Below are 72,089 nucleotides of genomic sequence, written 5' to 3'. Positions count from 1 at the left end.
AGCTAGGGTTTCACTACGCACGCAGTAGTTTCAAACAACCTACAATCGGGTAAACAACCTGTCCTAGTTTGGAATAGTCACTATGGATTTCAAATATGCACTAGATCGAACGGTCAAAAGGATGCCTCGGTAAATATCGAGGTTTGTGTTCCCATCGTGGCAGAGCCCGTAATCGGTCAGCCTTATGGCACGCTTCTCAAAGCAGGCCTCCGGCAAACCGTTCAGGAATAGCAGACGGCAAACACGGTGTCCTAGGCGCACCAATGCTAATGCAATGCAAAGAAACAAATAAGTGTAGTCAAAACAAGATATCATGAGTTCGAGTCAAGTTCTCTAAATCCCCAATGGAGTCGCCAGAAACTGTAGACGTCCTCGAACGTCCCGGGAGGGAATCCTCCGTTTTGTTCTATTGGGCTTACTATAGTTCGGACTCAATGTCACGGTCCTGTATCTAATCTCGCAGAGTGCAATGCAAGACTGATGAGTCATCAAAGAGTCCAAATCCGGCAAATCGTTTTTGGAAAAAAATTGATTTTTAGAAAGAAGTGTCAAACATGGACTGCTTTGCCAGATACAGAGTCGCCACCTAAATATTTATTTTGGGGGAATTTAGGAAACCCTGACTCATGCCTAAGGCCACGTGTCCGTTATCACCAAAGTTGCCTCAGCTCGGGAACTTGGGTACGATTGTGGAAGGTCACTTCGTGAGCAACCCCGCTCGCCCGATCAAAGATCGTTCTCTACTAACCATGATATCGATTTTTGAAAACATTATGTGCTCTTTTTCCGGTTTATTAGCCTAGAATTACTACGTGATGCGCACAGCAAAACAAGTATAGACTGGATTGCCTAAGTTGGAACAAAGCATTGTATATCCGTTTGTTTCAAAAAATAGATTGAAGTTTGCTACTCGCAAGTAGGCTAGAACACGGGTTTCGACGAATTATTCTAACTCAAGCAACCCAACCATCACCCACAGGCACTCAGACAGTTATATCACATAAGCACATAGCCTAATGGTAAAGCATGCTATCATGGCAACACTCACATGCATGCAAGGATGCTAAAGCATAAAAACTTACCGAGTACTCCAAGCCAAAACAGAAACTAGTTTGTGAACATGCATGAATCCTAACTATGCTGAAATGCTTAATGCAACACATGCAAAAATGCAACCTAGATAGGCTCGGCTATTCTAAACATGGCATGTGAAATGCAACAGATAACATGTATTCAACTTGGATTTGAAATACCATGCAGTTAGTATGATGCGCTGAGCCCGGTGCATGCAATACAGATGAATGAATGCACACATGCATAGCATAAGGTATGCTAATTTAAATATGCCCTAATACTAACCATTGAAAGCAGGTAAATAAAAGGGAGAAAGAAGTGGGGGTTAGAAGACATACACACACTCACACACACTTATTACACAATTGCCCTCGCTTGGAGGGTCCGAAAGAATAATACAGGCCAAATAATAAATTAATTATCCTAGCTAATTAATTATTACAAAACTTCTAATTAATTAACAAATTAATTATAAAAAACAGCCTAAATATGAAACTAAAGAGACCGCCACAGCTCTGCCTCGGAATGCGTGGATGATGCATGCTCGATTTGCCTTGCTCGGAAACCCGTTACCATGCCATTGTTGCCTCTGTTTGCACTGTTCTGCACCTCTGAGGGATGCGAAAATTCTTGAGGCACCTCTGAACCATTCCCTAATCATTTTGGAATGCCACCGGCCAATAAAAAGCACCACCGACCATGTAAATGTGATCATCGACCATAAGTTGGGTCACCGGCTGGACTCTGATGGTCGGTCGGCATTGAAAGTGCCCGGCCGGCCATTTATTCCGGCAGAATCCTATTTTTGCTGCAGCAGTGGACAAACAGTGCATGGCAAGGAAATTTCAAAGCAATGTATGCATGGCCACACTCCCTATCATGTTATGGACTCGAGGGAGTATGGCCCTTGGTCCTCGGGCCACCAATCACGTATTTCGATGCATGATGGCCAAAGGCACCCAGTTTGCCAATCAATGCAAATGAATGCAACAAAACGAATGAATGCTTCACGCCCTATCATGTTGAGATCAAGGGCATTGGCGACCGAGAACTGAGACGTGTTTCGTCACTTTGAGTACGAACACACCTCACTCCTCGTGTTTGGTTTGACACCCCAAACCAAACACAAATGCTATGTATGTATGCTATATGCAATGCGAAGTAATGCAACTAATGCAATGCAATATGAGCATGCTAAGCTAATGCAACCTGACACTACCTAACCATGCAAGCCAAACTAATGCAATATGAACATGTCAAGCATACAACGAGACTATGTAATGCAACTAGCTAAGCAACATGCAAACATGATACAATGTAAGCATGCAACCAATGTAATGCAACATGTCAATCATGCAATTTATAGACAAGGATGGACTTAAACTGAAATGAGAGGCCTCAGCCATGCCCCAAAACAGTGGCCAAAAGTGATGGAAATGATAGGTAAACGCTCATGCAAACATGTACACCAATGGGCCTAAAGCCAAGGCACAAAAGGTAACTTTCAAGAACACTCAAAAGGTGATAAACATGGACATTAGACCAACATGTTAAACTATGAAAGTGTATAGAGGGTGATGGCAAATCAACCATGTTATGCAAGTAAGGCATGCAACAATGACCAAAACTTGAAGCCAACAAAGGGGTCCAAACCATAGATATGTCAACCAAACCCCAAAGGACCAAAATGACTTAAAAGAGTCCTAAGGCACTCCAAAACCAGACTAAAGCATGCATAGATCATAGTTAAAACATGCTAGGAAATGGATGCAAAACAAAGGGGGATTTAAGGCCACAAAGAGGGCACTCTACTATAACCACCCCAACCACATATGGCATGGACTAATCAATGCAAAAAAGAGTTTTAACATGCAAAAAAGAGGCCCAAAACCCACTGATATGGCAGCCCAAAGCCTCAAACACATAGGCATACACAATGACTCATTTTAAGGCACAAAAGAGCATCTCTTCAAAGCATGGAAAGGATGATGAATGCAAGCATACAAGCATGGATTATGGACTGAAATAGCATGGTAAATGATTCCAAATCACTTAAACAAACCAACTAAAGCATGCTAATGACTCACACACTCAAGGCTCACAAGCCAAAATGCATGGTGGCTATACCAAACATGGAAAACATGATCAAATCAGTACCCAATAGACCTCAAGCATGATGAAATATGGCAAAAAGCTTCATGAAGTCAAGCTAGAACATGCAAGCATGGAGGGGCAAATGCATGGCACATGTTATGACAATAAAGGGGGTTACTAGACAAGTGTATGATGCATGTAATGGACCATCAATCCGACCAAAAACAAAGGTATAATGTGACCAAATAACACCAAAAAACCTCTGAAATGGAGCTAAGTAAAGCTAAGCATGTATGCTACCTTTATGAGCCAAAAACATGAACAAATGAGACACAAAGGGAGAGGGGTGTCCCTCCCCTATACAAGACTTCAAGACCCCTTCACCACCACTGAAAATCCACTGGATTTTAGTGGTGAGAAGGCCAATACACAAAAGGTTCCAAAGCTTAACAAAGAAGGCACAAAAGGGGCCAAACAAGGCCTAAGAGGGGGAGGTCGACCCCCAACACCAAAATGACCTTAATGAAACATCTTAAACATCAAAGAATAGAACTTTTATCAGTTATACACAAAGCTCAAAACAGCATGGAAAGTGGGTTAAAAGCTAGTGCAAGAATGGGGAATATAAAGTAATTATGCTTACCCTTGAAGAACACTTGAAGAACAGCAACCTCAGGCCCCTTTTTTTTTTTATCAAAACCAGCTTAAAAGCTCTGAGAACAACCTCCCAACACCTCAATGACCCAAGTATGGTGTAATACTAGGTGCCTTAGTGCAAAACTAAGAACAAAACACCCTTTTAGGCCCTCTAACACACACAAATGAAGAGAGAGAGAGAGAGAGGGAGATATAGAGAGAGAAAGTTGTGTATATCATATATCTCTGGTTTTTTGCTCAACCTCCTCAAAGGAGAGGGAGGGCCCTCTTATATAGACAAGGCAAAGGCCTAAGCTTCCAAGAGAAGCTAAACAAAGGGGTCAAGGCTTTTTAAAGAAGCTAAGGCTAAGGGGCCAAGGCTTCCTGAGGAAGCTGAGACAGGGGTCCAAGCTTCTTGAGGAAGCTAAGACAAAGGTCCAAGCTTCCTCAAGAAGCTAGACCAAAAGGGTGAAAAGGGTGCAAATTCCTCCATACACGTGTATGGAGGACAGGTCCGTGCACTCCAGCTGGCACAGTTGGCATGTACAATGCCTGAAAAAGGAAAAAAGGAGGTATCGGTCACAGAGAGAGACTATCGGCCAAATAAATGGCCGGCCGACCACTCAAAGTGCCGATACACCTAACAGAAATGCCGACCGACCAAATATTTGGTCGGTAGCAGAAAAAGGAAGGCCAGTGGCTTCATGCCATGGCCGGTGGGTTTTAGAGGATGGCTAAGACGCCACCTCCTACCCTTAGGTGCAAAAACAAACAAGTTCTTGGTCCACAACCAAGCACAAAACAGTCAAGTCGAGAGATCCTAAGGCAAGGCGTGCAGCCAAGTCCTTCGAGATCTCAAAACGAACACGAACATGGATGATCACCGAGTGTTCAAACGATGACGTCCGAGTCTTGAGGACGGTCAAAAATGGGGTGTCTACAAGGTCACTTCGTGAGCACCCCCGCTCGCCCGATCGAAGATCGGCCTTTACTAACCATGATATCGAGTTTTGAAAACATTATGTGCTCTTATTCCAGTTATTAGCCTAGAATTACTATGTGATGCACACAACATACAAGTATAAACTGGATCGTTTGAGTTGGAACAAAACATTTCATGTTTGTTTATTTGAAAGATGGTTTGATGGTGCTACTCGCAAGTAGGCTATGACATGGATTTGCCACCCTCAAGTGGGCTTAAGAAAACATGATTTTGTCACTCTCAAGTGGGCTCAAAACTCTCAATTGGTGAATTGTTCCAATTCAAATAACCCAACCTTCACCCACAGGCATTCAGGCAGTTATATCATATAAGCAAATAGCCTCATGGTATGCATGCTATCATGGCAGTCACTCACATGCATGCAAGGATGCTAAAGTATAAATACTTACCGAGTACTCCAAGCCAAAGAAAGATGCTAATTAAAAATCATGCATGAATCCTAACTATGCTGAAATGCCTAATGCAACACATGCAAAAATGCAATTAAGATAGGCTCGGTTATTCTAAAATGGCATATGAAATGTAACAACTCGATATACGTATTCCTGTTGGAATTGAAAATACTATGCAGTTAGCATGATGCGCCGAGCCTGGTGCATGCAATACAGATGAATGATGCAATCATGCGAGCATAAGTATGCTAATTGAAACATGCCCTAAACTAACCATCAAAAGCTAGTAAATAAAAATGAGAAAGACGTGGGGTTGGAAGACATTCACACACGCACGCACACTTATTACAAATTTGCCCTCTCAACGGAGGGTTCGAAAGAATAATACAAACTTAATAAATAATTAACTACTCTAGCTAATTAATTATTACAGACCCTTAATTAATTACAAAAATAAACTAAGTATGAAATTCAAAATGCCGTCGCAGCTCCGCCTCGGAATGATTGGATGATGCATGCTCGATTTGCCTTGCTCGGAAACCCGTTGCCATGCCTCTGTTGCCTTTGTTTGCACTGTTCTGCACCTCTGATAATTGTGAAAATCCTAAGGTTGCTTCTGAACCACTCCCTGAACACTTCGGGATGCCACCGGTCGAGAGAAAACGCCACCGGCCATGGAAATATGGTCATCGACCAAAAATGGGACCACCGGCTGGGTATTGATAGTCGGCCGGCACTGAAAGTTGCCGACTTGCCATTTCTTCCTGCAGAACACTGGTTTTGCTGCAAAAGAAGTCAGACATTACATGGCATGGAATTTGCAAGCCAAATGTATGCACGACCACCCTCCCTATCCTGCTATGAACTCAAGGGAGTATGGCTCTCGACCCTCGGGCCACCAATCATGCATTTCGATGCATGGTGGCCAAAGATGTCAAGTGTGCAAATCAATATGAATGAATGTAACAAAACAAATGAATGCTACACACTCTATCATGTTGGATCAAGAGTGTCAGCGACAGAGGATTGATGTACGTTTCGTCACTCCAAGTACGAACATCCCTCATTCCTCATGTTTGGTTTGACACCCCAAACCAAACATAATGTAATGTATGTATGCCATATACAATGCAAAGCATGTAACCAATGCAATGCAACGTGGGAGTGTAAGGCAATGTAACATGAGCATGCCAAAAGTGCAATGTGACTCAAGCATGTACACAGAACTAAGGTAACAAACATGTCAAATGCAACATACCTTAAGCATGCAATTCAAACTAGTGTGACATGAACATGCCAAGTATACAACAATGTTATGTGATGCAACTAGTTAAGCATCATGCAATATACCGAACACACAAACATGATGCAATACAAGCATGCAAATATCATGAATGCAAACATGCCCAAATGGACTTAAACCAAAAGGCACCAACATGCGAAACAGACATGTACACATATTGGTCTAAACACTATGCAACAATGCACAATCCTCAAACATGAGCAAAATAGGACAAACATGAGAGCATGACAATGCAATGAACTCTGAAATCATGTGAAGAATGACGCCAAATCATAAACATAAGTGAAGCATAGCATGCCAATGGACTCAATGCTCAAAGCTAGCCAAAGGGCTTACACCATGGCCATATCAACCAAGCCCCAAAGGGCCAAGATGACCCAAAACAGTCCCAAGGAAGACCAAAACGAGGCTAGAACACGCAAGGGATGAGGCCAAAACATGCTATAAAGGCGAGCACGAAACAAGACGCATACAAGGCCCAAAAGGGCAAATGCACTACACCTTCTACAACCAATCATGGCATGAATTAGGCCAATAAAATCAGAGTTATAATATGTCAAAATAAGCCCCAAAACCCAATGAGAAGGCCTCCCAAAGACCTAACCATGGAGGCACATACAATGGTCCAAACATGGAGCATAAGACAATAACTCTTCAAAGCATTGAAAGGATGGCAAGTGGAAGCATACAAGCATGGAATATGGACCGAAATAGCATGATAAATGATTCCAAATCACTGACATAACCCAAATAAAGCATGCTCATGACTCATACACTCAAAGCTAACAAGCTAGGATACATGGTGGCTATACAAAACATGGAAAATGTGACTGAATCAACACCAAACAGAGCTTAAACATGTCACAACATGGCTAAAAGCTTCATGAAGTCAAGCTAGAGCATGCAAGCGTGATGGTCTAAATGCATGGTACATGTTATGACAATAGAGGGGATTACAAAACAAGTGCATGATGCAAACAATAGGCTATCGAACCAACATGAGACAGAGGTCTGACATGATAAAATAACACCAAATACCCTCTGAAATGGAGCCAAATAAAGCTAAGCAAACATGCTACCTTTATGAGCCCTAAATACAAGCAAATGAGTCACAAGGGGAGAGGGGTGTCCCTCCCCTATACAAGACCTCAAAACCACTTCTCTACTACTGAAAAATGCTCTGGATTTTAGTGGTGAGAAGGCCAAAACAAAAGGGTTACAAAGCCTAAAGAGAAAGGCACAAAAAGAGACCAAACAAGGCCTAAGAGGGGGTGGACGACCCCCAACACAAAAGTGACCTGAATGAAACATCTTAAGCATGAAAATATAGAACTTTTATCAGTTATACACTAAGCTCGAAACAATATGCAAATAGGTCTAAAGCCTTAAGCAAAAATGGAGAATAAAAGGGTAAGTTCTCACCCTTGAAGAACACTTCAAGAACACCAACCTCAGGACTTCCTTTTGATCAAAAACCAACTCAAAACTCTAAAATCAACCCCTTAAAACCTCAGCAACCAAAGTATAGTGTAACACTAGGTGTCTTAGTGCAAAACTAAGAACAAAAACCCCTTTTGAACACTATTACACACGCAAAAGTAGAGAGAGAGGGATATATAGAGAGAGAGTGATATATAACTTATATATCAGAGTTGTTCAACCCCTTAAAAGGGAGGGGAGGCCCTCCTTTTATAGGAATTCCATTCCTAAGCTTCTTGGAGAAGCTAACATAAGGGAGCAAATCCCTCCATACACGTGTATTGAATGGGTGTATTGTGGATGCCAGCTGTGACAGCTGGCATAAAATATCTGCCAAAAGCAGATGGAAAGGGGTCGGTTGAAAAATATGGCCGATTGACCAACAAAAATGGCCGGCCGACCAAAAACATTGCCGACCGACCAAAATCTTTGGCCGGTAGCAAGAAAACAAGGCCGGTGGCCTCAAGCCAAGGCCGGTGAGGTGTGGGGATGGCCAACAAGCCATTCCCTACCCTCAAAAGCAAAAACACACGTGTTTGGTGCATAACCAACCACAAAACAAACAAGTCGAGATGTTGTGAGGCAATGCGCGCGATCGAAACTTCCGAGAACTCAAGGCGAACACGAACATGGATGATCATCGAGTGTTCAAACGATGACGTCCAAGTCTTGAGGACGGTCAAAAATGGGGTGTCTATAGTTGCCCCTCTTTGACAGAACTCGAAAGTCAAAATAATGACGGGAGTGAATGTCAAAGCCCAAAGACGACCCATTTTTTATGAGGCCGAAGACTTAGACAAGCATGCAAGATAGCAAGATACGCCCCCGAAGGCAGGGGCAAGATGCAAGAACAATGCACAAAGCCGAGCATAACTTATGATCACGCAAAGAAAGCTTTAACAAAGCATAACATGCAACAGTTTTAAGCAAGCCAAAAACCAAACTGCATTACAATGCAAAAAGGATGTAAGAGAATTATGCAAACTTAACCACGCACCACGTAGGAAAGACTAAGAGCGACCATTGGGGACACTCGAGGTATCAAAAAAGATCCCGACGCATTGCACGCAGAAGGAAAGAGAGTGATACAAGCATTGGAACATGTTCCAAATGCTCTTAACCAAAGAGGGAGACGCACAGGGACATATCCCGATGTTTCGGAAAAAGAAAGAGAAACATAGGGACGTATCCCGATGTTTCAGAAAAAGAAGGAGAAACATAGGGACGTATCCCGGTGTTTCGGAAAAGGGAAAGAAACATAGGGACGTATCCCGGTGTTTCAGAAAAAGGAAAGAAACATAGGGACGTATCCTGGTGTTTCAGAAAAAGAGGGAGAAACATAGGGACATATCCCGGTGTTTCAGAAAAAGAAGGAGAAATATAGGGACGTATCCCAGGGTTTCGAAAAAAGAGGGAGAAACATAAGGTCGTGTCCCGGTGTTTCGGAAAAGGAGCAGAAACGTAGGGACGTATCCCGGTGTTTCGGAGAAGGGGAAGAAACATAGGGACATATCCCGGTGTTTCGGAGAAGGGGAAGAAACATAGGGACATATCCCGGTGCTTCGGAAAAGGAGAAGAAACATATGGACGTATCCCGGTATTTCGGAAAAGGAGAAGAAACATAAGGACGTATCCCGGTGTTTCGGAAAAGGGGAAGAAACATAGGGACATATCCCGGTGTTTCGGAAAAAGAAGGAGAAACATAGGAATGTGTCCCGGTGTTTCAGAAAAGGAGCATGCAAAACAATGCAAGTGGAATGTGCGTGCCAACGCAAGTGAAGAGGTGTGCATAACAATGCAGGTATAGTGCGTGACAGTGCAAGATAGATGTGCAAAACAATGCAAGTAACGGTGCATGAGAATGCAGGTGGGACAGTGCATAACAATGCAAGGGAAAAGTGCATAACAATGCAAGTGAAAAGGTGCATAACAATGCAACTGGAACGTGCATAACAATGCAGGTGGAGTATGCACAACATTGGAACTGAAAGAGTGCATACCAATGCATGCAGAGTGTGCATAACAATGCAAAGAGAATGGTGCATAACAATGCATTTTCAGTGCAACATCAACAGTATGTTTGAAGTAAACTACCGAATAAGGAAATACACGCCTTAACGAGACCAATTCAAATACAACCTCCGATTTACCTCTTGGAGGACTTGGCAACACGCTCAGCTCAAGAGGGTATACCCTGTTCATATTGGCAAGAGGTAGCATCTGCATGTGAAACCCTCAGGTGGTGCCTGAACTGCCATTTTGACTTGAAGCAAGCTTACACTTGGGGTCGAGATACACTCATACTCCAGAGAAACGGCGAGGGCTCAGAAGGCGCACCTGGAATGCAGTCTCGAAATTCGCTGGAGTTAAAACACACTAAGATGTTCCACATTTTCCCTTTTTTCTTTTGCTTTGCAGTCTAGAACCCACATAGCTTCAGATAGGTCTTGGTTTTACTGTTCTCACATGACATGGGTTGAACCCTGCAGTTTTACGAAAGAACAAATCCTACTTTGCACATATGTGGAGAACGACACAGCACTTTGAGCACAAAACGATTTTATTTTTGAAATTGAAATTGAGAAAAGGGTTTGCAATTGGTTATTGAGTCTACGACTGAACACAACACACCATGACTCAACCAAGGAAAACAAAGGTAAAACAACCTAAACACATTTATTGACACTCAAAACGACTCAAAACAAGAATCGAGACAAACAAAACAACAGACACGACACACAGACGTGTTCCAATGGTAAGAGACCTACTAGTTCATGAGGAGCCAATTTCTCCGGCTATTGTTTCCCACCCTTTCTCATTTGTGATTCTCACATCACTCTGGCACTCAATCTCTATTTTTCTGAAAAAGCCCTTTTCTCACTTTTTCTCTCATCGCACATCTCTCTATTCTTCAATCTCTCATTTTTCATCCCTCCCCTGGGTGGTTGATAGATGAACAGGAAGTTGCGGGCTCATGCCCCTAGCATTCCACTAGATTCTTCTTCTTCTGTTCACAACAGTGAACTTTCCCACAGAGGGATTGCACTACAACTGAGTGTGTAGCAAATCTGCAGCTAACATCGGTTGATGATGCTCTGCTGGGGAGTTTGGACGTTGTCAGATGTGTCCACACGAGGGAGTGGAATATCCTGATCCATTTCCAGTTCGTGCTTCGCACTTGGCTTGATACCTCGCTGCTTGGAGGATGAGAGAGCTTTCAGCCCTTTGTTGTTTGCTTCAGTTGTGCCTTTTTCTGGCAGGTAGAGTGCCTTTTCTGGCAAGTAGAGTGCCATTTACTGGCAAGTATGTTGACAACGTGGAAAAGACAAAACACCTGACTCAACTGTGCTCCTAGTTCATTATTTTGACTATTTTTTGTTTTTGCTTTCTACTAAAACAAATTTGACCAATATGAAGGTTAGATTAACACACTTGTTCGATTTTCTGATTTAAAATCATGCAAGCTAGGTTATGAGCACTGAAAATTTTCCTTTTTGGGTCCAAGAAAATGGTCCAGTTTTGGAAAAATTGAATAATTTTCGAGAGAATTAGTCAACCTCAGTAAAAATTCTCAAAAACTATTTTTGCAAATGGCCACTGTTTAACCAACGTAGAATTGACTCTTGACATGCACAACCTCAGATCAAAAAACAATGGAAAATTGCCCCTTGTCTGAAGGACACTACACGGCAACAGAAAGTTGCCCCTTGTTTGACTAGCACCGCAGCACACTGTATGGCAACGGAAAGTTGCCCCTTGTTTGAATAGTACCGCAGCACACTGTAACCAGTTCTCATGGTGAAGGGCACAACCGAACTCTTGGATACAGAAATGACAAAGATGACCCGTTCAATCTCAAGGCCGCTCGGGTATTAACCTCTCCATTTGCACTCTAACTTTTGACAAAGATGACCCGTCCTCATGTTTGGTTTGACACCCCAAACCAAACATATTGTAATGTATGTATGCCATATACAATGCAAAGCATGTAACCAATGCAATGCAACGTGGGAGTGTAAGGCAATGTAACATGAGCATGCCAAAAGTGCAATGTGACTCAAGCATGTACATAGACCTAAGGTAACAAACATGTCAAATGCAACATACCTTAATCATGCAATTCAAACTAATGTGACATGAACATGCCAAGTATACAACAATGTTATGTGATGCAACTAGTTAAGCATTATGCAATATACCGAACACGCAAACATGATGCAATACAAGCATGCAAATATCATGAATGCAAACATGCCCAAATGGACTTAAACCAAAAGGCACCAACATGCGAAACAAACATGTACACATATTGGTCTAAACACTATGCAACAATGCATAATCCTCAAACATGAGCAAAATGGGACAAACATGATAGCATGACAATGCAATGAACTCTGAAATCATGTGAAGAATGACGCCAAATCATAAACATAAGTGAAGCATAGCATGCCAATGGACTCAATGCTCAAAGCTAGCCAAAGGGCTTACACCATGGCCATATCAACCAAGCCCCAAAGGGCCAAGATGACCCAAAATAGTCCCAAGGCAGACCAAAACGAGGCTAGAACACGCATGGGATGAGGCCAAAACATGCTATAAAGGCAAGCACGAAACAAGACGCATACAAGGCCCAAAAGGGCAAATGCACTACACCTACTACAACCAATCATGGCATGAATTAGGCCAATAAAATTAGAGTTATAATATGTCAAAATAAGCCCCAAAACCCAATAAGAAGGCCTCCCAAAGATCTAATCATAGAGGCACATACAATGGTCCAAACATGGAGCATAACATAATAACTCTTCAAAGGATTGAAAGGATGGCAAGTGCAAGCATACAAGCATGGAATATGGACTGAAATAGCATGATAAATGATTCCAAATCACTAACATAACCCAAATAAAGCATGCTCATGACTCATACACTCAAAGCTAACAAGCTAGGATACATGGTGGCTATACAAAACATGGAAAACATGACTGAATTAACTCTAAACAGAGCTTAAAAATGTCACAACATGGCAAAAAGCTTCATGAAGTCAAGCTAAATCATGCAAGCATGATGGTCTAAATACATGGTACATGTTATGACAATAGAGGGGATTACAAAGCAAGTGCATGATGCAAATAATAGGCTATCGAACCAACATGAGACAGGGGTCTAACATGATAAAATAACACCAAATACCCTCTGAAATGGAGCCAAATAAAGCTAAGCAAACATGCTACCTTTATGAGCCCTAAATGCAAGCAAATGAGTCACAAGGGGAGAGGGGTGTCCCTCCCCTATACAAGACCTCAAAACCACTTCTCTACCACTAAAAGTCCTCTAGATTTTAGTGGTGAGAAGGCCAAAACAAAAGGGTTACAAAGCCCAAAGAGAAAGGCACAAAAAGAGACCAAACAAGGCCTAAGAGGGGGTGGACGACCCCCAACACAAAAGTGACCTGAATGAAACATATTAAGCATGAAAATATAGAACTTTTATCAGTTATACACTAAGCTTGATACAATATGCAAATAGGTCTAAAACCTTAAACAAAAATGGAGAATAAAAGGGTAAGTTCTCACCCTTGAAGAACACTTCAAAAACACCAACCTCAGCACTTCCTTTTGATCAAAAACCCACTCAAAACTCTGAAATCAACCCCTTAAAACCTCAGCAACCAAAGTATAGTGTAACACTAGGTGTCTTAGTGCAAAACTAAGAACAAAAACCCCTTTTGAACACTATTACACACACAAAAGTAGAGAGAGAGGGAGATATAGAGAGAGAGTGATATATAAGTTGTATATCAGAGTTGTTCAACCCCTGGAAAGGGAGGGGAGGCCCTCCTTTTATAGGAATTCCATTCCTAAGCTTCTTGGAGAAGCTAACATAAGGGAGCAAATCCCTCCATACACGTGCATGGAGGGGGTGTATTGTGGATGCCAGCTGTGACAACTGGTATAAAATATCTGCCAAAAGCAGATGGAAAGGGGTCGGCTGAAAAATATGGCCGATTGACCAACAAAAATGGCCGACCGACCAAAATCTTTGGCCGGTAGCAAGAAAACAAGGCCGGTGGCCTCAAGCCAAGGCTGGTGAGGTGTGGGGATGGCCAACAAGTCATTCTCTATCCTCAGAAGCAAAAACACAAGTGTTTGGTGCATAACCAAACACAAAACAAACAAGTCGAGAGGTCGTGAGGCAAGGCGCGCGACCGAAACCTCTAAGAACTCAAGGCGAACACGAACATGGATTATCATCGAGTGTTCAAACGATGGCGTCCAAGTCTTGAGGATGGTCAAAAATGGAGTGTCTACAGGTGCCATGTGTTCTATCATCCTCTGTAATTTCGGGGGCAAAATTCTTTTTAGATGGGGAGGTAATAGCGACTCTGGTTTAGATCTTACCCGTTGACGTTTTGGATCTTGGTTTCATTGTCTGATATGGTTGTTTATGTCTTGTTTCTCCTTATTCCTCATTGAGTTTGGTTATTAGGGTGTGTTGGTGACATTTGGAGCAGGTTGATTGCTTGTCTTTTCCAAAACTGTTGTTGCCTTGAATTTCGTCTCTATGCTCGAGCGAAGCTTCTTGTGCTCGAGCAGTGTTTGAAAACCCTCAATACTTTTGTAGGTCTGCAAAACTACTGGGAGGGTGTATTCTTTGCTCGAGCAGTGATTCCTATGCTCGAGCGATCACACATTGTTGTGTCTGGGTGCTCGAGCGACACTTCTTGCGATCGAGTAGTCTGTCCGAATTCAGTAACTATAAAAGTCACTTTTGGTCACATCTGGATCACTTTTCCCTCTCTCTTCTCTCTCCTTCCTCTATTATTGAGCTTTCAAGCTCTTTCTACCTAGTTTGCATCTACTTTTATACATCTTTGACCCCTAGTTCCATATATCAAAATGTAGAGGGTCGTCAGGGCTTCAATTTAATATGAGCGGATCGTGTTTTCGTTGCTGGTGGATTTTTGGCTTTTCTCCTCTTCACTTCAAGACGTAGGGATTCTTGAGCTTCTTTTCAATACCTTGCCATCAAATAGACTTGTGGTAATTTTTATGGCATTTAAAAACATAGTTTATTGTTGATTTTTGTTAAAAAGCATATGGGTGGATTTGGGTTTAAATTGGTGAATTTGTGGGTTATGTGTATCATTGGTTATGAGTTATAAAATCATGTTTAGGATATAAATTAGAAGCGTTTGGTATTTCTTTTGTAAATTTGGGATGTTAAAGAAAAGTTTAATATTGAATAGAAATTGGGTTTTGTGGTGGTTGTTTATGAACATTGAGGTTTCGAATTAGTATTTGGGAATATAGGCTATTGTTGTGTTTCTTGGGATTTGGAGTAGTGAGGTTTTGTTTTCAAACAAAGTGGGACTAATTACCTTTTTATAAAACACGAGAGTTGCAATGAACGGGAATATAAAATTACCTAAGGGTGTATTTATTTTTTTAATTATATAATTGGCATCTAGAGTTTTGTCCTTGGCCATAGGTGGAGGATGGTATTGCTTGTTGGTAGATATAGGCTATGAGTACTATTGTAGGTTGGACTATGTGATGTGGGAGGATATGATGTTTGTTGTGGATAGACATTGTGAATACACAATTCCATTTTTGGTGTCATAATTTATGTTGTGAGATTGTTGTTGGCTAGTGATGGTTTGATAAATAATAACTTGTACTTTATTTTGGGAATGCTTGAAATAAAGGAAAACCTATAGGAAACAGTGGTGAGCGGAGCACATTTTGAAAGAAATAGGCTAATGTAATTAACTAACAGTGGTCAACGTTGTGGAAATCGGATTAGGTGTATGTATTACACCCGTGTACCCATTTATGTAGCTGGTATGCTGTGTTATTATTTGTATGTGGTTTGGGAGGTCCGTTTCTCTCCAAATGAGATCAGTAAAGTGTGGCGCCTTGACAGAGGTTTCCTTTCCCTACCGGTTTGCGCCCGGTAAAGTATGAAAGGAGGTCTGTTTCTCTTTGGGTGAGGCTGGTAAAGTGTGGCGCATTGACATAGGTTCTTCTCCCTTCCGGTTTGCGCCTAGAAAAGTGTAACCTGAGGGGCACCCCCGCCTAGGTGAGGCCGAAAATGACTATTTTGGGTTTTAGAATTTGCCATCCATGCTGTAGGGAGGTGGAGATGGAATTGGTAGTATCTATTACTTCTGTTATTCCTTTTTTAATGTAAATGTGTGACCCAATTTATTGACTCAAATTTCCATCCAATCAAAATTTCACATAGTGCTTCTATCCAAACTTTTCAAATTCTCATTTACTGCTAACTTCTGAGCATCTCCAACCCCCTGAGGTTTACTTAAATTACAAATTACCCTTTGTGGTTCTAGAAATTACATTATACCCCCTAAGGTTTCTAATTTCGTATTTTAACCAAACCTCAGGGGGTGCATTTGTAATTTACCCCAAGAAATATTAATAATTCTAATGAACTACACTAAATCAAGAAAATTCTATGAAATGAATTAAGCAATCCTCAGGGGTTGCATTTGTAATTTACCCCAAACAATATTAATAATTCTAATGAACTACACTAAATCAAGAAAATTCTATGAAATGAATATTTAATAATGTTAAAATTTTATTTCAATTAATAATTCAAATAATTTTATTATTGTATAGGTGAACAGTTAGAAATTTCACTTTTTCGACTTAACAAAAGCTTCGTAATTAATTATCTATGCAAAAAAGTTTTGATTCTCTCTCGTCAACACTCTAGGTAAATCACTCCAAAGATTTAAATAATTCATTTCATATTTGACCCCTAGTTCCATATACCAAAACATAGAGCATGACGAGGGCTTCCATTTAATCTCAACGGATCATTGTTTCGTCGCCGGTGATTTTTCCCAATCGGGTTTCATGTTGTGGTTATCTTTTACTCCTTGGACCTATGGTCAGGGAAGATAGTAGATGTATTGGTGCATAGATCCTTATGGTGTATTGAGATGTGGGGTTAAGTTTATGACTTGCATGTGGGGTTATACTTTCAGAGCAGAGGTTTAAGTGAAATTCCTTTATGTTAACGTGGAAAGTTTTATCAAAGAAAGAATGGGGTTTTGAAATGTCTTCTTTTGGAAGCAAAATGAGAATGTAAATGAGAAGAAATGATTTTCTACTGTAATGTGTCAAGATGAACTTTTTGAAAAAAAAAAATACTTATATGAGTATACTTTTGGATGTTAACTGTCATGCTACGTATATAGTATATCATGGTGCATGCGTGATCATTTTTATCTATATGTTGCGAATGGTTAGGATCTTTGGGATTTCTACTGGGCTTAATGCTTATCCCACGTGTTGTCAAACTTTTCAGGTACCAGATTAGAGGACTGTTCAGGACTTGATATCTTTTACTTTGTTGGCCACGAGATCTTTTATTTGTTGTCCAAGTGCCATGTGTTGTATAAGGGTAAATCCCTTTTTGTTTTCATTTATTTCTATTCAATGTATGCCTCGGAGCATTTTATCATGTCCTATTTATATATCATCATTATTGTCGTGAGAGAATGTTATTATTTATTCTTTGTTCACGTTCTCAAATGGATGGAATTATTCAAAATTGGAATTATTATAAAGGATCTGGCAATGGAATCGGGTAATAAGAGACAGGGCGTGACAAGTGTTGGGTAACACATTGACGTTTAGTGCCATGTGTAGGATTTTGTTGAGTTGGTTAATCAGTCAGTGGAAATCAGAATCTGTTTGACAAGTAGTCACCTAGAGATTAGTTGGGCCTGAGTAAGAGGGTTGTAAAGTGTGGGTACCTTAGTGTGACTTAGCGGGTGTGGAGTCTCGTGTATGTGGTTGTGAAACTAGCGTAAAACTTGTCTTGGTTTAACGGAACTCCGTAGGTTGGAGTAACATGTTGTAGACTCATTGTCTTGGCGTGTGCGTTATGCCTCGTAAATGGTGGAAAGAAATTGCAAAATCATGAATTTCTCGTGCTTTACTTGAGTTGGTAGCACGGTTATTATTCCTATTAATTATTATTATAAACATGTTGGAGTATATGCTGTTGTTGCATCACTGGAAGAATGTGGGTGTTGTTGGATAAACGGTAGAGGTTCATCGGGTGTTATATGAAAAAAGGAAATGAAAATGAATTTTTATTTCATTTTATTTTATTTTTATTATGGATTGTGTGAGTTTGAGTACCTTTTAAAATATTTTAGATACAACGTATTGACTTTTAAAGAATTGAGAAAAAGAGAACTTTTTTTTTAATAAGAAATTATGTTGTAATTGTTTTACTGGGAAACTTTGTTTGAATCGTTAGCCATAGGTGGTGTGGTTGGTTTGATGAGTGTTTTGGGATGGTTGGGGCTTGTTATGCCGGAGTGTTGTTTTTACCACGTTTTGCTTGTTCTTCTTTGGTGAGAGTTGATCGAAGGTTCTATTGTGAGGGCTTTCTTCCGTATTCGAATGTTGAACACTCGATGGTGTTGTGTGTGTTGTTGGTAATTGAAGCATCTTAGAGTGTGAGTTATTGTTGTTGTTGTTGTTGTTCGGGAGTCTTTGGGGCCCCGAGAGGTTGGACCGAAGTCCAAGGACTTACTCGAAGTCTAGATCTAATTTGAGTTTTTGGTTATCCTTCCGTTGGTGGCTGAGTTATCTTGGTGTTAGTTCTTTCTTTAATTTCAGGGACGAAATTTCATAAGGTGGGGAGATTGTAATACTTTAGAATTTTCTTTTATTCTTTTTGCTCAAGTGTCAAATTGTTCGCTCGAGTAGTCTTTCAAGGCATCCAGTACTTTCACTGTCTGAGATTCTGAGGGATGTGGAAGTTCGCTCGAGCACAAGATTGGTTGCTCAAGCAGTCTGCCTTGTATGGCCTAAACTTCTGGGAGTTTGCATTCTATGCTTGAGCGAAGGTTTCATCGCTCAAGCAGTCTGTTCGGGATCGGCAAGTATAAAACCCACTTTTTGTGCATTTTCTCTCTTTTTTCTCCCCCTCCCCTCTTCATGTCCGAAAACCCTAGCCACAAAACCTTTGATTTCACCTCATTACACTAAAGATCCACCTTAGATCTTGTAAGATTAATGTGAAGATCATTCTCTTGACCGATTGGATTGCAAATTCGTCGGAGTTCTTGCTTGGGTCTTCGTTGTTCACTCACCTTCTTGAGGTAGGGAGTTCTCTTAACTTTAATCATATATGATTTCATTCGATGATGTTGTATTATGGGAAATATGGATTGATTTGAGTTGGAAATCTTTGATTAAAGGATGTTTATATTCAAAAATTGGGGTTTGCACTTAAACCTTTGAAGTAATTAGAATGTTTTGAGATATTGATGAGAAATATTTGGTGATTGTTGGATTTAATTATGAAATAAGGGAAAACCCCCAATTTTCTTGAAGCCCTAGATTTGGAAGTTTATTTATAAACAATGGTTGGAATAAAAAAATTGTATTATATGTTGAAATTTCAATAAATATTCTTGAGTATTCGTATGTGGAATGAGATTGGTGTTATGATGATGTTAATGGAGAATTTAAGGAAGTTATTTTGGGTGGAAATCTAGAAAATATTTAAAGGTTCAATGTATGAATTGGTTTATAATTAAATTGATGGCGGGAATGACATGGGGACATGGAGATATATATGTATTTCATATCGTATACATTGGATTGATTTTCGGTGTGATTGAATTAGACTTTAGTTAAGTTACAATATTATGAACTCTTGCATTGTATTGCATTGCATTTCATCCACTGAGCATTGGGTTAAGTGTTGGGTTGTGTAATTGGGCGTGTGTAAATTTAGAAGGTGTTGTGTGTGTTGAGGTGTCCAAATGCCCTTCCGTGCTCGGAGGCCAGAAAATGTAGGAATGTCATTGGTATATGGTTAAGGTGCCCAATTTCCCTTCTGTGTCTAGTGCCGGTAAATGTGGGAGATACGGTTGAAGAAATGTATTGGGTGTCCAATTGCCTCTCCATGCTCGGTGGCGGGTAAATGTGGAGGTATTTTTTAAAAATGTAATGGGTGTCCAATTGCCTCTCCGTGCTTGATGGCTGGTATATGTGAAGGTGTTTTCGGAAATGTAAAAGGTGCCCAATTGTCCGTCTGTGCTTGGTGGGTGGTAAATGTGGGGATATTACAAAATGTGTTTTGGGATTTTATAAAAGAATTGAAAAAGAGATGTTCTGATGGAGAATTAAGGTCCAATTATTAAGTCAATTATGAGTTTAAAGTTTGCATGGAATGTCGTCAAAGTTACAAGATATGTGCTATATAAAGTGTTGTATGAATATGAGCAACATGAAAATTTTATATATGCATATATGTTTATTTATAATGTGTTAAGTCTATTTCTTATTGGGCGTCATTGTTCACTCCCATTTATGGGCTAGATATTCCCAAATTCTAGGTGATTAGGGTGTGACTCATTTGTTGAGAAGTATATGGAGTTTTAGATGGAGTTCTAGTGTGACTTGTTTGATGTTTTACGTTTCAACTATGAGTTTACCTGCCGAGATAAAATTTTATTTCCTTTGTGATCAAGGCCCTTAACCTTGAAAGTGTGCAAGCCTCTAGGGCAATGTGATATATATATATATATACTATATATTTTATATAGCTTCTGGCACAGTAAATTGTTGTAATATATGAGATCACTGATTTGCAAGAAATAGATGAATTTTTTATTTATAATTCGTTATCTTTATTTCCCCAGAATCTATTAAAGTTATAGAATTGAATAATAATAATGGATTGGTAATTAATAATTTGACATTAATTTTTGGGACGTTACAAATGATCCTAATCTTCGAGCCACCCCATAAATAAGACTCAATAGCTCCCAACAACTTCTAAATCATTCCAAACACTATTTAATTTTGGTTGATCACATTCATATCTTTTTGTCTCCATACTTACCAATTCAAGATTTGGCTGACACTAAAGTAATTTTTTTATTTGATCTTGACACTATAGATTATTTTCAATTTTTTAGTTTTTAATATTTTTAAAACGTTCGATATCAAAGTCATTCTCTTAATTTGACCATGATACTATAGATTATTTTTAATTTTAAAGTATTTAATATTTTTAATGTTACAAATATTAAAACCTTAAATACTAATACCCTACTATATTAAATAAATAAAATACTAAATTTCTATATAAAATAAATTAATTGGGATAGGCCACAAGCCTACATTTTTTTACCTTGTGATTTATCGAAAATGTGTTAGACCATTCTAATGGCCAAGACCTAAGTCTCAATATTTATAGTTCTTGATAATTTGAGCGAAAATGACCGCATGACCCATAATAAGTGTAATGACTCAGACTTATTTTTGTAAATCATTACATAATTTAATTCAATGGTTGTTACAACACGTGATTGGTGATTATATATATTAAAAGATCATTTGTAAATGGGTTTATAACAATTGAAAAACAGTTTTTTATTTGTTACACAAGTTCGGGGTGAAATTTGTGTCTCTCGAGTTGAAGACCTTACTTTTGTAAAATTTTAAAAATAATTGTATAGCTCAATTACTTACGAAAATTTTATGAAGTGTTTATGCAAGAGTATTTATTTTCAAAAAATTTACAAATTGAACAGTGTTCAGTTTAATCTACAGTAAAATTTTTGTGTTGAGATTTGATATTAAAATCATGACTTGAGGTAAAACTTATTGGATTTAGTTCTGTATATATTCACTAGAACAAAAGTATAGTGACGAAAAGTAGTGAAGAAAACAAATTCCGTCACTAAATAAGAACAATTCGTGACAAATTATTAAATTTTGTCACATATAATAAAAAAAATAAAAATAATAGGTGATGAAATTTATTTTCATCGATAAATACTTTTTTTAGGTGAGGAAAAATTAAGTTTCGTCATCGAAGGTTTTTCCGCTAATTTTTTCTGGTGGTGCCAAAATTTGGAGACGTTTGGTGAGAAAAAATTTTGTCACTAATTATAAAATTATTAGTGAGGAATATATTTTCGTCACCAATAATTTTACATTTTTTTTTGAAAAACTTGATTTTAAATATTTTAAGATTATTTGGTGAGAAAAATATTCCCGTTACTAATAATTTTTAATATTTTGAGACCTTTTAGTGAGTAAATTATTTTGTCACTACTTTTGGAGAGAAAATTTTGAGAAATTGGGCGGTAATGAAAAAAAATAAATAAATAAAAAGTAGACTACTAATTTTTTGCTCCTTTTTGTGTGTGTGTATGTTTATTAGTTTTCCTCTCATCTCTCTCTCTCTCACTACAACAAATTGCAAATTTGGCAACAAAAAACTTTCATAAAACACAAATTATTTTTTTGGTAGGAATGCTTTCACATTACCGCCCAATTTATGAATTATGATTTATTTTTATTTTTTTCATATTTTTCTCTGTCTTTACATACACCCCAAAATTAAAGCGCCAAAAAAATTCCGATTTAGCACCTAAATTGAATAATATCAAAATTTCAGTCCCAAAAAAACTTTTCAACTCCTTGATTACAACTTTGTGCCCTATTCTATCTATAGTTCTTTCACAAAGTTGTAATAGTGAACCACCGTGAGTTCATACTCCATCGTGAGGATGGTTTATCTACCACCATGAGTTCATACTCCACCATGAGGATGGTTCATCCTCCACCGTGAGGACGGTTCATCCTCCACACCATGAGTTCATCATGCACCGACATCAACCTACAACACAATCGTGAGTTCCAGGTCAGTTTGTTGTCTCTGATTCTCTTTCTCTACCCCTCTCTCTCTCTCTCCTCAGGTCTCTAGGTTTCTCGTTCTCTACCCTCACTCGGTCTTCGGACGTGTTTGCATAAATGGAATTCATTGTTAAGATGAGATTAAAATCACTCCATTCGTTACTTCTAACATCTCCAAAACTTCTCTACTTTAAAGGGTTCCATGAACAACTTGAATGATTTTAATTTGGGGAAAAAATATAGAAAATAGAATGATTAACATGTTATGTATTCTGATTATAATATTCATAGTCTACCCAATATAATCATTAAAGTGAATGAATTGTTGGTGATTCTACACACAGTAAAGTCTCATGCTTTTGATTATGGGTCTGCAAGGTGTTTGATAAAATGCCACAATGGCGAGTTTTTTCTTTATTATTTTGTTTTGTTTTGTTTTTTTTAAGGAGCAGCAGGATTGAGTAATTATAAAATCTTATTCATTTCCCCCCTCCCCTCCAATCACAAAGTTATTGTAATGATAATGACTGATAAATGACAATCATGTCCTTGTATTGCATTTCATATCCTTGGTTCTTGTAATGAATGATAAATGATAATGATGTCCCTGCTAGACATGGCGTAAATTCATGCCAGAATTGCTAATTTGCTAAGTAATAGAAATTCCCTTTCTTGGTTAAATGTCTTGTATTTTAATGCATTATCTTGCATCTCCCACATGCAGTCAACTCCTCCATTAAGAAAATTTAAACAACATTGTAGGTAATTTAGTAATGAGTTTTGTTAATTTGTAGGATTTAAATTATTTGAAATTATTGACTCCCTTCTTTTTTCAATTGACAACAATTCACACAACTATTTTAGTAATCCACGATAATGTTTCTCTTTATATGTACTATTCATCAGGCAAACCTTTCTTTGGTCTTTATTGCACAAGTCAATAGAAATATTCCCTTCATCAATGCTCATGCTCATAGAATCCCCATCCGTTTCAATCTAGTAAAAAGTGATGGTTTTTGCAAACTAGTTATTCCTAGTATCTTCACTCACAAAGCTATTTTCTCCTATGTTGAATGAACCCCTAAACACCACTTCATTTTTTGCACAACTTTGTGTCAGAGAAAAAAATTCAAGATCGTGTTCACTTTGTCAACAAAACCCTTAATGTAGCTTCTTATCTTGCATCCGTTGATGCTCTAGTTCAGAACTCCCAAGCACTTTCGCTGAATTACAGTGTCAGTTCACATTACAAGCATTACTTTATTTATTCATATTTCTATTTTTTTCCAAGAGTCATAGTTTATAAAAGTAAATTTAGTAAAGGAGTGTCACTTGTATACAATTATCTTTTCTTTCGGTTTGACATTCTACTTCTTCATTTTAGTAGGATTCATTTACCTTTTAACTAATATCACTCTTTTTCCTTTATACTTCAGCCATCTGTATTCGTGCTTACTAATAGCATGACAAGTGATCTATGAGTTGACAAAAGAAAAGATTGCATTAATTGAAAATTTTTGATGAAATTAAGGACAAGAGGTTCCTTAAGTAACAGTTTATGGTAGTTGTACTATTTTCTTAATTAGAATGCTATGTTTATATACAAATTGAAATCTAGCCTCATAAAAGTGGTATTTCTGGTTAATGTCAAAGGTGGAACCAACAATTTTTTTCTCTTTCAAACTATAAATCTAACAACTTTTCCTAACATAGATAACTATTACATTTGTCTTTTTCTGTTCACATTTCTTTCCTTACTTAAATGCTGCGTTTGGGTACCATATTTAACTTCATTTTACTCGTGGTAAATCAAAGTCTGTTGTAATCTTATAAATCTAGTTTGGATGTTAGACTGTCAAAGGTTTAAGTGCAATACACATCTCATATTTTGAGCTCATACAAATTGAACTATAAAATTTGTTCCGCCTTTGCAACTTGCTGAATATAGCTTTTGAGAATCTGCAGCCAAGTTTGATGCATGTTAAGTAATTTTCCCAAAGATAAAAGTTATAAAGTGACACAAAGAATGAGACATAAATTAGAGCTCCACCAGGAAAAAGAAAGAAAGAAGATTCCTATGAAATTCTTACAAAGAGAAAACCATGAACCTATATAGGAGACTCTTCTAGCCATCAAAGCTTTTGAGAAGAAGAGATTGTTAAAACTTGCACAACTTGCTTCCTTCATTGGTCTAACCCTTCAAGTTATGAGAAAGATGAGTCCCTTTATAATAACCGAAGCACCCATAAGATTCCACTTAGGTTAAGCAATCACTCCAAATAACAGAGATGAATAGACAATGAAATCTACGCAGTTCATTGATTTTAGTTTACTGTATGGGATTCACACATATAAGCTAAAATTGTCTTCTTAAGATCAATATCTGATGTGCAAAGTCTAGTCTAAATATGTTACCCATAAAAAAGAATGTGGTTTTAAGAGGATAATACTACAGCCTTTAACATTGACTTGAACAGAAAAGCTGCCAACCCTCAAATTGAAAAATGACTTCAGTTAAAATTTTGTAACACTTGTAAGCCGAACTAGCCCAACCTTTAGGAAACTAAGGCCCTCACCAAATGCCCCAAACTTTTAATTAATTTTTCTAAATGCTCAATAAATTTCCTAAAAATCTTGAAGATATTGATTTGTGATTATGTATTAATTTTAACCAGTAAATAGCAATCCCAATCAAATAATCAAGACAAATCGATTTAACGATTTTAACGTAGAAAAACCACAAATGGAGCTCTTCCAATTGTGATAAAAAAGCCACGAGCAAAAGCCACAAAACAATCCACTAAGAAGACACAAAGGAATTACACAAGTGTACTCTCAATTACCTAGCGAATCCAAGCCCAAATTGAACTGACTCCAATGTGCCTCTTCCACCACCATCTTCACCTCGGAATTGTCTTGCTCAATGTTGAAACCACAATGCCGATATCGAATCCACGATGATGAGCCACTCCAGAATCCACCAAAGCTTCAAGCTCAAGTTCCACGGAATCCATCGAAGAACAACTCTTTCTTTTGTGAATAAAACAAACTAAACAAACCCTTTGATATAATCCACTCAATTCATGATTAAACTCTCACAGATATCAAAGGAAACAAGCAAAAAAGCTCCAAATGAAAACCCTAATACCCAAGAAGAAGATTTGGAAGCCGTACCCTAAAACCTGACTAAATAGCAGCTTTTATAACAAACAACCGCTCGAGCGCAAGAATGGCCGCTCGAGCGGACTAACTAAAACACATGTTTCAGAACAAGGATCTATGCTCAAGTGCAGGAAGTTCCGCTCGAGCGCAAAAACACAACTCCCCGTACTTTTGTAGATAGTTCAAACTTCTAGAACCAAATATTCTCCACTCGATCCCTGTCATAGCCAACAAAGTGGCAAACATGATAGGATTAAGATCACAAACTTCTCTACAAGGGCACAATTCAGGATGGATTCACATCTAAAACTCACAACCTCACTAAAATAAAAGATCGCTTACAATTACAACTGAAAAGAGTTTTGTCAAACGGGATTGCCAAGAATACAAACCTAACACTCAACAACAACAACAAAAAAGTAAAAGAAAATATATTTCCTCTGTGTTGCAACGATGCAGCTCTTTCTGTGTTGCAATGCTGCAGCTCTATTTCACCTGGTTGTTCCTCTACCAAAGCCTCTATTTCATATTTGGACCACATGCATTAGCATGCATACATCAGCATACACCTGCATTAGATGCTTTATAGCTCTCCAAGATTTACCCACTGGAAACTTTTCACAATGTTGCTTTCCAAAAATACATGGTTCACATGATGAGTAATGTTTTTGAGTACTTTTGTCAATTGCCAAGTTTATATTTTGTACCTTTTGGATTATGGTTTGGCAACAAGTTTGCTAGAAACATTTGATCTATTTTGGTATGACAAGCTTACGTAAAGTACTTTTCAATTAAGGTGTTTTGGATATTTTGGGATTATGTTTTTCTTCTTTTGTTTGATGGTGCATAATTATATTGTCTATATTTTTCAATTAAAGTTTAATTATGTTATATAGTTGTAGAAAATGGTCAAAGGAAAAAGACAATGGCTGAAACCAGGTGATTTGAGAACTAAGAAGCTAATAGAATATGAGAAACAAAGAAATAAGCGAATCAAGAAGAATTGTGAGATAATGAACAATCTTGGAGTGAAATATTACAAATTCTTTAATGAGTGCGATTAAAGCCAAATGGGCAAATACAAAGGAAAAGGGAATTGGTGTTAAGGTAGATGAAGATGATGAGTATAAACCGTCAAATAGTGAGAACGACAGTGATGATGAGTCATTGGGTTCCTTTTATCGCAAGGTATTATATACATTGTTTCATATTTGTGTGCGAACATGTCTTTTACTATTTAAATATTTTCTTCACATATCTTAAACATCATATCTTTTTTAAAATATATTTTAACTGTGTTAAATATCTTCTTTACTATTTGATTATGTTATTTCAGGAACAAAGGATGCCACTGGGGTTTTGTTTACAGTCTCATTCAGGGCCATTAACTCCCACCCCAGAGGAAGGAATGGAACCCCCAGGTCAAGAGGTTGGTACGCAACCCTTACCACCTCATAATGTGCAACCTGAGCATGAGGTGACTGCATCTAGCAGTGTTGGTAAGTTTGCAAAGTTGTTTATATTCAATTTAAGGTCTAACTTGTATTTGTTTACTTACTAACTCAATTAATATTATGTCCTTACAGCATCATATAACAGACGTGGTCGTGGCCCGACACACGACATACAGGCCCAATGCATTGTCGAGAAAGATGAAAAGTTATTGGTTCCTATACCTGAATAGTTTTTTGTGCCAGTAAGAGATCAAGCCTCTAAGTTGGCCTCCAAGATTGGTATAGAGGTTTGAACGCAGTTATCAAACCTGAGCATTCGTAGGTGGAAGAAGGTTAACGATGCTGATAAGGAGCCGATGATCCAATGCTTGGAGATAATTATTGTCAAGTGTAGACACCCCATTTTTGATCGACCTTAACACTCAGACGTCACCGATTGAGCGGTCGGTGATGTTGCATATTGTGTTCGTTCAGAAGTTTCAGAGTCTCGGCTGCGAGCCTTGCCTCCGGACTTCCGAACTCTTTTGTGCTCTGCCTCGGTTTGTGAACTAGGCTCTATTTTCTCTTCTCGAAGGGAGGGAGAGGTCTCATAGATCATCTCTCAGTGGCCGTAGGCTACGTTTCGTGGTCGTAGGCCATTTTGCCCGTTTGGAGCCCGGTTTCCGATTTTTCGGAGCCGTTGGCCGTGTGCCTCGGTTCGGGACCGCTTAACCACCTCTGTTTGCCTCAGTTTTTGGCATACATCTTATTTGCTCCCTTTTGAGGGACACTGTGGTCCGAGAGACCAACTTCGTGGTCGGACACCACTTCCGGTGCCTAACAGCCCACTTTCGGGGGCCCCAAACTGCGTGTTTTGGCTCCCGAACCTTCATTTTGCATTTTTGGGCTCCGACCCGAACTTGAGATAGTCATATTTTGAGGTCCTTTTCATGTTTGATTAAAGACCTTTTGCTGTTTGAGATCTCCTCCTATCACTTGCTTCTTTAACACTCTTTTAGGCCTATTTTTGCGCGGTATTTTAGGCTTACTTGTGAGCTGTTTCGGACTTGGTCATAAACTACAAAGTGTCTTGTTTTGAGCCCCTCTTCAACTTTGTTGAAGGGCTCTCGGCCATTTGGGTCCAGCAGCTACCACTTACCTTTATATCCCACTTTTTGGCCTTTTTGGAGGGAAACTTGGATTGTTTTCCCTCCATTTTTCCCCCCCTTTTCCCCCCATTTTTGCCTATATATCAGCAGCTCTAGCTGCTGGTTTAGGGTTAACAAAAAATCCCCCCTAAGCCCTTGCTTTGTATCTCTCTTTCTCCCTCTCTTCCAAGCTCCAATCCTTCAAACCCTACACCATTTTACACTACACCACCTAGCACCACACCGCCATTTCCATTTCCAGCCGCTTGGAGGTCTTCTCAGAGGCTAGGAGGCAGCAAATTTGGTCCAAGAAGTTGCTAAATATTGGTCTACAAGGGTGAGTTACCATTTCCCTCTTTCTAGCTCATTTTTTGCAACATTTCTTAGCCTCTCTTTCTTGTATATCTGAGCTCCGGCCATAACTGAAAGTAGTGTTTTTTTGAGCTCTATTTCATGTTTCATTAAGGGACTTTTGTCATTTGAGGTCCCCATCTTGCACTTGCTTCATTATCCCTCTTGTATGCCTATTTCTTGCGTAGTATTTTAGGCTTATGTATAATCTGTTTTGAGGCATGTCATAAACTGAAGAGTTGCTTATTTTGAGCCCTTCTTCAACATTGTTGAAGGGCTCATTGCTGTTTGTGGCCTCCATTTACTACTTGCGATTATATCTCTCTTTTGGCCATTTTTTTGCATGATTTGTTAGCCTCGGATGCTTCTGTTTTTGGTCTCTTTTCAGAACTGAAAAAAGTCTTATTTTCACCCCCTCTTCATGTTTCATTAAGGGTCTTTCATGGTTTGAGGCATCTTTTATATACTTTGTGTTATATCCCTATTTTTGGCCTTATTTTGCATAGCATTTTGAGCATTCTTGCATACTGTTTTGGGTCCGGCCATCAACTATAAAGTGCATTATTTTTTGCCCCTCTTCAATATTGTTGAAGGGCCCCTTTGTGTTTAAGGCCAGCAACCACTACTTGCTTCTTTGTCCATCTTTTGGCCCTTTTCTTGCATGAGAGCTTAGCCATACCTGTGTTGGTTTTTGTGGTTTTCCATAAACTGTAAAACATCATATTTTGGGCCCCTCTTCAACATTGTTGAAGGGCCCTAATCTGTTTGGGGTCAGCAGCTGTGAGTTGTTTCTTTATCTCACATTTAGGGCTATTTTTGCATGCTAGTTTTGCCCTATTTTTGTTTGCTTTTTGGCCTCGCTTAGAACTGTAAACATGCTTGTTTTGGGGCTGCCTTGAATCTGTCTTCACATGTCATGATCAAATAATGCACGCTTTGTATAGCTGTAAGCCATTTCATGTACCTAGTTTCGCATTTCGGGAGAAATTCCATGCATCGGGTATCATTTTGCCATGATTCGGGACTGTTTTGCATCTCATTTTGCCTCTGAAAATTGCATGATCATATGCCATATTCCATGTTTTTCCATGTCTCATTAGAGTGGCATTTCGGTGCCTGAGGGTCGGTCCTCGGTTTGCGTGCACGCGTGCGCGCATTTCGAGTTGTCTTGTTTTCATCTGATGGCCTCCTATGTGAGTGTGGCTGAGGCTCTCTCATATTAGTGTAAGCCCATATCACATTTCCATGTCATTTACATTGCATATGCCATTGCCTCGGTTTGCGTGCCCGTGTGCACGCATTTCGAGGCATCTCATTTTTACAGCATAGTGCATACTAGGTTGTATCTTAGATCGCATTCTGTCATTTCCTCGATTTGCGTGCCCATGTACACGCATTTCGAGGCATGTCATTCCCCAGCAGAGTCGCCAGAAACTATAGACGTCCCCGAACGCCCCGGGAGGAACGAGCTCCCGTTCCGTTCATTTTGGGGTCACTACAGCTCAGGTACTCTCAAATTGTCACGGTTCTAAGTCTGAACCAAAGAGTCCAAATCCGGCAAATCGTTTTGAGAAAAACAGATTTTTGAAAGAAGTGCCAAACATGGACTGTTTTGCCAGATACAGAGTCGCCACCTAAATGTTTTTTAATGGGAAATTTAGGAAACCCTGACTCGGTGCCAAAGGCTACGTGTCCGTCATCACCAAAGTTGCCTCGGCTCGGGAACTTGAGTACAATTGGGGAAGGTCACTTCGTGAGCACCCCCGCTCGCCCGATCAAAGATCGGCCTCTACTAACCATGATATCTATTTTTGAAAACATTGTGAGTTCTTATTCCGGTTATTAGCCTAGGTTACTATGTGATGCGCACAGCATACAAGTATAGACTGGGTCGCCTGAATTGGAACAAAACATTTCATGTTTGTTTTTTTGAAAGATGGTTTGATGATGCTACCCGCAAGTAGGCTAAGACGTGGATTTGCCACCCTCAGGTGGGCTTAGAAAACATGATTTTGCCACTATCTAGTGGGCTTAAAACACATAGTGAATGAATTGTTCCAATCCAAATAACCCAACCTTCACCCACAGGCATTCAGGCAGTTATATCACATAAGCAATTAGCCTCATGGTAAGCATGCTATTCATGGCAGTCACTCACACACATGCAAGGATGCTAAAGCATAAAACTCACCGAGTACTCCAAGCCAAAACAGAAACTCATTAGAAATCATGCATGAATCCTAAGTATACAGAAATGCCTAATGCAACACATGCAAAAATGCAACTATGGCAGGCTCGGTTATTCTAAACATGGCATATGGAATGCGGCAACTAACATGTATTCAATTTGGAATTGAAAGTACAATGCAGTTAGTATGATGCGCCGAGCCCGGTGCATGCAATACAGATGAATGATGCAAACATGCTGTCATACTGTATGCTAATTTAAACATGCCCTAATCTAACCATCAAAAGCGGATAAATAAAAGGGAGAAAGACGTGGGGTTGGAAGACATACAACACACACACGCACACTTATTACAACATTGCTCTCGCGCAGAGGGTCCGAATAAATATACAGTCCCGAATAAAAGAATATTACTGTCCAAATATTATAGTCCGAATAATGTACAAATTCCTAATTAATTAACAAATTAACTAAGAAAATAAATAAACTGGCATGCAAGCCAGGGACTGCCTTGATTCCATTTCGGATGATGAATGATGCATGCCCGGGTTGCCTTTGCGCAGAAATCCATGACGATGCCCCAATTAGCCTCTGTTTGCACCTATTCTTGAAATGCGTGCCAAGCCTCGGAAGACCGCTGATTCTTCATTTTGCTGCAACAGAGAGCAGGAAAGGGGCATGGCAATGTATTTTCACAGATATATGCATGCCTCGATCCTCGTGCCACCAATCACGCATATCGATGCATGATGGCAGAGGAGTCGAAATGCGCAACTCAATATAGAATGAATGCACGTATAAACACAATAAGAATCTAACTCCATCATGGATGATCCGGCGTGTCGGTGACTAGGGAATTGAGACATGTTCTGTCACTCGGAGTACGAAACGTACCTCGTTTCCCGTGCCTGGGCTAACTCCTATCCCGAACACGATGCAATATGCGTGACATGCATGAATGCAACTAAGATACAGCCTAGTATGCACAATGCTGTGAAAATGAGATGCCTCGAAATGCGTGCACACGGGTACGCAAACCAAGAAAATGACATACGCAATGTAAATGACATGGAAATGTGATATAGAATGCAACATGGACTTATACTAACATGTGAGAGCCTCAGCCACGCTCACATAAGAGGCCGATGGATGAAAATGAAGTGCCTCGAAATGCGTGCACACGGGCACGCAAACCGAGGCAATGGTATATGCAATGCAATATGGCTAAAATGGCATATAGAATGCAACATGGACTTACACTAACATGAGAGAGCCTCAGCCACACTCACATAAGAGGCCGATGGATGAAAATGAAGTGCCTCGAAATGCGTGCACACGGGCACGCAAACTGAGGCAATGGCATACGCAATGCATTATGGCTAAAATGGCATGGAAAATGCAACATGGACTTACACTAACATGAGAGAGCCTCAGCCACACTCACATAAGAGGCCGATGGATGAAAATGAAGTGCCTCGAAATGCGTGCACACGGGCACGCAAACCGAGGCAATGGCATATGCAATGCAATGGCATAGAAATGATATGAAAACATGCTAATGAGATTTCAGCACTGAAATGTGGGGGAAAACAGCCCCGAAACGAGGCGAAAGTACACCCGATGCACGGAATGGTCCCGAAACATGAATTTTGGCACCCGAAATGGCCTATAGCTATACCAAACATACAAAATTGGCACATGCAATGAATAGACAGAAGCAAGGAAATCCCAAGATAAGAATTTTTCCAGTTCAAAACATGGCCAAACAGCAAGCAAAGATAGGGCAACAATGGCATGCAAAAATGGCCCTAAACATGAGATTATGAAGCAACTCACAGCTGCTGTCCTCAAAAAGGTTAGGGCCCTTCAACAAAGTTGAAGAGGGGCCCAAAATATGATGTTTTCCAGAACTATAAAAACCCCAAAAACAAACACAAGTATGCCTGCACTCCCATGCAAGAAAAAGGGCCAAAAGGTGGCCAAAGAGGCAAGTGGTATATGCAAAGCCCAAACTGAAAAATTCCCTTCTACAACATTGAAGAGGGACCAAAAATATGACTATTTACAGAACTGTAAAAACTCCAAAACAGTATACAAACATGCTAGAAATGCAATGCAAAATAAGGCTCAAAAGAGGCTATAACACAAAGTCTACAAAATATTCACCAAAAAGCCAAAGACCCTTAATGAAACATGTTAAGAAGGTCAAAATAAGACTATTTCTAGGCCTGTAAAAAGACCAAAAACAGAAGCATGATAGGCTGCCAAAGCATGCAAGAAAATGGCATTCAAGGAGGATATTGAAGCAAGTGCAATATGGAGGGCTCAAACCGGGTTGAGCCCTTAATGAAACAAGAAAATGAGCTCAAAAAAATGACCTTTTCAGTTTTGGTCGGAGCTCAAATCAATAAGCATGTATGGCTTATAAATGGTGCAAGAAATGGACCAAAAAGGGGGGGAATGCTACTCACCCTTGAAGACCAATGCTTTTGTTGCTTCTTGGACCAACTTTGATGAATCTAAGCTGCTGGAGTTCCTCCCCTTGCTGCTGAAATGGAGTGGTGATGGTAGAGCTTGAAGATGATGAAGAAATGGAGCCCAAAACTTGAAGGAAATGGGGTGATATGTATGTATATGCTCCAACCAATCCTTCTAACCCTCTTTCTTGAGTTGGGAGGCCAGCAATCTATGCAAGGGAGGGAGAGAAGACCCTAGGCCAAAGTGGAGGGAATTGAGGCTCTTGTTCCCCCACAAAATATCCCCCGGATATAGATATTTTCTGGGGGAAACAGCTGTACAGCTGTAAAGTGAACAGTGTGAGCATCATGGCCGGCCAGGTATTTTTGTTGCAGGTGGCCGGCCGGCCACCACCCCTAGCCGGCCGGCTAGGGGTCAAAAAGTCCAAGTTCAAATATTGGCTGGCCACCACAAAAAGGTGGCCTCCCGGGTCCTCTCATCACAACCCTGTGGTTCGAATTTGGAAACTCTAAAACAGGAGAGAGAACAAGCCATTTTGAGGAGGGGTTCAAAAGGTTCAAATGGAATTAATGGCCGGCCATAAAATTTTAGGGTCCTCCCATGTGTGTACATCACAAATATGTGGTTTGGGTTTGAAGAAAATGGCTCCAAGGTGTTCAACGTTGGCTCGGAAGTGCGAAAAACGGGTGTCGGAGGGCGAAAATGGAATATAACTGGTTGCCAAGATAATTGCTGGCCTCCCACCCTTCAGTGACCTCCCTGGTGATAAAACAGAGGCACCTACCAAAAATGAACAAAAACCGATGCAAAATGAAAGTTCGGGGGCCAAAACGCGCAGTTCGGGGTCCCGAAAATGGGCTGTTAAGCACCGAAAGTGGCATTCGGCCACGAAGTGGGTTTCTCAGACCCCAGTGTCCCTCAAAAGGGAGTAAATAGGAGGTATGCCAAAATTTAGAGCAAACAGAGATGGTTAAGCGGTCCCGAACCGAGGCACACGGCCTAACGGCTCCGAAAACCGGAAACCGGACTCGGAAATGGGCAAAATGGCCTGCGGCCGCGAAATGTAGCCCACGGCCACTAAGAGATGGTCTACGGGACCTCTCCCTTCCGTCGGGAAAAGAAACAGAGAAAATCGAGTCTGGTTCGCAAACCGAGGCAAGGCACAGAAGAGGGTTCGAAAGTCCGGAGGCAGGGCTCGCAGCCAAGACTCTGAAACTTCTGAACGAGCACATTATGCAATATCACCAAGTGCTCAACTGGTGACGTCTGAGTCTCAAGGTCGGTCAAAAATGGGGTGTCTACATCAAGTAAAAGAGACATGGAACATGAAAATTGAAATTGAAACCCTTCACTATTGCCTTCTATATTTTTTGAAACTGAATTGAGGTGATTGATGGAAAGGATTAAAGAAGAATGGTGTAGCATAGGGGTTTATTTCAGTTTGTTTGCTCGGTTATGCTCAAGTTTTTGCTTCTTGTGTGAAAGAACTACTCTCTTTGTTAGGGTGATTACGAGAACTCACTGCTAAACAAGATATTACATGGTAGCATATCAAAGACTTCTAGTTTTTGAAAGAAGTTAACGATTAGTAAGAATGCAACTATAACTATGTATTCCAGTTTGCATCCTTGCGTAGTGAAAAGTATTCCAAGGAAAATTATATAACTTCAAAGAGAAATAGCTTATCATAACTAAGTAATGGACATAGATCTAATCCTTTGATTGATGAAGCTTGAAAGGATTAGGGGAAATGACAACATCCACTAGTGAAGATTAGTTTAGTTCTCACAACCAGAAACGCAATATAAAATCTAAAAAAAATTTATTTCATTTTCGTTGCTTCTCCTTTTATGAAGAATCAACCCCACAATAAATGAGAAGATGTGAAAAGAAAGACACCAGAAAGAGATCAAGCATATACTATCCTAACATCAGCAAACAAATTATTTGTGTTTCTGGAAGATCCATTAACTAATAAACAGGGAAGTATTCTTGTTAGTACTAATCAAATCATGGAAAAGCTAATAGCATATATTGTAGCTATCCCATGCATATATCAGTAAACAGTAATATAACTAGTGATGCCAACAAACTAAAATCTTGGATATAAGAATTTAACTTACCATCCTTCTTATTTGTCCATTGCATGTTGCTGGTTTTGCTATTGCTTTATGGATTGGTGATTGTTCCTAGTTAGTGTGTAGGTGTGTTGTGCTTCATGTGTTATGTGGACGGGGATTATGGAGTTACTCCTATAGCCTAGCTGTTGTGCTTCACAATTGGTTGCTGCTACGTCTAATTGTGTATACGAACAGAATTTATGTTATTTAACTTATAAAAAAAATGATTTGATTTTGTAGGATCAGTTTGATCTACAAGGCAATCCGAGTGATGTAGCAAGGACTTTAAACACACAGTTTGGTCGGCAATTGAGTGGCTTCACCTATAGGATGCACAAACAATACAAGTAACTTAAGGATGCAAGAGAGAAGGAGTACGCGAGAAGCCACCCACTTGCAAGTGTTACTCTTAATCAGTGGACATCTCTAATTGACAAGAAGTGGAATAGTAAAGAATTCATGGTCAAATGTTTTATGTTAATTGTCAAAAATTAAATTTCTTCTTACTAATGTTAAGTTTTTTTTTATTTTTTTATTGGTGTTTCAATCGTGTAGGAACAATCACTAACTAATGTGAATAATAGGATGAAAATGAAAACAAAACATAGATGTGGATCAAAATCAATCCTGATCAGGGTGCACAGCTCGATGCGTTCTACTATTTTATTTTATTGGATTAGTAGGCTTTGTTATTTAAATATTTGAAATAACATTCAAAAACAAATGAATCAGATAATTGCAAATGGAAAAGTACTCGATTTGGCAAAATTTTACAAGTCCATCCACTATAATTCGAACATGCATGAATGGATTTCGTCGAAGAGCCAAGCTAATTATGTATGTACAAGGCAATGCATAGTAATTTTGATAAAATTATTTATTTTGCTTTGCAGGGTAGAATAACTAATAATTGTTCAATTTGTTTTAAATTAACAGGACAACATGATACAGACGCAAGCAGAATACCTCTCGCAGAGTGGTGTGATCCCCTTGAGCCTAGAGGAGTTGTCAGTCAAGGTGCTTAAGCTAAGGTCAGGTTATGTGAAAGGACTCAGCATGAGACCTTCTTCTTCTATGAAGACTACTGTTGCACCTGCTGAAAGTAGTGACTATGTCCAACGCCTTGAGATGCAAATAGCACAGCAAAATGAACAAATTGCAAGATTTCAAAAGTCAGAGAAGAAACAAAGCAAGAACATACAAAGTATCATAGAGTTTTGAGGCAGAAATGTATCACGGAAAATTTTGAGAGTGGGGAAAGTTTAGATTCTGATGGACAAGCTTCTTGGTTAGTATATTATGTTTATATGTTAATTTAGTAGAAGATTTCTTCTTCAACTAGGGTAGAATAAAAAACTACTTTTGACATTTAGGCACAAGGTCCTAGGAAAATAGTGAAATATGCATTTTAAGTTGGTCCCTCTTTTTAACTCCTGACTAGTTCTCAAGGCTGATATAGCTACTGTTGAAGCCTAACTGGGTTTGACTGGTGCTGATGAATAAATTGTTGAGTTGAAGTGCTGTAACATCGTGGAAAAAGTAGGATTTGTTATTTGCACCACTAAAAGCCACCAAATAAAGGTTTACCACATCTATTGCCAAGGTGACTATGTCGCCATTGATAAGACTGACCAGAACGAACTGGTTCCCAACCAGCACTTCACTTTCAGGGTTAAGCACTATTAGACCATTTATTGTACGGGTTTCCTATGACAAGATTTCTCGCAGTTCCCCTATGAAGTCTCTATATGTGGTCCAAGTGGCACCTACCACATTGAAGGAGATGGAGGAATAGGCCTGGATGTCGACTTGGATTCTAAGGCTGCAAATTGCGAGAACAATGTATAATATTGCTGTTACCACTCTCATCTTGCTATACTTGCTATATGCTATGAGGATATATATTCATATGTATATATATATATATATATATGATACACTATATATATTATATTCATGTAATTTGATGCTCAACTCGAGGAACACGAGGGCAGCTCTTTATGTCAGATTGCCATGTGGACGAGAAGTTATTAGTTGATTTTGGGGTATTGTCACATGATGTCTTAATAATATTGTGATTAATAGAAGAGATATAATTAACGAATTTATATTAACTAATTAAAAAATAAGAAAAAAATGATAAATTATAATTGAAAAAGGGTACACTACAAGAAATTTCACTTTTGGTGACTAAAATTTTAGTCACCAAAAGCCTTATTTTAGTCGCCAATTACTTTTGGTGACTAATATATTTGGTCACCAGATTGGTCACTAATAGTTCGTCGGGGAAGACAATCGGGGACTAAAACTTTAGTCGCCATATATTTTTTAAGAATAATTAAATATATATATTTTTTACTTTTAGTGACTAAATTATTTAGTAGCCAATTGAGCATGTATGTTTGGCGACTAACTATTTAGTAGCCAAAAGTTTCACTTTTTGAGAATTGGCGACTAAAAATTTAGTAGCTAAAAGTTTCCTTTTTACAATTGGCGACTAAAAGTTTAGTGGCCAAAAGTTTTACTTTTTGACAATTGGTGACTAAAAGTTTAGCAGCCAAAAGTTTCACGTTTTGACAATTGGCGACTAAAATTTTAGTAGTCAAAAGCCAACCTGTGATATTTGTTTAGTCGCCAAAATGTTTCATTTACTTTTTATAATTTGTTCTATAATATTTTTTGCGCCACCTGTAACCTGTGCATATACAAAATTATTCATCCATTCATTCATTCATTCAATTCTCAACCATTCAATAAAAATATTTCTCCACAACCTATAGCATTCAATTTTCAACCATCTACAAAACTTAACTATTAACCATACATATCAAAGAAAATAAGAAGCCATAAACATAGTATAATCCAACAAATACATATACCATCCAAACCAACAATTAAAATTAAAATTAAAAAAAAAAGTTTAATAACAAAATGTAGACGTGCCCAAACGTCCCGAGATAATCCTGTTTTGTTCATTAGGACTTACTACAATTTGGACTCAATGTCACAGTCCTGTATCTAATCTCGCGGAGTGCAATACAAGACCGATGAATCATCAAAGAGTCTAAATCCGGCAAACCGTTTTGAAAAACTGATTTTTAGAAAGAAGTGCCAAACATGGACTGCTTTGCCAGATATAGAGTCGCCACCTAATATTTTATTTTGGGGTAATTTAGGAAACCCTGACTCGTGCCTAAGGCCACGTGTCCGTCATCACCAAAGTTGCCTCGGCTCGGGAACTAGGGTACGATTGGGGAAGGTCACTTCGTGAGCACCCCCGCTCGCCCGATCAAAGATCGGCCTCTACTAACCATGATATCGAGTTTTGAAAACATTATGTGCTCTTATTCCGGTTATTAGCCTAGATTTACTATGTGATTCACACAACATACAAGTATAGACTGGATCATTTGAGTTGGAACAAAACATTTCATGTTTGTTTATTTGAAAGATGGTTTGATGGTGTTACTCGCAAGTAGGCTAAGACGTGGATTTGCCACCCTCAAGTGGGCTTAAGAAAACATGATTTTTCCACTCTCAAGTGGGCTTAAAACTCTCAATTGGTGAATTGTTCCAATTCAAATAACCCAACCTTCACCCACAGACATTTAGGCAGTTATATCACATAAGCAAATAGCCCCATGGTAAGCATGCTATCATGGCAGTCACTCACACGCATGCAAGGATACTAAAGCATAAATACTTACCGAGTACTCCAAACCAAAGAAAGAAGCTAATTAGAAATCATGCATGAATCCTAACTATGCTGAAATGCCTAATGCAACACATGCAAAAATGCAATTAAGATAGGCTCGGCTATTCTAAAATGGCATATGAAATGCAACAACTGATACACGTATTCTACTCGGAATTGAAATACAATGCAGTTAGTATGATGCGCCAAGCCCGGTGCATGCAGGACAAATAAATGGATGCAAACATGCGAGCATAAGTATGCTAATTGAAACGTGCCCTAAACTAACCATCATAAGCTGGTAAATAAAAGGGAGAAAGACATGGGGTTGGAAGGCATGCATCACACACACACGCACACTTATTACAAAATTGCCCTCCTCGGAGGGTCCGAATGAATAGTACAGAATAAACTAGCTAATCTAAGCTAATTAAACTAATTATTACACAACATTAATTAATTAACGAATTAACTAAGTAAGTAAGGAAACTAGCATGCAAATTAAACAAAATGGACAGCCTCAGCTCTGTTCCGAATGATAGGGATGCAAGCATGCTCAAGTTGCCTTGTCGGGAAATCCATCGCGATGCCTCAATTTGCCTCTGTTTGCAACTGGTCCCAGAACACTGTACAAAGCTCTAGAAGGCTGCTAACCAGCTTTTGTTGCTGGTTTCCAGTTTGCTGCAACAGAGAGCGAGAAAGGGGCATGGCAAAGTATTTTCAACATATATGTGTATGACCACTCTCCCCATCATTGCACAAGCTCCAGGGAGTGTAGTCCTCGATCCTCGTGCCACCAATCATGCATCTCGATGCATGATGGCTGAGGAGTCGGATTTCACGACTCGATGTAAAATGAATGCACATATAAACACAACAAGGCCTAAACTCCATCATGGGTAATCTGGAGTGTCGGTGACCGAGAATCGAGGCACGTTTTGTTACTTGGAGTATGAAACGTCCCTCGTTTCCCGTGTTTGGACTAAACCCTATTCCAAACACAATGCAATGTACATGGCATACACAATACGACTAGCATGCAACCCTAAACGCAATGCAACCTAATCGTGCTAGCATGCGAGGGATGATATGCAAACATGCAACTAGCATACACAATGCTATGAACTAAGAATGGCATACGTAATGCACATACGAAGATGGACATGCACGAAGACATGAACACGACATACACAATGCGACGATCAAGCATGCGACAACATGGATGTGGCATACATAATCCAAGATGGACTTAAACTAAAATGAATGGGCCTCAGCCACACTCAAATCAGTGGCCATACATGATGAAAATGAAGCAACAACACACATGCAAACATGCACAAATGCAAGGGACCAAACCTAAGGCACAAAGTGCAACTCCACCAAAGCATGGTAAGCATGAAATATGGCATACAATCACATATTTTTCAGCTCTAAAATGACATGCAAGATGGTCCAGAATCATGCAAACACCTCACACAATGCATGCTAGATGGCCCAAATACCGAAACTAGTGAAGTGGATTACACTAGAGGTATGCAAAGCGATGAACAAATTGCCAAACCAGCCCCAAACAATCCCTATGCAGGCCCAAAACAGTAGGAAAATGGACTAAAATGGTGGCTCAAAAGGCACGGAAATGAAGCTCATGCAATAGTCCATAAATGAGGCATACAAGCACAACCCTCAAATGCATTTAAGGAGTGGAAAACATGGGAACATGGCAACCTTACATGCTCTGAAATACCATGCACAATGACCCCAAAACATGCAAACACCTCAATATAAGCATGCAATAGGCTTCAAAACTCAAAGCTAGGCAAGGGTATTGCACTACAACCATGCATAGCAAACATCATTCAACCATGAGGCCTAAAAATAGAGCTAAGTCAGTCCAAAACATGCACAAAATCATTTTATAACATGGCCAAAATATGCTAGAATCAAAGACCAAAACAACATGCATTATAAGCTAGTGAAGAGGATTTACACTACAAGCATGTGAAGCATTTAAGAGGCCACTAAACCAGCATAAGATAGAGGTATGACATGCCAAATAAAGCCCAAAAATCCACTGAAACATAGTTAATGCATGCAAGAATGAGATGCTCCTTTGATATGCTATGAAGAGGGTTATTCTACACATGCAAGATGGACATCCAATATGGAAAAACAAGCTCTGGAAAGAGCCTATATAGGTCCTAAAACTCATCAAAAATGGCCTAAAACATGGCTTGGAAGCATGAAAATAAGGGCTCCTTTGTAAGGCTAAAAATGCTAGAAAACAAAACAAGGAGAGAGAGGGTCACCCCTCTCTAATTTTGGCCCTCAAAACTACATCCTAACCACTGAAAATCCGCTGGATTTTAGTGGCTAAAGGGCCAAGCAAATCTCAATACAAAAGCCTTAGGGCATGGCTCAAAACAAGGCAAAATGAAGCATGCAAGGGGGTAGATGACCCCCAACAACAAAATGACCTTAAACAAACATGAAAAGGACCTCAAAACAAGACTTTTTTTAGTTTACACCAAAGCTCAAATATTTCTGCAAGTATGGCTAAAAGATGGAGCAAAATAAAACTTAAAAGAGGGAATAGTGTGTTACCCTTGTAGCTTCAGCAAAACCAGTAGCTTCTTGGACCAAAAACCAGCTCTTTGTGACCTCTCAAGACCCTCCAAGAATCTTAGATCAATGGTGGAGGTGTGTGGCTATGAGGTGTGGCGTTAAAGGCCAAGAACGAACACCCTTTCTAAACCTAGAATGTAGAGATATAGAGAGATATATGTGCTTTTCCTTAGACAAATTTTTTTCAACCTCTCTAAAGGAGAGGGAGGCCCTCTCTTATAGAGAAACAAGAGGGTTTAAGCTTCTTGGAGAAGTTAGAGCAAAAGGTTCAAGCTTCTTGGAGAAGCTAGAGCAAAGGTTCAAGAGGTTCAAACTTCCTCAAGAAGCTAAAACAAGGGTTCAAAAGGCTCAAGCTTCCTCAAGAAGCTAAAACAAGGGTTCAAAAGGTTCAAGCTTCCTCAAGAAGCTAAAATGAAGGTTCAAAATGTTCAAGCTCTCCAAAAACCGTGCCAAACGGAGAAAGTTAAGCGGTCCTGAATCGAGGCGCACGGCCGACAACTCCGAAAATCGGAAACTGGTCTCCAAACAGGAACAGTGGTCTACGACCACGAAAAGTAGCCTACGGCCACTGAGAGATGGTCTACGAGACCTTTCCCTTCCTTTGGGAAGAGAAAACAGAACTTGGTTCGCAAACTGAGGCAAAGCACAAAAGAGTCTCGAGGTCCGGAGGCAAGGCTCTCAGCCGAGACTTTGTAACCTCAGAACGAGCACAACATGCGTCATCATTGAGTGCTCAATCGATGACGTCTGAGTCTTAAGGTCGGTCAAAAATGGGGTGTCTACACAAAACATATTAGGTGTACATGTTTTTGATAAACAAAAAATATAATGTAAATTGCGTACATGCAAACATCATCAATCTGGCCCAAAAACATCACTATATCCATGCCAACATCGTCAATCTACAACAAAAATCAGTGAGGTATGTAATAAAAAATACAGAGCTTGAATTTTGTTTAAATAGAATATGGTTCAATTTATTTAACAAGTAATTTAGCTTATGGAGAAGGAAAAAATTAGATAACTAACTCAGTTGAATTTAAATGAATAACAGAACGAATATATCAATTGATATAGCAAGACTAAATAAAGAAAAATCAGTCAATGATTCCTTTTAGCTTAACAAATTGTTATTTCAAAGATTTCAACTAAAATAGGCAAATAATGATTTATGAGGATATAACAGTTAATTTAAGATGAATAGAACAATATTTATTATAACTGATATAGCAATACTAAATGAGGGAAAATTAGTGAAGTAGCTAATTGAAAACACTATAAGATTTGAATATGCAAGCAGTGGCTTCAACAGATTAAGATTTGGAGCTATTGTGGGCTTGATTCAGTACATGTTTGAGCACCAATTACACTGTCAATAAGTTAGGCTCGTGGCTTAGAATTTTGAGAAGCCTAAGAGACATTTTATCAAACAGTTTGAAGGCAAGAAAAAAAAAACAAAAAAACAAATCATTTGTTATAAGAATCCAAATCCAAAGCAACAACAAACTATTTTGACATTATAAGAATCCAAAGCAATAATCCATCTATAAGAATCCAAAACAACAATGCATCTTGAAGGTCTGATTTGGTTGTTTACGAAGGGATTAAAGAGACCGATTCAGTGAGGTTTAGGGCAGAAATAGAGACCGCCATGGCGCTCTTCTTCATCTTCACCCCCTTAACGCCCTTTTCCGGTCAAGTTTAATGCATTTTCGGCTCTAATTCCCAACCTACACTTTCTAATTACATTTTGTCTATTGTCACAGGTCCTATTTGTCATAGGGTAGGTGGTTGTGACATTCGTACAGTGGTTCGGGGGCTATTTCGCATTTTTGCCCCCTCAACGCCCTTTTTCAGTTAAGTTTAATGCGTTTTCGGCTCTAACTCTCAATCTACACGAGCTAATTGCATCTTGTCTATTGACACAGGTCCTATTTGTCATACAGAAGTTGGCTGTGACATCCATATGGTGGTTATGGGGCAGTTTTTCCTATTCGCACCCTTAACGCCCTTTTTCGATTAAGTTTAACGCGTTTTCAACTCTAACTCGCAACCAACTCGTGCTAATTACATTTTGTATGTTGTCACAGGGAAGCTAGCCATGACATCTGTACGGTGGTTCAGGGGCTGTTTCACAGTTTTCCCCCTTAACGCCCTTTTTCGGTTAAGTTTAAGGCATTTTCGACTCTAACTCCCAACCTACACGTGCTAATTAAATTCTGTCTATTATCACAAGTCCTATTTGGGATGAGAAAGTTAGTTGTGACATCCATACGGTGGTTTGGGGGCTATTTCGTATTTTCGCCTTCTTAACGCCATTTTTCAGTTACATTTAAGGTGTTTTTGGATCTAACTCTCAACATACATGTGCTAATTACATTTCGTCTATTGTCACAGGTCCTATTTGTCATAGGGAAGGTGGATGTCACATTCGAACGGTGGTTCAGGGGCTGTTTTCTAGTTTCGCTCGCGTTAAGGCATTTTAGGCTCTAACTTCCAACCTACACATGCTAATTACATTTCGTCTATTATCACAAGTCCTATTTGGCATGGGAAAGCTAGATGCGACATCCATACGGTTTGGGTGTTGTTTTGAATTTTTGCCCCCTTAACGCCGTTTTTCAATTAAGTTTAAGGTGTTTTCGGCTTTAACTCCCAACATACACGTGCTAATTACATTCTGTCTATTGTCACAGGTCCTATTTGTCATGAGAAAGGTGGCCGTGACATCCAAATGGTGGTTCGGGAGTAGTTTCGCAGTTTCGCCCCCTTAACGCCCTTTTTTGATTAAGTTTAAGGCGTTTTCGGCTCTAACTCCCAACATACATGTGATAATTACATTATGTCTATTGTCACAGGCCCTATTTGTCACGGGGAAGGTGGTTGTGACATCCGAACGTTGGTTCAGGGGCTTTTTCACAGTTTCGCCCCCTTAACGCCCTTTTTCAGTTAAGTTTAAGGCGTTTTCGGCTCCAACTCCCCACATACATGTGCTAATTACATTTCATTTATTTTCATAGCTCCTATTTGTCATGAGGAAGGTGGCCGTGACATCTGAACGGTGGTTCAGGGGTTGTTTCGCAGTTTCGCCCTCTTAACGCCCTTTTTCGGTTAAATTTAAGGCATTTTCCACTCTAACTCCCAACCTACACGTGCTAATTACATTCTGTCTATTGTCACAAGTCCTATTTGTCACGGAGAAGGTGGTCATGACATCCGTACGGTGCTTCGGGGGCTGTTTCGCATTTTCATCCCCTTAACGCCTTTTTTAGGTTAAGTTTAAGACATTTTCGGCTCTAACTCCCAACCCACACGTGCTAATTACATTCCATGTGTTGTCACAGGTCCTATTTGTCATGGGGAAGTTGGTTGTGACATCCCTATGTGCGCTAATTAAATCCCGTATGTCCCCACAGGTCCTATATATATATATATATATATATGTATGTATGTACAAGACAAACTCCAAATAAACAAAGATCATTTCAAAATGCATCCAATTGGAAGCATCAATTCTTTGTATAAATTTTCAAGAAAAATTGGCTACAAAAAATAAAAATGAAAGAAGGAAAGGCAAAGTAATCAAAACTAATTATACAGCAAATATCAAAATGACAAGCATTATGAAGAGCATCAAGTCATAAAGTCAAACCAAAGTTTGGAGGTAATAAAGATTGATTCAAACTAGAGTTTGGAGGTAATAAAAAAATTCCCGGGCTTCACGATACCATCTTCAAACAACTTCTTCAAAACCAAACCAATCTACAAGGAAAGAAAACTAGATTAGTGCCTCCAAAACCTTCCAAGAAACTTAGAAATTTTCTCATTCCAAACAAATTATCTTTGACCATCGAGGTGGGTAAGTCTATTAAAATCAAATCACCAATTACACCATTAATGTAGTCAGTTGCAAATATGAATTCTAAATCATGGTAAGGATCAGAACTGATGAGACCTATCCCAGAACACATAATGGCTTGGCTTACTCACAAAGAGGTTCATTATTGTTTAAGGTTATTGTGATGTAACCAAAGTATGGAAAAAATAAGAAATTTTTTTCGTCAGATATTTTTAAGAAAAATGATACTTATATTGTAAGATCAACAATCATTATAACAAAAAGAAATATGTCCACGCCAAAAAAAATAAAATAAAATAAAAAATAAAAAACCACATTTTAGTTTACCTATATGCATCAACAATTTCCTGAAATGCATTTGTAAAGTGGTTGGTTCTGAAGTATGTTAGAGGTGGTTCCACAACATCCATTGTGTGAAATATTATACCCACTTGTGAATTGCTATCAATTGTAGCCCGTTGCAGTGCTTCATGAATCTGCACATAATAAAACCTTTTCCTTTTTGATAATAATGTAATAAATAATGGAAGCAATTGCAGATATTTTGCCCAAAACAAGAATGACATAAGAGGAGACCAAAGTACTTGAGTTTTGGCAATTATTGGACACCAACCATCTCTGACAAGACATTTTTTTGTAACATCAAAATTCAGCATGTTCAGTTTATCATACACAAAACCTGAAACAAATGAGAAATATAGAAATACATGTATCCCATAAAGACAAAAAGGCCCATACATATTTTACTTGTCATAAGAAAACTGAACTACATAATGTGCTACACAAACATCAATCAAAAATAAAAGGAACATTGCAAGCATGTAGAAAAATGTAGCCAGTCAATTTAACAGCATACTTATTAAGTTAGTTGCCTTTGTTTCATTATATCTTCGGGTACGAAATAGCAAATTGCACCAAATGCTTCACAAATTTTCAATATTTTTGTCTTTGCTTGTTCCTCCAAGAAGAACACTACAATAACAATTTTCTCAACCTGCACATGCAATATACAAGCAAAATTAGTTGAATTTAGAAATCCAGGCCATAGTCTTCAAAGCAATAGAAGTACACCAACATAGCACTCTAGTGAAGAAAGCATACTATTAAGAAGTAGAATATATTCAAGGCTTTCAGATTACAAGCTATAGTAAGAAAATACGTAGAAAGAAAATTTATCCCAAAAGACCAAAAGATAATAATATAAATAAGAGAATGACCACTTCAGTTGATGCAGGATCCAAGATTTGTTCATCAGTTGGTGCCTGATTGAAAAGCATGTTGCCATTTGTAGCACGAAACAACATCTGCTCAAACTTAAGAGCTTTGGATTTACTGATAATGACACTAATAAATCTTAAACCAGATTGATTGATGGCCCAGGTTGCTCTCTTGTAGAATGGATTATCTATACTAAACGAAATCATGTTTATTTATCTACCTAAACAGTATTTGACAAAGCAGACAATTACCTGTTCAAGTAAAGATGTTGTATCTACATAGACATCATTAGAGTACACCAGATCATCTAACTCTCTTTCCTCCTTAACTGCATGACTCTTACTTGAAACAAGGAAATCACTTGCCTGGAATTGCGCTTGAGAAGGCATAAGAAAAGCATCTAAAACTATATTTTGGATTGAAGCTTCATATATGCACATACTCAAGAAAGAAAGAACACTAAAATTATTTGGCACAGATTTATTCAGCCACAACCTTCATACTATATTTATACTCCATCTAAGTACTAGACATGTTAATAAGAATGAAGCAGAGATCATTTGATGGCTTGGGGCTCATCAGCCATTGTTTGAAAGCATTGGTTCGTAAAAAATTCTTACTATCAAACACCTCAATGCTTTCAAACACCTCATTTTATACTTTCTCTCATATATAAATTTGATATTAAGATTCACCTAATAGTGACACACTACCATAAAAAATAAAAATAAATAAATAAATAAAAGAAGTTAACCCTTACAGTCAAAATTAAGAATATGAGAGTCATCCAACAAATTATTTAAATCTTAATTTCTTCAATTAACAATAATTCCTTATAGTAATAGAAACAGTTGTAATAATTAATTTAAACAGAACACAATTATCATCAGCTTCCAAGAACCATTCGAATTAAATTGCAAAATCTCAACAGGTTCACTCTAAACTTCACATTTATCACCACTAATACCCATGAATTAGCACAAATGACCAAAGCCCTCTTTCCAATATGAAGAATTTCATCAACATTAGTGAAACTCAGTAGAGTATTCCGAGATACTTGATAGCTATCAACCCAGCTCTTAAACCCCCCAAAGAAGGACACACAACCGTAGGGACCCCAAATTTTTCCTTGATAAACTCAAATGCCTCACTGAATCCAAATTTTGCCCTCAACAAAAACAAAGAGAACTGCAAAATTAGCCAGACAATCTACTAATGCAACCCCAAAATTACTGCAATTTGAAGAATTAAACCAAAAACAAGCTAAACAAGAAATTAAACTATATAAATAATATAAACCCTAGAGCAAGAGTGAGAAATGGGAAAATAGAGGAAGGGAAAGAGAGAGAGAGAGAGAGAAAATGAGTGAGAGAGAACATATTCATATCATGGCGGTGGCGGTGGCGGTGCGATTTGTGGCGGTGTGGTGGCGATGTGCGTCTTACAGTAAGCAATGGTGGTGAACGACTGCAGTGAAGTGAGGTTTGGTGGTGACTGGTTCTGTGTGTGTGTGTGAGAGAGAGAGAGAGGGAGAGAGAGAGAGAGAGAGAGAGAGAAGAGAAGAACCCTATTTTCAAAAATGCTAAGAAGAACTGGCGCCAATCTTTTAATGTTCCCACCAAAATTTTGTATGCCTTTGGCGATCAAACTTGTTGTTTGTCGCCAAAGGTTAATTTATACCAACTAATTTATTTAGTAGCCAACATTTAACAAACAACGACTAATGTTTTAGTCACCAAAAGTAACCATTTTGGCTACTAAAGGTATTTTGGTCACTGAAAAGAAATATTCACCGACTAATTTTTTCATCACCAAAGATAAAAGTAAAATTTATGTTTTTTATTTAGTAACTAAATAATTTTTGTAGGCAAAAATTACCTTACAGTGACTAAAAAAATTTTAGTCACCTAAAATGAATATTTGCCACCAAAACTTTGGTCACCAAACTTTAATAGCAAACATTATGCTAGGTTTTCGGTGACTAAATTTATTTTATTAGACAAAAACTGGTATACCACGACTAACAAAAATTTTAGTAGCCTAAAACATGATCTAATGCCGACTAAAATAATTTTTAGTCGCGTATTGTTCATATTTTGCGATTAATTTTTTTTTAGTTGCCAATAATGAAGATACAACTACTAAAAAAAATTAGTAACTAAAAATCATATTCTACGGCGACTAATATAATTTTTAATTGTCTATTCTACAACTTTTGACGACTAAAAAAAATTTAATCGCCAAAAGTATAAATTGTTGCAGTGGTATAATCAGCTGCTAATTCTAAGGAAAGCCAGCCACCCTCATTGTTCACATGGCCATTGTCCACGTGGCCACTTTTTTTTTTTTTTTTTTTTTTTAAACTAGCTAGTAGGAACATCGTGGGAACATGATTTACCATACCCATGATACAAGAAATTTATATTAAGATGATAACAATACAAAATTATTTCAAAATATAATTATTAAATTCATGTGTTAATAAAAGTAAAAGTATAGGAATCATATTTAATGATAGAGTGAAAAGATTTTAAATCTTGTGGATAAATTCATAGATAATAAATATTGCTATAAAAATATTTAAATTTAAATTTAAAAAAACTCAATGAAAGTTGAATCTTTCTGTATATATATATATATATATTTTTTTTTCCATATGCTGAATCAAAGTTTAAGATCTTTAGATAATTAATTTCACTAGCTAATTTTATAGACCTCATTTGGGAAGCAAAGATTTTAACCAAAAACCAAATGAGTTCAAATTTACTAAAGTTGAAAATATCAACTTTAAGATGAAATTGACCCATTATGAAACTAATTTGGACTCATTTCGGTAATTTAAACCATTCAACTTATACAATTAACTAGGAAAATTATTAATGCAAAAAATTAAAAAGATCCAATATCGTTTGTCATTCCAACCGATTATTTTTATCTATACAGTAATACATGTTTTAAAAAATAGACCATCCATTTGTTATAAAGATATATGTGATTAATTATGCTTGATCAATCTAATTTTTTGCGTAGATATTTTTCTTAACTTGTCATATAAGATGAACGGCTTAAATCACTGAGAGAGTACAAATTGATATCATAATGCACGAACTTCACTTGTAAAGTTGAGATTTTCTACTTTAGCAAAACCAAACTCTTTTTTGATATATGTTTTCTATAGTAAAAGGCCAAAAAATAATTTTTTTACCTCATATTTTAGCCAAAAAAATAAGAAATTAAAAAAATACTAAAACAACCACTTCTCAAATGAATTATAGGAGGAAAAAAAATCATAAAATTAAAAGGTGGAAGATTATGTAAATTAACAAGCAAACTAAATCCAGGTTTAAAACCTTCAAATACACTCGGTTGTCTATATATTGGACAAGGAGCACTGACATTTATATTTTTTATATTTTAATTTTATGTACCTAACATTATTAATAATTCAAAGAGTAATGATATTACAAATAAAAAAATGATACAAAATTTATATGACATAGACTGAATATGGCTCAATATAAACTTCACATGTTAGAAAAACCTACCATGGCAATGCTTTTTATTTAAGAAATAAAATTACCACATTAATATTGTAGGTATTAACAATAAAATTTGTATGATATAGACTGAATATGGCAATGCTTTTTATTTTTTATAATTCTTTTCAGTGGATGGATGTTCCTAATACAAAGTAAATGAAATATAATAATGGCCTATAGCATCTAGGCAACATAAAGAGTTGGTTTAGACAATGGGAGTGCTTGGCAAAAGGGTTTTTTTTTTTTTGGTTTTTTGAGTTAAAATAGTCAATATAATCAAATGTCATATCAAATGCATAATTATTTTTATTTTTTCTTTCACAAATATCACATCCAACTATAAAAAAATTCAACCCTCTTCTCAAACACAATTATTTTAGCCTATTAAAATAGTCAAGAATTAAACTAAAATGAGTCTGAATCCTCTGTCATGGCTCCTACCATGCTCCAAAACATTGTCGTTTTGGTATTCTTTTTTTCCCCTTTATTTCTTTCTTTTCTTCTCTTCCTGACCTCTCAAAACGTTTGTGAGCTCTCTCTCCTGAACCAATAACGAAACCCAAATTCGAAATAGACTTAGAAGAAGAAAAAGAAAAAGAAGAAGTGCATTCCACTTGAAACTCACATTCTTCATCGACAAATCCTTAACTCTCTACTTACCGATCTGACTCTCTCTTATTCATTTTTCCCTATACGAGAAAGTAATATAGGTGTCGTAGAACTCAAATGGGTTGAGATTTGGGTTCTTCATGGCGAACACGACAGCGAATCGAATGTCGAGTGAGGCTAAAGGGGTGAGATTATCGATTGAGGTGTAACTCAGCCATAATTTGGGGGTTTTGGGGCAAAAGATTGTGAGATTGACGGGTGGCGACGATGGTGGTTTGGAGGACAAAGCAAAGGGCGATGATGATTATGCATTTTATGGGGTTTTTTGGGATTTTTGGTAACAAATAAGTATTTGTTTAGAAATTTGGGTTGTAGGATGTATTGTAAGCGCTTGTAAAAATGTCTGATTAAATATGGTTGGTGTGAAATCTAAGTTGTATGATGCACTTAGTATTTGGTTTGAAATCTGGGTTTGTAAGACGCATTGTAAGTGCTTGTAAAAATGTTTGATTGAATATAATTGTTTAACTTTGGTTAACAAGTTCCTTAACCTCTCCTGTTTGTTTTCTTTATATACAAGTGTTTATTTGTTTATTTATTTTTATGTAGTCTTGACTGTTTCAGTGCTAGTGCTGATGATGATGGTGCTAGCAATGGAGATATAATTAACTATAGTAGTGGAAAAAATTGGTGTTCTTGTTTTTCTTTTGGGGCCTAGGAGGTGTAAGGAGGTGAAGCATGAAAAATGCAAGGAAGTCAAGAAGAGGAAACAGTGTACAGAAATATATAAGTTTTTGATTGTGAGAGAAAGGGGTGCTAAAATTTGACAAATAATAGAACACTCAAATTGTCTGCATTGATCTTTGGCCGAGACAAAGAAATGTTATAATCGATGGATGGAACTACAATTAGTTTTGAAAGCCATAAAAAGATATACATTATCTCACTTTTTCTGGTATTGAGGACAAAATTCTAAAAGGAATTGCTAAGAAAAATTGTTAAGACTTGCCAAACATTCTCGGTGGTGCATCAATGAGATTTCGATTCACAAATCAACTATAACGTATATACCACAAACTACAAAAAAAATATCTTAAAATCATATGTCTGATCTTAGAGGCAAATAATAGATCACAAGATGGAAAGCTGATCTAACACTCCTTAGTAATTCAAGATTAGGGCATTCATATTCTCTGCAAGATAACATATTACACACCACAAAATTCAATATAAAGAGAGCAGTTAAACTGATGCATACAAAATACAATATTTGCCCAACCTCTTCAAATTTTTAACAAACACAACGTTTGGTCACACCACAACTTAGATAATATGATTTTTTTTATTCCAATAACGTCTCTTGAAAAAATCAGAAACAAGTGTCATTCTCTCCAAACTAAATCAAACCAAACCTTAAGTCTCATTAAATGGGATCGGCTACATGAATCATTCTTCTCCATTCGACTCTGTCAAATCGATTCAAAGTATGATTCATTGTCATAAAGGATCCTAGCAGCGTTTTTACGTGTTAGCTGTCGGCTGCCTAACACACAACTCTCCTCCTTTACTAGGGCTTGACATCAGCTGAGTTTTTAAACAAACCCGGTGAAGTTGAGTGTCATTCTCTTCAAATTAAAAAATAAAAAATAAAAAATAAAAAATAAATAAAGAAAGAAAGAAACAATTTTTTTTTTGTTGAACTTTGACTCCCATCAAATATAAAATGAACTTTAATCCCTGTGCACTATCAAGCACTACGATTCATTAGCTTCCATCCCTAAAGCTCACATCATCACCTTATCAACCCATATCATTGTTACATCAACTCGACTGCAAGCAGATAAGAAGTTAAAGAAGTCAATTGGAATTTGTATCGAACAACACCATTCAAGCCCAAAAAATTGAATAACCAAAGCCCCAATTAAGAGAAAAATGATCAGATCAATCACCACTTGTATATGAAGAAAATAAACAAGAGAGGGTAAGGAACTTGTTAACCAAAGTGAAACAATTATATTCAATCAAACATTTTTACAAGCATTTGCAGTGCATTTTACAAACTCAGATATCAAACCAAATACTAAGTACATCATACAATCCAGGATTCATACTAACTATATTCAATCAAACATTTTTACAAGCACTTACAATACATCTTACAACCCAAATTTCAAAACAAATACTTATTTGTTACCAAAATCAAGGCCAAAAAAAAAAAAAAAAAAAAAAATCCCCAAAAAATCACAAAATGCATACTCATCACCGCACTCCGTTTCATCCTGCAAACTGCCATCTTTGTCACCATCGATCTCACAATCTTACGCCGCCAAACTCCCAAATTCCGACTAACTCCTCCACAATCGACACTTTCACCACTTCAGTCTCATTTGATATTCTATTTGCCGCTGTGTACGCCGTGAAGAACCCAAATCTCGGCCCCTTCAAGTTCTACGACACCTATATTACTTTCTCATATAGGGGAAAATGTATCGGAGAGAGTCAAATTGGTGAGTCGAGAGCAAAGGCTTTGTTGATGAAAAACGTGAGCTTCAAGTAGAATGCACTTCTTATTCTCTTCTTATTTTGAGTCTGTTTTGAATTTGAGTTTCGTTAGTGGTTCAAGTGAGAGCTCACAAACCTTTGAGAGGTTAGGGAGAGAAAAAAAATGAAAAAAAAAAAAACACCAAAGTGATGTTGTTTTGGAGCATGGCAGGAACCACTACAGAGAGCCACGACAAAGGATTCAAACTTTACTAAACTAGCCAACTTCCCAAACACTAAAATTTCAAAAAAAGGACCTAAAAAATAGTGAATGAAGCAAAATTTTGGTTTCAATGTCAACAAAATAGAAGGGCAAAAAAGTAATTATGCTGAAAACTTCACATCACATATTAGGTTTGGGATTAGCTATATGAATCTTTCTTCTCCACTCGACTCTATCAAATGCCATTTGGTTAGTAAAATTAAGGAAATTCATATCTCTATTTACTACACTAGCCTACGTCAATCTAGATCTGCCCATTTCCATAACACTTCCCTCTACAATCACTATATCACATATCTTTACTACTGCCTCTGTTGGTCTCCGTTGTATATGATCAAACTATCTTAATCTATTCTCTCTCAGCTTATCTTCTATCAGTGCTGCTCATACCCATTCAAGGATATACTCATTCTTAACTCTATCTTTGCTAGTCTTGCCATACATCCACCTGAGCATTCTCATCTCAAAAACACTTATCTTATCTATATGTTGTTTCTGCGTTGCCTAACATTCCGTCCCATACAGTATCGCTAGTCTAATTGTTGTTCTATAGAATTTTCCTTTAAGTCACAGTAGTCGATACGCACTCCTCTACTTAAGCCACCCCACCTTTATTCTATGGACCACATTCAGTCCAATCTCTTTAGCCATTATGATAATCGATCCTAAATAACGAAAATGTTCACTCTTAGGTAGTCCGTGATTCTCAATTTTCACTTCTCCTTTGCTTCCATTATTACTGTCACTTCTCCTTTGCCTACATAGCAACCCACCTCAAAATAGAGGCTTTTAAGGAAAAAATAGCATTCCAATTAATTAGGTTATCAATTTATTATTACTATATAGAGACAAGTAAAGAAAATAGGTATATATTTCTTTTTTCTTTTTTTACCTTCTCAAAATATGTTTTAAAATTGTAGCACAATGATACACAGAACTAAAAAATAAAATTAAATACATACGTGCTCCAAATATAAATATATATATATATATATATAAGTAGTGTTTTTTTCTCCTTTTTATATTACATATTCTAAGGTTTACATTTTGTTTAAAAAGCCACATCATAATGCCTTTCCCATTTACATATAAAGTACTACACAAACTTAATTTTAATTATAATAACCAATTTTATATCAACTTTATTTGAGAAATACTTTTTTTTTTTTTGGATATTTTTCATGGTGTATTTTTAATTTAATTATTATGACATTTGAAAAAAAGTTATCTCAATATACAAATAAATATATAATACAAAATGTGCTAAATTATGTGCATTGCACAGATCAAATTAATTTTCTTTTATATTATACATATTTTGTCTATCTTATTGATGTCTTAATACTAATCTATATTAAATTTTTTATTTAATATAAAATTATTTCTTACAAAATATTTATATTTAATTTAAATTTTATATAGCGATCCCAGTTGTCCCTTTACTGTTCTGTTGTATTCCGGACTCGGTTCCGTGGAGTTGGTAGTTGTATCTATCTTGTTGTCGTCCTTTAATTCCATTTGTTTGAGTTTTAGGATGTGTTGGGCATGTTTCGAACAGGTGGGTTGAACCTTGGTCTAAAATCTTGTTGCCAGGTTTTTGGTCGTTGCGCTCGAGCGGGCCTTGTTGCGCTCGAGCGGAGATTGCACACTCCCATTATTTCGTGTCCCTGCAAAAATTATGCATGTGTGATTTTTATGCTCGAGCGGGTTTCTTTACGCTCAAGCGGTAGCGCTCGAGCGGATACTCTGGCGCTCGAGCGGGTAGTACTTTTGGATGTAAGTTCTGGGAAGGGAAAATCTACGCTCGAGCGGACTGGTTTTCGCGCTTGAGCGGATGTACTTTATTCTTGTGTCTTGGCGCTCGAGCCGGCCTTCTTGCGCTCGAGCGTACCTATTTTTTTGTTCTTGACGCTCGAGCGTTATGTTCTCCACTCAACCGGGAATGTCGTATATCAGTTGGCAGCTGGGCATTTTAAAATCACTTTTTACATTCTCTCTCTCTCTTACTTTCTAAAAAGATATTTTGAGAGCTCCTCTCTCTAGAAACTCCCTTCTCTCTAGGGTTTGATCTAGTTAGAGTGTCTCACTATCCTCCGGCCTTTGTAAAAAGTGTGTAGATCGTCAAGGACTCCATTTTGATCCGTGGATCTTTGAGTTTGGAGCATTTTGGTTTTCTTCAACTTTCCCGTTTGAGCTCTAACTTCGAGGTAGGGATATCCTACTCCTTCTCATGAGTTTTGTCTTTGAATTTTAGTATTTTGATGAGTTGGGGGTTGTTGGGTAATTTTGAGAAAGTTTGGGCCTTTGTGTAATTTTACAAAAGTTAGGGTTTTGTTTATATAAACTTATATGCATGTTTGGCATAGAGAAATGAGATCAATATTGGATTATTGGTAAAAATGGAACTTTAGGGTTGTGATGTTAATTATGGGAAATGCTCTAATTACATTGATAAATTAATTGGTATAATTAATTTGAAGAAAAGAGGAATTAAATTGAGAATGTTGGAATTGGATGTGGATGAGATTAAAGGGTATAGTTAGATTCGTTCATCGCTCACCTAGTTGAAATGTTGATTATATATCTGTTTGGTGCATTTATTTTTAGTATAGAAATAACTGCTTTAGGCTATCAGTGGAGGATAGTCTTGATTGTTGTAGACACTGCATAATGATTAGGCAAACTAAAACTAATCGATTGAGTATGCTATTGAATATAGCAATTGGAATAATACATTAATTCTATGTATTGATTGATTGTATATGATCTATGTTTATATACATGTGTTGTGTGGGAGGAGATGGGGGATGTACTCCACAGTTTAAGGGAAGATAGGGGATAGACCTCTAAATTGGATTTTGTGTGACATTGATACAGCACTACAATGTGTATCAAGTGTTGATAATGGAAGTGTTTGAATTGATTTGATATAGCACTAAAATGTATATCATTATCAATTGTAAAGTATAGAAGTGATTCTATGTTATGTTGATACAGCACCGAAATGTGTATCTTTCGCAAAGTGTGGGAATGGTTTATGTGTTATTGATACATCATTAAAATCTGTATCCCTCATGAATTTTGAAAGTGTTTTAAAGATGAGTCTAAATCTCATTAAGTTATTTGGCTAGGTGTTGAGCCTTGTTTTCAAACTCAAAGTTGGAAAAGACATGGGAAATGAAATGTAACATGGACTTAATGTCATGAAATCGAAATGTGATATATGTGGATGTATCTGTGTTGACCATCTATCAACTGCTAATCTTTTAGTCATTGTTCATGGCTGGTTTAGTGTATTTCTACTGGGCTGTGGCTCACCCTTTATGGGACATCATTTTCAGGTACAAGTAGCATGCCACCTCCAAGGACATAGCTTGGGAGGCTAGAGGCAGACTGACTGCTTGTTATTTGCTTTCTTTTAATGTATTACATGTAAATTCAAGCCAAGGGCTTAATATGTATTGAGTTACCACTCTTCTTTTTGTAACCAAGTGTTAACTTGGAAAGCTGTAAGCCCGCAGGGCATTTGCCTTTGTTGTTAACATGTAATACTTTTGTAAGAACTATTCAGATTAATGGAAAGATGGTTGGTTTCTTTGTATCAATGCATGTCTAAGTTGATGGGTTTTAACGTTATTATTTTGAGGGCGTTACAACTTGGTATCAAAGCGTTCCGGGTTCGAATACTTTGGGTACGTGGGAAGTGATTAGTATCACAATGGGTTTGTCTCGCTTGTTAGAGACTTATGTGTGACATTATGTGTTTATTTGATAACATGTTTATGTGACTACTTGGGTATGGGATTTAGTTTCTAGGATGTTGATTGGATCCTTGGATTTCTGTGAGTCTTGTTGGAAAAGCACTTGATCAATGCTGTTTCTAACCGGAACTCTAGTAACCCCTCGGGACTATCATTATCCAGAAATGAAATTCATAAGTGCTTATGTGTTTATGTGCTTACGTGGAGTGAATTACAGTTGTCCATGTATTAGGACGCGAGTGTTTAGTTTTGGCACATTTATGAATGTGCTAACACTCTTCGTTACCTCTATTAGGATATCAGGACGAGGACGTGGTAGACGTGGTAGGCAAGAGATGCCTTTACCGGATGATATTCCAGCACAACAGGAAGGGGTTGGCTAGGCCAATGTGGCCGAGCCAGTAGGTCAGGAGGCTATGGGCGCTTTAGCCCGAAGGATAGCCGATGCTTTGAAGGAGTCTGTGGGTATTTTCTGAGCTGAGAATCCGGTTCAGGCTCCAGTTCAGGCCCAGGTTGTTGAGGCAGGGCCTTCCTTCTTGAAAAGGGAGTTCTTCTGGTCTAACCCGGACGAGTTTATTGGGGATTCGACGAAGCCACTAAAGGCTGACGAGTGGTTAGAGCAAATGAGTAAGACGTTCAAGATGCTTGGCATCGAGGACGGAGCGTTGAAAGTGACCTTGGCATCCTTCCATCTTAAAGGGGGTACGGGTTAGTGGTGGAAATACATGAGGGGCCGTATTGCTAGCACGTAGGAGGCTTTTGTGGAGGCTTTTCAGGAGAAGTATTTATCTCCGGCAGTCAGGGAGAAGCTGAGAGACCAGTTCTGTCAGCTTTTGCAGTTGAGTTCTTCAGTAGCTGAGTATGAGGCTGCTTTCACTAGCTTGTCCAGGTTTGCACCTAAACTCATGGCGTCCGAGGAACGCCGCTGTATTGAGTTCGACAAGAGGTTGAGGCGCGGCCTCAAGATGAGGGTTAGAGGTTTGATGATCCGAGATTATGGGCGCTTGGTTGATGCTGCAGCCCATATGGAGATCATGATGCAGGAAGAGGAGGGACAGAGAGGCTCCAAAAGGAGCCAAGATGGTCAAGGTGATGGCAGGAGACAGAGGGGTGCTAACCCTTAGCAGTCTTAGGGTGGTGTTACTAGGTCGACCTTTCCAGTGCCGAGTGCAGGCTCGGGGAGAGGTAATCAAGAGGAGTTCACCTGTTACAAGTGTGGTCAGTTGGGCCACAAGGCTTCAGTTTGCCCACAGAGGGAAGGAGGTCAGAGAGCTGCTTCATCTTCAACTTGACCACAGAGCCAGAATCAGGGCAGGGGTCAGCCCTTGTCTTGTTATCAGTGTGGTCAGCCTGGGCACCTGGAGAGGTTTTGCCCATAGTTGAGTGCCACTTCGGGCACGTCTGGTTCTAGGCAGACGCAGGGTTTTCAGCCAGCTCAGCCTGTGCAGGCCTCGAGGGCCAATCCGGGAGCTTCGTCGTCCCAGTCAGTGTAGCAGTCGTTTGCTCCGAGGGGTGAGCAGTTGGATCAGGGGCCTACAGGGCGCGTGTATGCTGTTACCGCGCAGGACCTAGTACCGGCTCCATCAGTAGTGAGAGGTACCTTTCTATTTTGCAACTCGGTTGCTAGTGTATTGATTGATACGGGTGCATCTCATTCTTTTGTATCTGCTGCATTTGCATTTGTTTTGGAATTGGAGTTGGCACAGTTAGCATCTCCTATATGTGTAGTATCGCCTGTTAGTGGTGAGTTGATCTTGAAACAAGGTGTTAGAGGTTGTGATATAGAGGTCGCCGACCATAGGCTTCCTTTTCCTTTTGTTGTCATGCCCATGAAAGGTTTTGATGTTATTTTGGGTATGGACTAGCTATCGTCATACTGGGCTGTTATTGATTGCTACCGCCAGAGGGTCACAGTTTGTACCTTGAGCGGGGAGTGTTTCCATTTCTTGGGGGATCGAGTTGGTAGTGTGTTGCCACCGATGTATGATCCGCGAGGGCGGAATAAGCTTAGTGGTCTACTTGCCAGCTTTATGAGTGGTGAGTGTGATGAGACCCAGATTGTATTGCCGAGGGTGGTTTGAAGATTCAGCTCCAGGAATTGCTAGATAAGGATTTTATTCGCCCTAGTGTTTCGCTGTGGGGAGCACCGGCCCTCTTTGCTAAAAAGAAAGATGGTGCCTTGAGACTGTGTATAGACTACCGGAAGTTGAATCGGGCTACGGTCAAGAATAAGTACCCTATGCCCCGTATAGATGATCTGATTGACCAGTTGAAGGGTTCCCGTTGTTTCTCTAAGATAGACTTGAGATCGGGTTACCACCAGTTGAGGGTCAGGGAGGAGGATATTCCGAAGACGGCATTCCGTACGCGCTATGGCCACTATGAGTTTCTGGTGATGCCGTTTGGGCTCACCAATGCACCAGCAGTCTTTATGGATTTGATGAATCGGATCTTCTGGGAATTCTTAGACCATTTTGTAGTCGTTTTCGTGGATGACATTCTGATTTATTCACCTTCAGAGGAGGAGCACGAGGAACACTTGAGAGTGGTGCTTGAGTTGCTTAGAGCCCATAGGCTTTATGCCAAGTTTGGGAAGTGTGAGTTCTGGCTAGGAGAGGTCAAATTCTTAGGCCATGTGGTATCCGGGGAAGGGGTGGCTGTTGATACATCCAAGGTAGAGGCAGTGCAGGATTGGGCACAACCTAAGAGTGTGTTTGAGATCCGCAGTTTTCTGGGATTAGGCGGGTATTACCGTCGGTTTGTGAAAGATTTCTCCAGGCTAGCTTCGCCGTTGACTAGATTGACGTGAAAAGGGGTCAAGGTTGTCTGGAGTGAGACTTGCGAAAAGTCATTCCAAGAGTTGAAGGTTAGATTGACCACCGCTCCGGTTTTGATTATTCCGGAGAGTGGGTTGGGTTATGCAGTTTATTGTGATGCCTCACGAGAGGGTTTGGGTTGTGTGTTGATGCAAGAGGGGAAAGTGGTAGCTTATGGCTCACGTCAGTTGAAAATACACGAGAAGAATTACCCTACACACGACCTAGTGTTAGCAGCAGTGATCTTTGCCTTGAAGATTTGGCGGCACTACCTTTATGGCAAGAGGTTCGAGGTGTTCTCGGACCACAAGAGTTTGAAGTATCTGTTTACACAGAGAGACTTCAATTTGAGGCAGAGGAGATGGATGGAGTTCATTGAGGACTATGATTTTGAGTTGCACTATCACCCGGGAAAGGCCAATGTTGTGGCCGATGCCCGTAGTAGGAAATCCATTAGGGATGTAGCTTGTATAGCCATCTGGGAATGGGAGATGTTGGATGCACTTGGCGAGTTTGATTTTCTTCTGGGCGAATTTGTTGAGTTTGCAACCTTGTTTTCTGTTGTTGCGCAGCTTACACTTGTGACCTGAGTATTAGAGGCACAGAGAGGTGACCTTGAGGTAGAGTCCTTCCAAGAGAAGATCTCCAATGGGAAAGTTGAGAAGGGTTTGACAGTGTATCCCAACCAGAGTGTGAGATACCGAGACCGTTTGTTTGTGCCGGAGTCTTGCCGAGAGGAAGTACTCCGAGAGTTCCATCATTCACGCCTCGCGGTGCATCCGGGAGGCACTAAGATGTATCAGGATTTGGGTCGCCAGTTTTGGTGGCGGGGTATTGTAGACACCCCATTTTTGACCGTCCTCAAGACTTGGACGTCACTGTTTGAACACACGGTGATCTTCCATGTTTGTGTTCGTTTGGAGTTCCCGGAAGTCTCGGCTCGCGCGCCTTGCTTTAGGATCCCCGAACTCGACCGTTTAGTGTCTGGTTTTGCACCAAACACTTGCTTCTTGCCTTTGAGAGGCAGGGTGGGGCTTGTAGACCATCCCCACCCATCACCGGCAGTGCCTAGAGGCCGCCGGCTGGTGTTTGCTGCCACCGGCAATGTAGTTTGCCGGCCGGCACTATTTGTTGCCGGTCAGCATTATTTGTTGCCGACCGGCACTCTTTTTGGCCAAGATGGCATTTTTGGCCGGCCGATTGCTGTTCATCTGCTTTTGCAGATATTTTTAGACAGCTGTCTTGCTTTTGCTCCCCTCCATACACGTGTATGGAGGGATCTCTCTCTTGCAAAGCTTGTCTTGTAAGCTTTACAAGACAATATAGAGAGAAGCTCTCTCTAAGGCAAAAAGAGAGGCATGGTTAGAGACTTAGGATTTTTTTGAGAGCAAGAACAGCCATTGTTAGGGTTTGAGTTCTAGGGTTAGAGTTAGATACACACTCTATCTCTCTTTCCCTCTCTTTTGTTCACTAGGTGCTTTGTGTCTTACTATTGCACACAAACACCTAGTGTTTCACCTTCCTCTTGGAGTTGAGGTTCTAAAGAGTTTGTTTTGAAGTTTTGGTGTTGGATTCAAGCTCAAGGAAGCCATTGGGGCACCATTTGTGAAGGGGTCTTCAAGGGTGAGATTCTAGTCCTTTTTTTCCCCATTTTTGCTTTGATTTTATACCTATCTTAGAGCTGTTTTTGTGCTTATTGTAACATAAAAAAGTTCTGTTTTTAGGCCCTCTTTATTGTTTATTAAGAGTGTTTTGTTGTTTGAGGGTTGTTGACCACCCTTTGGCCTCAAAAGGCCTCATTTTGAGCCATTTTGTGTTAGCTCCGGGATTTTGGTGTTGAGGTCTCTTCACCACTGAAATCTTGAGGGATTTCAGTGGTGAAGATGATGCTTTGAAGTCCCAAGAAGGAGAGGGCCCCCCCCTCTCCTTGTTGTCCTTAAAAATGGCACATCTTGGCCTCTTAAAGAAGCCTATGCTTAAGTGTGTGTTGAGCATGTTTGGTTTGTTTTTCATGCTTATATATCCATAATATAACATGATCTTAGGTTGGTTTTGGAACTCCATGCATGCTTAGCATAGTTGCCATGTAATGCCTTATTTTTGCCTTAATGTGCCTTAGGTTGTTAGCCTTTGTTGGAGCATGTTTTGGGCTTAGTCTTGTGAAGATTATGTGCTTATTTTGCCATGTTTTAGGTCTGTCCATAGTCGTTTGGGTTGATCTTTGCATGCTTGATATAGCTCCTTTGTATTTGGGCTTGTTGGCCTTGAGTATGTGCATGTGTAGCATGGCATCTTTGCATTGTTTTGGTGATTTGGGATCATTCTATATGCCATTTCAGTCCCATTTCCATGCTCGTTTGATTGCCTTGTATGCCTCTTTAATGCTTTGGAAGCTTGTGTAGCGATGCTCCATGTTTTGGTGTTTATGCATGCCTTTGATTTTGAGTCACTTAGATGCCATCTAAGTAGTCCTTTAGCTTTGTTTTAACATGCTAAACCTCTGATTTTGGTCCTTCCTTTCATGCCATGTTTGGTCTTGTTAAGTGTAGTTCAATGCCTCGTTGATTCGCTTTGAACACTTAGGCCATTTGGTGCATGCTTGGCTTGATTTGTTGCTTGGTTTGGCACCATGTATTGGCATGATTTCAAAGCTTATAATGCATGCTAATTGTTCATGCTTGTCCCTTTCAAGTGTGCTTGAATGTTGCTTGATTTGTGCTTAAGTGTTGGTCCTTATGTGCATGTGTGTGTGTATGCCATTTAGCCCTCACTTTTTAGCACTTTGGCCACTGTTTTAGGCTTTATTAGAGCTGCCTAATTCATGTATAAGACCATCTTATCATTAGTTTACATTGCCATATGTATGCTTGTATGCTTGCATGAGTGCCTTGCCATGCCATGTTGCATTCTTAGCTTGTATGCCTAGGTTGCATTGCATCTTGCATGCATGCCTTGTTCCTTGAAATGGTGATAGGAATTGGGCCTAATTTGTTTGATTGGTTTGCATGCATTTGAAATCAAAATTGCATACTTGGTTCTTTGGGCCATCATGCATGGAAATGCTTGATTGGTGGTCCAAGAACCGAGGCACATGTCCCTTTGAGTCATTACAATGATAAGAGACATGGTTGGTGCATACATGCCTTGAATTGTGCTGCCATGCCTTGTTTTGCCCTCTGTTGCAGTGAGTTGCAGGTTCTGCAGGAATACTCTGCCGGCCGGCAGTGTAATGTGCCGACCGGCAACATTTTCTCTGCCGACGGATTCAATTTTGTGCCGATGGCCATACCACACTGCCGGTGGCAATTTCATTCAGCCGGTGGTGATCCTCTCTGTCCAAGGGAGCAGTCCTGAGGTTTTGGCAGCCTCCAGAGGAGGAAAGGAAGGAAAACAAAGGCAGCCCATGCATGGTGGCGCGCTTCCCGAGGCGTTTTCCTGTTTTAATTAATTTATTTAATTCATTAATTAAATTAGTTAATTTGTAATATTAATTAGCTTGCGTAGTTAATTAATTTGTAATATTTATTCGGTCCCTCCGAGCGAGGGCAAATCTGTAATAAGTGTGCGTGGGTGGTGTGTATGTCTTCCAACCTCACTTCTTTCTTCCCTTTTACGTACTCGCTTTAATGGTTAGTATTAGGGCATGTTAAATTCAGCATACCTTATGCTATGCATGCGTGCATTCATGCATTTTGTATTACATGCATTAGGCTCGGTACATCACACTAACTGCATCAATACTTCAATTCCCAAACTGAATACGTGATAATTGTGCATTTTCACATGACATGTTTAGGATAGCCGAGCCTATTCTAGCAACACTTTGTATGCGATGCATTAGGCATTTAACATGGACTTGGATCATGCATGTTTGCTAACAAGTTCTTTGTTTTGGCACGGAGTACGATGTAAGTATTTCCGCTTTAGCATATCGCATGAGTGTGAATGTTGCCATGTCAGCATGCTTAACATGTGGCTAGATGCTTATGTGTTATAAACTGCTTGAATGCATGTGGGTGAAGGTTGGATTGTTTGAGTCGGAAGAACTCATTGAAATCCGTGTTTTAGCCTACTTGCGAGTAGCAAATTCCAAAGCATTTTCAAAATGAACGGATATGCAATGTTTCTTTCCAAATTAGGCAATCTAGTCTATACTTGTTTGTTGTGCGCATAACATAGTAATTATAGGCTAATAATTGGAATAAGAACACATAAAGTTTTCAAATACGGATATCATGGTTAGTAGAGGCCGGTCTTCGGACCGGGCGAAAGGGGGTGCTCATAGCTGACCTTCCCCGATCGTACCCAAGCTCCCGAGCCGAGACAACTCCGGTGATGACGGACATGTGGCCTTCGGCACCGAGTCAGGGTTTCCTAAATTTCCCCATTTTAAAAATATTTAGGTGGCGACTCTGTATCTGGCAAAGCAGTCCATGTTTGGCACTACTTTTTTCAAAAATCTGTTTCTCAAAACGATTTGCCAGATTTGGACTCTTTGGTTCAGATTAAGAACCGTGACGCAAGTCGAGTCCGAACTGTAGTAACCCCAAATGAACAGAACGGGACTAACCCTCCCGGGGCGTTCGGGGACGTCCACAGGTATGAAGAGAGATGTGGCTGTTTTCGTATCGAAGTGCCTTACTTGCCAGCAAGTGAAGGTCGAGCATCAGAGGCCAGTGGGTTTGTTGCAACCCTTGCCTATTGCCGAGTGGAAGTGGGAGCATGTCACTATGGACTTCGTTGTAGGTCTTCTGAGGACTCAACGGAGTAGTGATGCCATTTGGGTGGTTATAGACCGGTTGACTAAGTCGGCGCACTTCATTCCTATGCGCGTGAGAGATTTGGTAGATCATCTCGCCGACTTGTATATTTGGGACATAATGAGATTGCACGGGGTCCCAGTGACGATCGTCTCAGATAAAGATCTTCGTCTTACTGCTAGGTTGTGGCAGAGTTTGCAGAGTACCTTGGGCACTAAGTTGACCTTTAGTACGGCTTATCATCCTCAGACTGACGGGCAGTCCGAGCGTACTATTCAGATCCTTGAGGATATGCTTCGAGGTTGTGTCCTTGACTTTAGTGGGACGTGGGAGAGGCACTTGCCATTGGTGGAGTTTGCCTACAACAACAGTTTTTAGTCTAGCATCGGTATGGCACCGTTTGAGGCCTTGTATGGCCGACCGTGTAGGTCTCTAGTGTGTTGGGCCGAGGTGGGTGATGCACCTTTGTTGGGTCCGGAGTTGGTTAGGGAGACGACGGAGAAAGTTGAGCTTATCCGTAGGAGGCTTGTTACAGCCCAAAGTCGCCAAAAGAGTTATGCCGACCGTAGGAGGAGGCCTTTGGCGTTTGAGGTAGGTGATCATGTCTTCTTGAAAATATCACCTAGGCGAGGTTTGATGAGGTTTGGGAAGAGTGGGAAGTTATCCCCTCGGTTTATCGGTCCCTTTGAGATCCTTGAGAGGATTGGGAAGGTCGCTTATCGTTTAGCTTTACCACCGTAGTTGTCCGGAGTGCATGACGTGTTTCATGTGAGTATGCTTCGGAAATATGAGCCGGATCCATCCCATGTGTTAGATTGGACTGACTTAGAGGTTGATGAGGATGCCTCGTATGAGGGGAGACCGGTTCGGGTCTTGGATAAGTAGGATCAAGTCTTGCGAGGCAAGACCATTCCCTTGGTAAAAGTCTTGTGGAAACATCACGGAGTGGAGGAAGCCACTTGGGAACGTGAGTTGGAGGTCCGAGAGAGATATCCAGATTTATTTATGGATGTTTGAGCATGTATTGTATATTTTGTTGTATTGTTGAACCTTAAGAGTATTGAATATATCTTAGGTTGTAAAACATGGTTTATGTTTTGATTTAATTGAAGTATTTTGAAACTTGCCTCAAAATGGAAGTTTAATGTAACATTGCATATGTTGGATGTATTGTAGAAATGGAAATATATCATGAATACTGAATATGATATAAAATTGTGGAATGTAGTATTGAAATTTGTGAAATTTCAGGGAATGCATAACTATAATGCATTTTGTGGAAAATGTTGTAAACTGCCTCTTGAAAAGAGATGAGATGACCGGTAATGGGTCGAGTTGTTAAAATTCGCATTGTGATAATGTTGGGAATTGAGAAAATCTTGTTTTTGAAAAACTTGTATTTAATTTCAGGGACGAAATTCTTTAAGGGGGGAGGTTATAGCGATCCCGGTTGTCCCTTTACTTTTCTGTTGTATTCCAGACTCGGTTCCGTGGAGTTGGTAGTTATATCTATCTTGTTGTCGTCCTTTAATTTCATTTGTTTGAGTTTTAGGATGTGTTGGGCATGTTTCGAACAGGTGGGTTGAACCTTGGTCTAAAATCTTGTTGCCAGGTTTTTGGCCGTTCCGCTCGAGCGGGCCTTGTTGCGCTCGAGCGGAGATTGCACACTCCCAGTATTTCGTGTCCCTGCAAAACTTCTGCAGGTGTGATTTTTACGCTCGAGCGGTAGCGCTCGAGCGGGTACTCTGGCGCTCAAGCGAGTAGTACTTTTTGGTGTAAGTTTTGGGAGGGGGAAATCTACGCTCGAGCGGACTGGTTTTCGCGCTCGAGCGGATGTACTTTATTCTTGTGTCTTGGCGCTCAAGCGGGCTTTCTTGCGCTCGAGCGTACCTAGTTTTTTGTTCTTGACGCTCGAGCGTTATGTTCTCCACTCAACCGGGAATGTCGTATATCAGTTGGCAGCTGGGCATTTTAAAATCACTTTTTACATTCTCTCTCTCTCTTACTTTCTAAAAAGATATTTTGAGAGCTCCTCTCTCTAGAAACTCCCTTCTCTCTAGGGTTTGACCTAGTTAGAGTGTCTCACTATCCTCCGGCCTTTGTAAAAAGTGTGTGGATCGTCAAGGGCTCCATTTTGATCCGTGGATCTTTGAGTTTGGAGCATTTTGGTTTTCTTCAACTTTCCCGTTTGAGCTCTAACTTCGAGGTAGGGATATCCTACTCCTTCTCATGAGTTTTGTCTTTGAATTTTAGTATTTTGATGAGTTGGGGGTTGTTGGGTAATTTTGAGAAAGTTTGGGCCTTTGTGTAATTTTATAAAAGTTGGGGTTTTGTTTATATAAACTTATATGCATGTTTGGCATAGAGAAATGAGATCAATATTGGATTATTGGTGAAAATGGAACCTTAGGGTTGTGATGTTAATTATGGGAAATGCTCTAATTACATTGATAAATTAATTGGTATAATTAATTTGAAGAAAAGAGGAATTAAATTGAGAATGTTGGAATTGGATGTGGATGAGATTAAAGGGTGTAGTTAGATTCGTTCATCGCTTACCTAGTTGAAATATTGATTATATATCCATTTGGTGCATTTATTTTCAGTATAGAAATAACTGCTTTGGGCTATCGGTGGAGGATAGTCTTGATTGTTGTAGGCACTGCATGATGATTAGGCAAACTAAAACTAATCGATTGAGTATGCTATTGAATATAGAAACTGGAATAATACATTAATTCTATGTATTGATTGATTGTATATGATCTATGTTTATATACATGTGTTGTGTGGGAGGAGATGGGGGATGTACTCCACGGTTTAGGGGAAGATAGGGGATGGACCTCTAAACCGGATTTTGTGTGACATTGATACAGCACTACAATGTGTATCAAGTGTTGATTATGGAAGTGTTTGAATTGATTTGATATAGCACTAAAATGTATATCGTTACCAATTGTAAAGTATAGAAGTGATTCTATGTTATGTTGATACAGCACCGAAATGTGTATCTTTCGCAAAGTGTGGGAATGGTTTATGTGTTATTGATACATCATTAAAATCTGTATCCCTCATGAATTTTGAAAGTCTTTTAAAGATGAGTCTAAATCTCATTAAATTATTTGGCTAGGTGTTGAGCCTTGTTTTCAAACTCAAAGTTGGAAAAGACATGGGAAATGAAATGTAACATGGACTTAATGCCATGAAATCGAAATGTGATATATGTGGATGTATCTGTGTTGACCATCTATCAACTGCTAATCTTTTAGTCATTGTTCATGGCTGGTTTAGTGTATTTCTACTGGGCTGTGGCTCACCCTTTATGGGATATCATTTTTAGGTACAGGTAGCATGCCACCTCCAAGGACATAGCTTGGGAGGCTAGAGGCAAACTGACTGCTTGTTATTTGCTTTCTTTTGATGTATTACATGTAAATTCAAGCTAAGGGCTTAATATGTATTGAGTTAGCACTCTTCTTTTTGTAACCAAGTGTTAACTTGGAAAGCTGTAAGCCCGTAGGGCATTTGCTTTTGTTGTTAACATGTAATACTTTTGTAAGAACTATTCAGATTAATGGAAAGATGGTTGATTTCTTTGTATTAATGCATGTCTAAGTTGATGGGTTTTAATGTTATTATTTTGAGGGCGTTACATTTTATGTATCTATATACAATATGTACGAATAATTTAGAAAGAATATTAATAAAAAAAATCAATACTCTACATAATTAATTTATGTATTTTGTTCTTAATCCAATCACAACATATTTATATTTAATCTTTTAAATAAATTTTGTGTAGTTCTTTTTTCTACATATTTTTATTTTCTAAATAAATATAAAAATAAAAATAAGTAATTAAAATCACTTTTAGTTTTATATATTACTTTTAATATCAAAATGAGTACTTATTTTAGGGGTTTTTATTGATAAATCATATTAATGAGTGTTCTAGCCCAAGAAGTCCTTGAAAGAAATTTATAACCCACTTAGTCCTATGTATTTATACCTTTATTCCGTGAGGTTCTTTTTCTTGATTTACACTATTTTCTTAAACTCTTATACCCTAATATTTAATGTTGATATGCATTAACTAAACACCACTTTTAATGTTGATATACATTACACACAAAAAATTAAACATGGTTCTTACACAGCCCTCAAACCTCGCCGCTCTCAGCCTATGTTTTTTATGTTAGCATTAACCCCAATTGCATCATCTCTCTTAAAGCTAAGGTCCTTATTTGCTCCAAAATTTGCTACTTCAAGGAAGACTAAGAGCCCATCGATCCCTCTATCACTCACGCTTATGTCGCCAAGCCTTGGCAGCTTGATTCGTAGAGACTGAAGAGAGTGAAAGAAGAATTTAGGGTTGAAGACAAATGGTTGTTGTGTTTGGGTGGGTTTAGGAATGTGGGTGAGGAATGTGCTTGATTCGAATGGAATGGAATGAAATTAGAGGTTTCGAAGTTCGAAATTTTTAGATTAGGGAAGCTATATCAATAAGTTTACAATGTCCCATTTTTGTGATTTTTATTTCAAATTGTCTATTTGATGGATGATTGAGTGCAAATTCAAAGTCTCCCTCACAAATGTTGAATCATTGTGTTGACGCCTTTCAGGAATTCCTGTTGCCACTGAAGAAATCCTACAAGTGTTAACAATGAAAAACTTATTGATTAAATGCGAGCATGCCAGAACTTGTGTACCTAGTTCAAGGTATAGGAATTGTTGACCATTTCTGACTTCTAACACAGAGAAATGACTATGTGTGGCTAAGAGGAACTACCACTAGTTCGAATCTTGCCCTAATGAAGAGGACTTTAAACAAATTTATAGTTGCCGAAAGGCAATTAGATAGAAATTGTAACTTGCATTGATTGGAAATGAAATATAATTGATAATCTAAAAGAATTAAACTAAGAAACTAGCTATGATGCTAAGTTAAGTTAAGCTTTGAAGCAATAGCTAGGGTAATTAAGCTATGAAGTTAAGGTAGATGAGCTACGAAGCTAAGAGAAATATATTGAAGGACTCTTGGTCGAGTGTTTGGTCAGGGACCTCTTTAGTGTTGCCCTTGGAACCCTTTATATAGTGTTGGGGATGTCCCAAATTCTGCATAACTGCCAAAAACGCGATAGTCTTTCCTGTTGACATGTGTCCTTGATGCTAAGCTTGATCCCTTAAAAGTAGGAACGGTTTAGGCTAAGGCTTATCTTTGAAGCTTTGACTTGGTCCATTGAGCTCTAGGAAGCTGCCAAATGTACTCCTCATTTGAATTTGTATCTTGCTGTTCTCAAGGAATTCAAAATTGGTCTTGCCTTGCTTAGGAAAACTAATTCCTTAATTGTAGAATATATTGATCTTCCACCCATGAGCTACCACGTGTCCATGGAATCTCCTTTGTCCTAATACTTGGAAAAAATGACACCATCTTCATAGATAGTATGGATATGGAAGATTTTCATCACTTACCAACAAGATCAGGCACCAAAATGGATAGGGCCTCAATCCAACCCTTCATGATAGGAGATAAGGCACTTAATTAGGAAATAATCCTCAACAACCCCTCACTTTTAGGAGTGGTTAAGGCTTGTCTTATACATTAAATCTAACTCATTTTATTTATTTACTTAATTAATCAACCAATTAATTACATAAAATAATTCTTTTGCTTCGCTGTCATTTAGATAAGTGGTTCTCATAAAATCTTTGACCTTTCCTCCTATCGCCATGTGGTGTAAATAATTTAAGGGAAATCATGTGGCAATATTCGCCAAAAAGGGTACAAAGAATGCCCCCCATTCAAGTACATTCTTGGTTCTATCAAGGAAGTGAAAAGGATATGCTTAAATTTCAACATCCTTTTTTGCATTAATTTGAGCCTTCAGTGATGACCCTCCTTAATGAGTTGGACCAAAAATCCTTCCTGAAAGAAATAGAACTTGGAAGAGTAAAGAGAGAGAGAAAGAGGTGAATTGATGCCCATTATTATGCCTACCATCATTGCGACATCCCTTCGTTCCTCAAAATCTAATAGCAACTGTCAAAGGCATGATAGATAACACCTAGGATCATCTTTAGGTTATTTTTACCAAATTCATGCTTGGTGCCAAAAATTGGCACCAACTCCCTTGACACGCTAATTCCCCCATTACTAGGGTTATAAATGCCCTCTTTTTTGCCTCTTTGTGCCTCATTTATTCTTTTTCTTCTCAAAACCCTCTCATCTCTTTTTTATTTACCCAGAATTTATTTTCTCCTTCTCTATTTTCATCAATGGCTTCTAAAAAAGCTAAGAAGGAACTTCCATTTGTTGGTCCTAAGGTTGATGCCCTCATCAAAGACAAGAAACCCTCCATGTATTCTGATCATCTGATTGATCTTCCTCATCTGATTGATCTTCCTCATCATTCCCTAGGTCCATCTCTATCGTGAAAATTAGGGCTTGGTTTTTCCTTTGTTGCTAGTTTACCCTTATATCTAAACAAGTATTACCCTTGTTTAGAGAAAAAGTTGTCGTTCGAACACTCTATTCCTGCTAGCTAGAATCACTATAACCTTGTCTCTCCCATTAGAGTTTGGCATACCCCCAAAACTAAGTACGTTTTCTGGTTGGATAGTGAAAGGACCGCCAAGAGCCAAGTCTAGAAGTAAGCAGGAATCTACAATGCCAGCATCCTCAGCCAAGGTAATACTTGGCTTGATAAGGCTTTATTATTCTCCATTTCTTATTACTGGTCTGTCTCCACTAACTCCTTTTATTTAAAGACTGGTATGAAGTTGCCTACTCTACAAGACATTGCTTTCTTGGCTGGCTTTTGTCCCAATGGAAAAGAAGTCAATGCTCTCCTTACCTGCAAGGAGGTGTTCTATGCTTA

The 72,089-nt window shown here is 38.8% G+C and overlaps 1 long non-coding RNA gene and 1 pseudogene across 2 annotated transcripts; both read right to left on the bottom strand.

Moving 5' to 3' along the window:
* Positions 1-36,083: 36,083 nt before the first annotated feature.
* On the bottom strand, positions 36,084-39,011 carry LOC145819666 (nigrin b pseudogene; annotated as a pseudogene).
* Positions 39,012-42,642: 3,631 nt separating this feature from the next.
* LOC114321988 (uncharacterized) lies at positions 42,643-48,349 on the bottom strand. 2 transcript variants are annotated; one of them, XR_014361591.1, is made up of 5 exons: positions 47,211-48,349; positions 46,598-46,735; positions 46,326-46,420; positions 46,069-46,217; positions 42,643-45,644 (listed from the first exon to the last, which is right to left on the bottom strand). It is a non-coding gene; the product is annotated as an uncharacterized LOC114321988 (long non-coding RNA). The 2 variants fall into 2 exon arrangements; XR_014361590.1 differs by having other exon boundaries at positions 46,962-48,348.
* Between the last annotated feature and the right edge of the window lie 23,740 nt (positions 48,350-72,089).

This window comes from Camellia sinensis, chromosome 2, assembly GCF_055761805.1.
Source record: "Camellia sinensis isolate YWXY chromosome 2, ASM5576180v1, whole genome shotgun sequence".
NCBI lineage: Eukaryota > Viridiplantae > Streptophyta > Magnoliopsida > Ericales > Theaceae > Camellia > Camellia sinensis.
This window is presented reverse-complemented; position numbering and strand designations above follow the sequence as displayed.